The following is a 72089-nucleotide window of genomic DNA, read 5'->3' on the forward strand; positions in this document are numbered from 1 at the left end:
CATTCAGCTATGACCCCTCCATCCTTCTGCAAGACCGTTCTTCTGTGGTGGACCTCGTCACTCTGGCATGAGTGGACACACACACACGTCCCCATCGGCCCTGCTTTTACACTGATAGCCTTACTGACCGACCTCCTGGTTCGGTCTCTGAAGCCCCCACCTTTCTTGTGGGTTCCAACACTCAATCAGTGTCCACTGGCGTGTCTTGAGAGTGTCTCTCCAGACCTGTTTTTTTTTTATCCCTACTAACCGAGACTCAGCTTTCCTTCAATCCAGAATGACCGTGTCCATCAAATCAGGCCACTCCTTCAGTCCACTGAGGAATGTTTATGAGCAAACTATTGTTCTTGCAGTGAAACAGTAAATAATTCAAAAAGGTGTCACAATACAGTTAATCAGCAATTTCCCCCTCTCTCTTATCTGTCGCAGATGTTCTTGCCTGTTTTTCGTCTCTCTTTCTCATGGTCAGCTTAGCAACAGTAATAGTTCGTGGTTCTCAGGAGCGGGGGTGGTTAAATCTTTACCCCATTGTCCATCAGGTCTGTTCATCACTCATAACCCTACATTGAAACCTCATTGAGAATGATGAGTTCCAACATCTTTCCTCACCATTGAAGTCAGGTTAACTGGCCTACAATTTGTTTTCTTCCGCCTTCTTAAAGAATGAAGTGACACTTTCAATTTTCCAGTCCTGTAGGACCATTCCAGAACCCTCTGATTCTTGAATGATCATGCCACAACAATCTTTTCAGCTACCTCTGTCAGAACCCTTAGGTGTAATCCATCTGATCCAGGTGGCTTAGCAATCTTGAGATCTTTCCTCTTCCCAAGCACCTTCTATTTAGAAATAGTAACTGCACTCAGTTCTGGCTCCGGGAACTCCCTGGCATGCTGCTGGAGTCTTCCACCGTGAAGAGTGATGGAAAGTACATTTCGGCTCTGTCCACTACTTCTTTATACCCCATTACTGTCTTTCCTGCATCATTTTCCACTGGTCAGTTATCAATCTGACCTACATTTTCTTTTTGTTATATATGAAACACAAGACTCCTTAATATTATTGACCAGCTTACCTTCATATTTAATCGTTCTTCTCGTTATCAATTAGTAAATTGACAAATAATACCAGGTGCTGGTGTTGGCATCGTTGATAATAAGAGGGACAATGCTCTTTGCAAATAACAATAGTAAAAGGTATAATAAAATGGAAAAAGTAATAGCACACACTATGTGTGTCCAAGATAAGCCAAAATGTAAATACTTCGCGGTCGCGAATAGCGTGCTCGGCTGGGGGTGGGCCTGTCCCGTCAGTGCTGCCCTCCAATGATCGATCGGTGGAATGAAGAGCTATTTCATTCTGAGACCTATACCATCATTTGCAGGACATGTCGCTCAGGGTCTTGGACTGTTCATATGTATTTTTTGAGAGACCATGTGTTTCATATGTACAATATTTCAATACACTGTGTATGCTTTGCACCTTAGCCCCAGAGGTACTCTATTTGTTCGGCTGCATCCATGTATGGTTGAATGATAATTAAATGATTTGATTTGATACACAGTGTTATGTAGCACGCTTGTAACTTGTTTGCAAGAGTGTAATCTTGATGTTCACCGACACCTGAATGCAGCAACGCGAAGAGATAAAGGATAAAGAAGGCATACAATGTACTTGCCTTTATTCGAGGGGCTACAGAATATAAGTGCATGAAATCTGTGATCCAAACAATGCAATAAGCCACAGCAGGAATACTGCGGGCATTTCTGATCACCGCAGTATATCGAGAATGTGATTGTACTGAAGTGGAAACAGAGGAGATCTGTCAGAATGTGACCTAGATTGGAAAGCCTGAGTAATGGGAAAAGACTGGATAGCCTGGGTTGATAAGCTCGAGTGAAGATTGCTGTTGGACTTGGTGGAAGGGAAAAGTCCTGTGAGGGAGAAGAGTAGAAAGAATGGATGTACATGAGACCGACATCAAATCTGTAGGCCCTCTGTGCTCTCATAATACCTCATTTCTGAACACGTTAAAAGATAGCAAGGGTGGGCTGTTGGTTGTGCATTACTGGTAATGACGGCATAAACACCAATGATGAGGCAGAGAATATCAGGATCGGCGGGAATCAAAGTAGAGCAACACAAACCCTGACCATCCTGTCCTATGGCCTCACATCAGCAGCATGCATGGATGGATGCCTTGATGCATGCCTTATATATTCCAGACTTTGTTTCAGATATTCATTCATGAGATGTGTATGACACCAACACTTATTACCAATCACTAATTCACCGAGGGGGCTGATGTGAATCACATATGGATTTGCATTCTGTCCATTCTGGGGCAGATTCCCTTCCCTGATTACTGGCGTTTGCTTAAATTGAAAAAATATATAATTATTTAATTTTATCACTTCCTTGGCTACTATGGAAGGGATTTGAAAAGAAATTTTCAGATCAGTGATTCAATCCCCAGCGGTTTATCGGTAACTGCACTCTTACTGAGGTGCAAAGTATATTGCCTGAGGTGCAAACTCGATTACCACAGTCACACTGTCCGCTGGATCTCACATTATGGATGTCTGAACACCACTCACCTTCAGGCTTTGGCTGAAAGCCAGCAACGACAAGAGGACAGTGAGAACCTTCATACTTATGGCTATAATTCCCAATTCTCCAGGGGCACTCCTCCATTCCATTCAACCCACAAGCACTTGGCACAAAAATATACTTGTGGTGGATATTTAATGTGGACTTTTCTTCGTGTTACATACCCCGTAACTGGGTGTCAGACCAGCAGAGAAAGAAGAATCCATTGGAGTCTGGTGGTACCAAAACTAAAGATGTTTATTAGTAAACTACACAATACAGTATCAAAAATGCAAATATACATATAAAATAAGTTAGCAGTAATAAACGTAAAAGTGTAGGAATAAGAATAAGCAATAATAAACAAGCTCTATCGATGTTTAGGGGGTAAATGAATTGTCATAGCAAAGTATAAGATTCAGTTCAGTTCATACATGCATGCTGAGGTAGTTATGATTGTTGTGTTGTAATCGTTTGAGAGAGAGAGCGAGCAAGATGTAACAGCTGCAGCAGGCAAACCTTCTATTGCTTTCTTATTCTGTCGTATCATCATTCAGCTATGACCCATCTGTTCTTCAGCTAGACCGTTCTTCTGTGGGGGACTCCACTCTGGCATGAGTGAACACACGTACAAGTCCCCACCGGCCCTGCCATAACACTGTGAGCTTTATTGACCAGTCTCCTGATTCGATCTCCGAAACCCTCACCTTTCTGTGGGTTCACAACACTCAGTCAATGTCCACTGGTGTGTCTGAAGGGTGTCTCTCCAAACCTGTCTTTTATCCCTACTAACGAGGTCTCAGCTATCCATCAACTCTGAATAACTGTGTACATCAAATCAGGCCACTCCTGCTGTCTCCTGAGGAATGTTAACGAGCAAACTAAAGTCCTTGTAGTGAAAGATAAATAATCCAGGAAGAGTCAAAATACAATAAATCAACAGTCTTTCTCTCTCTCTTATCTGTAGCAGATGTTCTTGACTGGGCTTTATCTCTCTCTCTCTCTCTCTCTCTCTCTCTCTCTCTCTCTCTCTCTCTCTCTCTCTCTCTCTCTCTCTCTCTCTCTCTCTCTCTCTCTCTCTCTCTCTCTCTCTCTCCTCTCTCTCTCTCTCTCTCTCTCTCTCTCTCTCTCTCTCTCTCTCTCTCTCTCTCTCTCTCTCTCTCTCAATAGCAGCATAGCAACAGTAATAGTTTGTAGTTCTCAGGAGTGGGGGGGTTGGGAATGGTTAGCTCTGCACCCCATTTCCATCAGGTCTGTCCATCACTCATAACATTCGTCATACCCATTTTACCCACGTAAACTAACTTTCACACCCGAGCAATGAGAGCAGTAAGGGGAACCTGGCTGAGGTATACAAAATATTGAACGGTATAGATGGGGAACACTGCCAAAATCATTCGCTACGTAAGGGGTAGATAAAATTAGAAGACAGAAATTTGAGATAAGGAAGAATTTTAGAGGGAGGCTCAAAATGACCCTCTCACCCCAGAGAGTGGTGTGTACCTGAAATATTGTGTTGGAGAGAGTGATGCAGCCAGAGTTGCTGACAGATTTTAAGAGTTGTCTAAAAGAGCGCTACAATTGTCTCAGCAGAGAAGGCTACAGGACTGGTCCTGGAAGATGGAGTCAATGCATATGGGTTTTCACATTATCATGGATGAATTCTGCCAAATGGATGATTTCCGTGCTGTATGACTCTACATAGCTTCTCAGGAACTTCTCACATCCCATCAATAATTATTCCAAATACTCCCACATATAGCTCCACTTAATTAAGCATTACCCCAGTCTCTGAGTGGAATTCAGCATCCACATTCGACAAGCCATTTTCCAATATGGAGCCATTCAAAGCTATCCAGTCTAGATAATGCCATCCAGTGCCTACAGGAGGGTTCCCCAATTAGTTTTCCACAAGGGCTAAATCATGCCAAGCATGGCAAGCCAAGGGCCATTTTTTTTTGTTCATTGCGCCAGTAAGTCGTTTTATGGGCAGATGTTGTTGTTGTTGTTGTTGTTGCTATTGCTATTATTAGTAGTAGTAGTAGTAGTAATAATAATTTAGTTCTGAGATTCTCAAAACCTGCGTTGCGAGTCACACGAGAAAATGCACTCTTGAAACAAAATAAGTCCAACACTAACCATTTAATTATGACTCCAGCTATCACAACTGTTGGCTATGACATTGAGAACTCATCTGGGACTTAAAACACACACACACACAAACACACACACTGTAAACATGGTAGTCTTCACCACTTCTCTTCCACACAAAGAGTTTTAGTAGTACTGCCTTTTCCACCATTTCTGTTCCATCATTTAATCTATTTGTTCTTTTTTATTAAGCTATGTAGCATCGGAAGTATGAAGTGTAGCTTTCAATGAAATTATCAGCTTTATTATTGTTGTAATATTATTATACCACAATAAGATAAACAAATGGACAAAAATAAATTGATTCACTCACCAATCAGTGAGAGAAGTGACAGCGACGGGATGAGGCCATCCTTCTGATGTCGGGCCTGTATTCTCTTGTGGCAATCCTGAGGCAATCACAAAGAAATCTGCATCTTTGAAATGCTGATAATAAAGAAAGTGGGAAGACATACCTGGTGGCTGTCGTGAACTGAAAGCAGCAAATATTATGCAGGATGATTCAGTGTGAGGGCTGATGAGGTGGATGGTGGGGACCAGCGTCGCTCTATCTTTGTTGTGTCCAGAACAGGGGATGACAGCAAGGTGCAGGAAAAAGATGATACATGGTCAATACATTTGTCAACTACAGGAAGTCACGGTTATGGATGAAGAAGAGCTATCCAATACTCATGGACCGCACCCAGGACCTATAATCCGCAGCCAATTCTACAAGCTGTCAAGTGCCTGGCAGGATGATATTCAATATGAGAATGTTATTAGAATGCAACCTAAGTAGCCTGCCACTGCTGGAAATTTGAAATAAAGCCAGAAGATTGACGAAATACAGAAAAAGTCAGCCAGCATCTGCTATGAGATTGTTATACACGTAATGCATCAATTCACTATTGTTTTGTCACAGTGGTCCCATCCAGTTGAGAGCAGGGAGCTATCCAAAGACCACGACTGCCTGCCAGTTCCCATAAACAACAAGTTCTAGACAATAAATGACACGGTTGTTATTTCATTAAAAAATTATTCTACAAAATTGAGGTTCATTTGTTACATAACTAATGATAAAAATATGAACAATCTCAATTACATTAGGGCTTTGAGCAAGGGGAATCAATGCAATAAATGCTTAAACATCATCAGAATAAAGTTGCATATTTTGTAATAGATGTTAATTTTATTTTTTCCATTTATGTGAGCCATTTGTCGCACAAATCAGCTACTAACAGTTGCACTGGAGGTTCAATTACTTTACAATGGAGAGGAGAGAAAGTGGTGGGCGGTTAGACTGAAGAACCAGTGAAGCTGGGAGCAGAGGACAGTCGGGGGCAGGTAATAGTTGCAAATGTAGTAGACACTGAGGCATAGAGATAAGGAAGTGACTGAGAAGTGTGTGACAGGTAAGTAAAAATGTGCACAATATGTTTAGCTGTTTTGGTGAAGTGTCTTCTTTCAATTCCAGCAACTCAGGCTGAGTGAAATAAAGTGAATTCTGGATGTTATCCCAATGGAATAATTGGAAGATAGAGATAGAGAGAGAATGTCTCATCAGAGTCTGGAAAGTGTGTTACTTCCAAACCCTGCTGGGAGACACTGAAGGAAGTGGACAGTACAGGGTTATAATTCCTAATGGTGCCTTGGGCATACTACACTATATAATGTTCCCGACCATAGACAGGCGAACTAGTCATGTGGATAGTCGAGACACGATGAAATCAATTTACACTGCTCCAGCAGTGTGTAAACTAACAGTAGGTTAGTGAAGTTTGCATATGCCCTACCTGAGGGTGCCATCACTGAGCAATGGAGCATCTACTTACTTTACTCACGCAGCACAGGGTGAAGAGATTGAAGGAGTTATTATTACAGAAGCTGAAGCGCATTTAACAAACCAAGTTCAGTAAAACACTAATCCATGCAGGCAAGACGATCAACAATCCTAGCTTGGCTCGGTCTTCCAGGTTTATGATCCTCATGAATTGGCTTAGGACATTTGGATTTCTGTCATGTCACAATGCTTAGTATTCAGCATCTAGAAGGACAGCTGAGATAAGCCAATTGTGGAAAAAAACAGAACATGGTACACTCTTGAAGTAGGATTTTATTTAGTTGATGTTCCTAAGGTACAACCTGCAGCCCCTTCCCCATGGCCTAGCCTAGCTTTCTCTCAACTTGAAATGAACTACATCTAACTCAAAAAGTGCAGTTTACCAGATTTGTCCACCTCCTAATCCTCTCATGTATTTAAGTAATTCTCCAATCAGTCCTGCTTAGATCGGAACATACAGTTTAACTTGTCACAATCTGACAAAAGTTACACTGCAAATCACTTCACAGGTCGAGGAGAAATTATTGAGCACACATAAAAAGCTGAAGGAATTCAATGGGTCAGGCAGCACCTATGGACGATCAATGCTGACTCCCCACTTCCCTACACAGATGCTGCCTGACCTATTGAGTTCCTCCAACTTTCTATGTGTTGCTCCGGATTCCAATATCTGTAGTTCATTGAGTCTCCAGAATTTACCTCTGTATCAGTAGCATCACTGTTTCTGAATCACCGGTATTACCATAACACAGAGATCTACGCTTGCGTATTCCTCTATCGAAAATATGGATGAAGTTTCTTCAGTTCTGTTGGGGAAAACAATGTTTGTTAAACAGCACGTGAGTAATTTCATTCTTTCGTCACTCCCGGAAACCAGAGGGGGATTAGCGCAGGTACTAATGACAACCGAGGTGCTCTGCTTGCTCCATTGTGTTCCTGGATCTGTAGCCGCCGCAGAATGGGACGGCCACCAATTCTGTATATGAAAGAAATTTCCTATCCGATTCTGGCGGCTTTTGGGATCCCAGGTAAGTTTCATCTTCGTCCAACATGTCGCTGCTCTGTCACTATGTTCCATATTGTGATATCGTTTTCATAATCTCCTGCTCTCTATTACCGTGTCTGCTTGGTAGATTCGCTGGTTTCCTTGTCATATTTGCTGCTTATGTTGCTTCTTTCCTTCTCGAAAGGGAATCTTCCCCGTCCTGAGTCTACTGGGACGCCAGTAAATGGTTGCAATTCTCTCTCTCTCTCTCTCTCTCTCTCTCTCTCTCTCTCTCTCACACACACACACACACACACACACACACACACACACACACACACACACACACACACACACTCACTCGCTCTCTGTTCTTCGCGCTCTCCCTTTTGCAATCTCTCGCTAGCTATCTAGCTATCTAACAAGATATCAATCTCTCTCCCTCTCCCTCCTTCCCTGGGTAATGGCTCCTCATACCCATCCTTCGAGGGTGATCTGGCACAAAATTGTTGGTTCAATATCTCGCTTTGAAGGGGCGCCACGGTTGCGTAGCGGTTGGCCCAACGCTATTACACTTCGGGGTGTCAGAATTAAGAAGTAAATCCAGCCTTTTTCCCGTGATATACGTGAGATTTTCTCCGGGTGGTCCCCTTTCCTTCCACAGCACCAAGGCATATCGGTCAGTAGCTTAGTTGGTCATTGTAAATTGTCCCATATTTCGTCTAGGGTTTTTTTCTTTCTTTCTTTCTTTCTTTCTTTCTCTCTCTCTCGAATTGTTGGATTAATAACTCGTTATTAAACGACGCCACGATTGCGAAGCGATTAAAGCCACGCTATTACAGTTCTGCACAACTGTATTAGGAGTTCAATCCAGAGTCTTCCTCGTGGTGCATGGGATATTCTCCGGGTGGACCCCTTTCCTTCCACAGCCCCAAGGCATATCGGTTAGAAAGTTAACTAGTCAGTGTAAATTCTTCCTCATTTAGGCTAGGGTTAAGTCAATGCGGCTCAAAATCCTTTCTCGCGCGGTATTTCCAAATAAATACAATTCCTTCTGGAAGCATTGGGTTTAACTGCTACAGATCGGGCTGATTCCGAATGCGGGTGTTTGTTTCGATTGGTTGCGGCTGGCCAATTATAGGCTGTACCGAACTCGCTAACATTTGATACCGTGCCGGGAGTACACTACTAGCCTTCCAATTCGATATGCTGCGCAGAATATACAGTATTCCGTGGAATCTGTTGACAAAAATGTGGCGTGAGACGGGGCAATGAGAGCAGTTTATGCCAACCCTCCTCCTTCTCCGTCTCATATCATATAGGTTACTTAATCCTTCTTTTATTGCTACTTGCGAGGTTGTGTCCACAATATACTTATACCTCCAGCATAAAATCACTAGCAGAGTATGTTACAACGGAATAATCCAATGGTCGAAATAGATAGGCAAACGAACAGGAGGAGATCATTGTCTAAAAGGCGAAAGGCAAGGACACTGGATAGATGGAGGCTGCGCTTAACAGAAGGAAGTAAGGTTAGTGATTTGAATTGGAAGCGTAAGGTACTGGAAGGATCAACGGGAGGGGATCCAAACAAAAGGCAGCGGAGACCTCGGAATTGTAAACCTGAAGGTGCCGAGGGGAGGGGAAAAGGGAAGGAAGGTGAGAGCGGGATTGCAAGAAGGGTGAGATTAAATGGAAGGAAACACAACTAACGTCGTAGTGAAGGGCTGAGAGAACAAATGGCATACAGAATAATAGAATCGGCGAGCTGTAAGACAGTGAAAGAGGTCAATTTGTGATAAAGTGTCGAACAAGAGAGACTGAAAGGCACAAGTGGCGATCTTGTCAACTGAGAGAAAATGCTCCCGAAACAAGTCCTATGTATGAGATATAATTAGACGAGTCTGAGTGTGGACCTTTCACTTAAGTTCTTTCTCGATAAATCTGTTCCGTCGACAGAACTGCTCCATCCTCCTTCAGCAGGCAGCGCACCAACACCACCATCCGGCGCCTCCAGACTCCCGCAGTTGACTGCCTTGCCAAGCACACACGAAATCGTGCTCTACGACGCTACTCCTTCTGCTGAATTTAGAAGTCACTCAATTTCTGGCTTTTCTAATTCAGGTGAAAGGTTAGAAGCTGAAACGTAAATTGTGTTTCTCTCGTCAGAAATGCTGCCCGGCCAGCCAAACGCTTCCAGCACTAACTCTATTAGTATCAGCTTTTCAGCCACGGCCGGCTGTTTTAACTTTGCATTCGAGTCGTTGCTTGCCCGGGATCCAATGAATTGACGGTAAAATAATTCCATTGTTTAGAATCAAAACAGCGAACATATCGTCAATATAAATTAATGCCGGTAGAAACAAACCGGTCGGCAGAACGAGCAAAGAAATATCTTATTTGTTTCACGTCAGTATTTATTCAATACTGTTCTGGGATATTTTGGGACATTCTAATATCGTGAAAGGCCCCAACTATCGTTAGTGAATGGTTACTGTAAATTGTTCATCCTGAGAGTCAGGGAGAACGGTTTGTGGGAATAAAGAGACCGGGCAAAGGATTAGTATTGAATTGGTGAGATTGGGGATTTGATGACCGGGGGAGAACAGCTGGGCTGAAGGACCTGGTTCAACGCAGTATGATACATTTTTTTTTACATGGCGCTACACGTATCAATGCTAATATCATATGCTAACGAATGCTGGGATTTCTTTCATGAAATAATTTATCTGATTCTCAGTAGTAATTCGTCTCTAATCAGGTCGTCACTGTTAGAAAAACAAGAGACGGCATTAGGCTGGAATCTGAAGCAGGAATCTGCTGAAAAAACAAAGTGGGAGGAAAGGAATCATTGTTCCAAGCCCTGCATTAGGGATACTGATTCTGATGCCGGACTTCGATCCGAAATGTCGACAATCTCTTTCCTCAAACATTTGTTACTTAATCTACTGACTTCTTCCATTAGACGGTTTCTTGACATTCACTGTTGCACTTGGCGACAAGTGGATAATTTGGCTGTGTTTTGTACTTTCTCCAGCGAACCTGCTGACGGCTGCGATCCTGTACCGGGGAAACTGCGGTCTCACTAGAGGAATAACGCGTTACATGATGGCGATGGCGATCTCCGACCTGTTCGTGCTTATCTTTCATGTGGTGCTCCGAGAAATCTACATTTATTACACACCTAACTCCTTTCTCTCCCTCAGCGCGGTGTGTCCATCATACGTACACTTGCGGGCACTCACCCTGGATTACTCCGTCTGGTTAACCGTGTCCTTTACCTTTGACCGTTTTGTCAGCATTTGCTGTCCGCAACTAAGACTCAGATATTGCACGGAGAGGACGGCCACCGTGGTTATTGTGACTTTGTGCGCTCTGAGCTGTTTAAAGTATATCCCCTTTCAGTTTATGTACGAGCCTCGCTACGTCATGGATTATGTGTACTGGGGATGTCGGCCAAGATCCGCCTACTTCACCTCCAACTGGTGGGTGGCTTTCACGTGGATGACCAGCATCTCTCTGTCCTTGCTCCCCTTCGCTGTAATTCTTCTCCTGAACGGGCTGACGGTCAGGAACATCGTAGCGGCCAGCCGGGCTCGTCGGCGCCTGAAGGGACAGGATGGCAAGGATAGTGAGGCAGAGAGCCGGCGCAAGTCCATCGTCCTACTCTTCACCGTGTCGGGCACTTCCATACTCCTCTGGACGACGGCAACCGTGACCTTCATCTGTACTCGAGTCACAGTCAATTTTGTGAGCAACGATCTCACAAATCCATCGGCTGTCGCCAATGAGGTGGGGATTTTGCTCATACGTGTCAGCGCCGGTGCCAACACGTGTATCTACGCAATGACCCAACGCAAGTTCAGGCAGGAGTTGAAGACCGTGATTAAAAATCTAACTCGGTGTATCAGTAGACCCATGAAACTGACGCGGCTGTCGCCTTAAAGGTGGAGCAGGAGTATAACGCAGCCGTTCATTCTATTCTATGCGCTGTCGGTTACTCCTTACTATCACTGCGGGTGTGCCCTCTGCTACACGGAGGACATGTACGCCAACGCAGTAGTTATACTCCACTACTTCCCCGCTGCAATACTTCGCCTTTCTTAGGCTGTGTGCTGTACCGAATAAAACTATTTGTATTGAGTAATATTTGCAATGAATGTCGGAAAAATATACAATAAAAAAAAAGCTGAAGGATCTGGACCCGAAACGCTGACTGTACTACTTTCCATAGATGCTGCCTGGCCTGCTGAATTCTCCAGAATTTTAAATAGAAAAAAAAAGATGTTAGTTTAGAAACACCGAATCCGTAACCCGGCCGCCATATCTGGAATTCACTTGTCTGTCTGGTGGTCAAGAACGCTAGAAAATGGGAATAGGGACAAGTAAGTCTCTCCCGATGTAATCATGGGTGAACCACATCCCTTCCTCTAACTGAGGACTCTTTCTGCACCTGCAGCTTTATCATGGAGCTCGGATATGTTGTAAACACTATTTATTCGGTTAAATCAGTTTTCAAGTCGACTGGTATTAAATCACAATTACATTTAAATTAATTATTTTTTAACTCAAAGGGAATAAAACTATTTAGCTTTGTCTCGTTTTAAGGTGTTTGACTGCGACTGATTGTTTATTTTTAGAATAGTGAACGTGCGATGACGATTGCGAAAGGAATTGGAAGCGTGTTTGTTGCAATCCACGTCTTTCCCTTCCAGCTCACTGTCTCCTTTCCTTGGATACAGCTGCGTTAATTAAATGCTATCAATTATAGTAATCGTCCTGTACGTCAGTAAGTGTTTTCACAAGATTCCCCATGAGAGTACAGTCCAAAGGGCAAGTGCCAGTGGCATCCAGGGCCACGTGACAAATGATTTGGGTGACGAGGCAGAGGATAATGTCCCAGGTTTGCTTGTGCAATTGAAATTCTAGGTCGACTGTGGCATCACATGGATTGGTATTGAAGAACACTTGCTCATAGATATACCATTGGATCTGGATGTAGGAGGCATATTTATACCATGAAAAGCAGAGGAGTGGAATTAGGCCATTTGGCTCATCGAGTCTGTCCGCTATTCCACCATGACTGATTTATTGTCCCCCTGATCCCCATTCTCCTGCCTTCTCCCCGGAAACTTTGACGGATTGGCTAATCAAGAATCTACCTACCAACATTTAAAATACGAAATGACTTGCCCTTCACAGCCGTCTGTGGCAATATGTTTCACAGATTCACTACTTTCTAGCTAAAGAAATTCCTTTTCACCTCTGTTATGAATAAACTTCCCTCTATTCTGAGGCTCTGCCCACTGGACCCGGACTCCTCTGCCATAAGAAATATCCCCTCCGCATCCACTCTGTCTTGGCCATTCAATATTCATACGTTTCATTTAGATACTCCCCGTCCCCACTTATTCTTCTAAATTCCAGCCAGTACAGACCCAAAGCCATCAAATGCTTTTCATATGTTAACCCTTCCATTCCTGGACACGAACCTCCACTGGACCAAATGCCAACATATATTTTCTCGCAATACTCCAAGTGTGGTCTAACCAATGCCTTACAAGGTTCAGCATTACATCCTTGCTTTTATATTCTTTTCCTCTTGAAATTAATGTGGATATTGCATTTGCCTTCCTTACCACAGACTCATCCTGCAAGTTAAACTTTAGGGAATAGTGCACGAGGATTCTTAAGTCCCTTTGCACCTCTGAATTTTGAATTTTCTCCCCGATTAGAAAATAGATTACAGCCTTATTGTTTCTACCAAACTGCATGACCATACATTTCTCTACACTGAAACCTCATAGACAATAATACTCCAACATCTTCCCAACCGTTGAAGTCAGGTTAACTGACATATCCCACATATAGCTCCCTTTATTTAGACATCACTCCAGTACTTGAATGGAATCCACTACACACATTCTACAATCCATTTTCCAATATGGAGCCACCCAAAGCTATCCAGTCTAGATAATGCCATCCAGTGCCTACAGACTGCACCTAGTTAGGAGCTAGAATACAGAAATGTTAAAACAGACAGCATGTCAGTCTGCAATGTAGAGAGAGAAAATAATTCAGATTGACGAAGCTTTCATCAGTGAATACAAGCACTTTACTTCCTTGAGAAGTATGAAGTAATCAATTACGCCCACTTTTAACCCTCACCAGTTTTATTGATGCACCATAAAAAGCATCCTATCTGGGTGTATTGTTGTTTGGTATGGCAACTGCTTTTCATTCACCGTAAGAAACCAGAGAGTTTTGGACATAACTCAGTACATCACAGAAACCAAACTCCCATCCATGGACTATGTCTATAACTCTTGATACTTTGGTACAAAGGGACATTAATCAATGATCACATCCATTCTCTCTTCTCTCCACTCTCATCATGCAAAATATAGAAATGTGTAGAAGTACGCACCCACATGCTTAAGGACTTTATCCTGCCATGTATCTAGGTGTGATACAATGGATCTTACAGTCTACCTCTCTCTGGCCTTGCACCTTTTTGTCTGTTAGGATTACATTTTCTCCATAATACTTTATTCTGTATTCTGCTTTCTCTGGTGCTACCTCAATAAACTGTTGTAATTAAATTATCTGTATAGACGAAATGTAAAAAAGGCATTTTCTCTGCACCTCAGTACATGCCATTAATAAACCAAGCACCAATTGCTACGTTAGAATATTGAAAGTGAGAAAACTGAAAAAAAATAGGCTAGTTCCAATTTTCAGTTTGTGTGGTGAGGGATAATTACATCAACCAGAAGTTCTGATAGGGTGAAACTTCGGTTACCAAGGTTACTTGCTGTTTCTGAGTTGCTGATAGATAGCTAGTTGAGTAGCTAAAGAGAAAGCAGAGGCATGTGCTAAAGAAAGATGAACAATCAATCAGATCTGTTGCTGCCAGCAGAAGAAGAATGAGGATATTGGTAATGCAAAGCAGAACGGCAAATATCCACAGAGAGAGTAAACATTGATCATATTACCGAGTTTTAAGCTTATGGAAGAGTTAGCCACTTCTCAACAGGGGAAAGAAATTAGCATTATCTGAAATGAAAATCATATGATGACAGTTGCAGCAGACCTGACAACTTACAGTTGCAACTGAACAAATGTGTTGTGCAAAGTGGTCATTCAGTCTGTATTTGGTCTCTTTCCTGTAGAGGGGACCACATTGTGAGCGACAAATGCAATACCCAACAATGAAAGTAAATGCCAGCTTCATCAGATGAACCAGTTAGGTAGGGTCTGTGATGACTTGTAATAGGTGTGACACCACAACAATGGTTGCATGGACAAGTACTGTGATTGCTGGGGATGGAATATCAGACCAGTGAATCACGAAAGAATCTGCATCTTTGAAATGGTGATAATAGAGAAAATGGGAAGATATACCTGGTGGCTGGACGCAAACTGAAAGCAGCAGATACTATGAAGGATGATTCAATGTGAAGGCTGGTGAGGTAGATGGTGGGGACCAGGGCGCTCTATCTTTGTTGTGTCTAGAACAGGGGATGACAGCAAGGTGCAGGAAAGAGATGATACATGGTCAATACCTTTGTCAACTACAAGAAGTCATAGTTCTAGATGGTTAAGAAGGGCTATCCAATACTCATTGACTACGCCCAGTGCCTATTGTCAGCATCCAATTCCATAAGCTGTCAGGTGCCTGGCAGGATGCTATTCAATATCAAAACGCTATTAGAAAGCAAACTAAATTACCTGCCACTTATGGAAATTTGAAATAAATCCAAAAGATACTGGAAATACAGGTCAGCCAGCATCTGCTATGAGAGAGTTATAGGTGTATGTGTTGATTCACTAATGTTTTGTCACAGTTGTCCCATACAGTTGAGAGCAGGGAGCTATCCAGAGTCCACGACTGTCCGCCTTTTCCCATAAACAACAAAGGTGAGGTACTAGACAAATAAATGACACAGGCTTTACTACATTAAAAAAAATTATTATACAGAATTACACCTGGGGTTTATTAGTTTCATTACCAATCATAAAAAATATTAACAATCACATTTACATCAGGGCTTTGAACAAGGGGATTCAATGGGATAAATGCTTAAACATTATCAGAATAAAGTTGTACATTTTGCAATAGATATTAATATTAAAATTGTTATCATTTATGGGAACCATTTGGTGCACAAATCAGCTACTGCACTATTGCACAGGAGGTTCAATTGCTTTGCAATGGAGAGTAGGGTGGGGAAAGAGGTGAACGGTTAGGTTGAAGAACCAGTGGAGCTGGGAGTAGAGGACACTCAGTGGCAGGTAATAGTTGCGATTATAGCAGATACTGAGACATAGAGATAAGAAAGTGACTGAGAAGTGTGTGACGGGGAAGTGAAAATGTGCACAGTATGTTTGGCTGGTTTGGTGCAGTGGTTTCCCTCAATTCCAGCAATTCATATGCAACTCAGGCTGTGCAAAGTAAACTAAATTCTGGGTGTTATCCCATTGGGATACTAATACTAAGATAGAGACAGAGAGGGAATGTCCAATCACAGTCTGGAAAGTGTGTAACTTCCAAACCCTGCTGGGAGACACTGAAGAAAGTGACAGTGCAGGATTAAAATTCCTCCTGGTGCCTTGGGCAAACTACACTATGTAATGTCTCTGACCATAGGCAGCCTAACTAGTCATGTGGTTGATCGCAGTTCGTAGATCATCCAGACATTGTCAAATCACTTCATGCTGCTCCAGCAGTAGGTAAACTAACAGTATGTTAGTGAAATTTCCTATGTCTTGCCTGAGAGTGCCAGCAGCAAGCAATGGAACATCCTCTTACTTCCCTCACTCAGCATCAAGGTGAGGGAGTTAAGTATCACAGAAGCTGAAGCACATGAAACAACCCAAGTTCAGCAAAACAGTGATCCGTGTAGTCAAGATCATCAGCAATCATGGCTCGCTCTTGGTCATCCAGCTTTATGATCTCCTGGAACAGGCCTGGGCCGTTTGGATTTGTGTCATGTCGAGACACTTAGTATTCAGCATCGTTAAGCACAGCTATGATAAGCCAATTGTGGAACAAAGACAGAACCTGGTGCACTCTTGAAGTAGAGTTTAACTCGGTTGAAGTTCCTCAGGCACTGCCTCCAGCCCACTCCCCATGACCTGGCCTAGGCTTTCCCTCCACTTGAAATGAACCACCCTGTAACTCAAAAGGTGTGGCTAACCAGATTTGTCCTACTCCTGATCCTTCATGTATTTAAGTAATTCTCCAATCACTCCTGCTTAGATCAGAGCATGCAGTTGAATTTGTCACAATCTGACAAGAGTTACACTGCAAATCGCTGCATAGGTAGAGAGAAATTATTGAGCACACATTAAATGCTGAAGGAATTCAGTGGGTCAGGCAGCACCTATGCAAAAATCAATGCTGACTCTCCACTTCCCTACACAGATGCTGCCTGACCTATTGAGTTCCTCCAACTTTCTGCATGTTGCTCCAGATTCCAGTATCTGTAGTTCATTCTGTCTCCAAAAATTACCTCTGTATCAGTAGCATCACTGTTTCTGAATCACCAGCATTACCATAACACAGAGATCTAAGCTGGCATCTCTCCCAGTATTGGGGAAGAACTTGCAATGGGATATGAACCAGAATTACAATGACAGTTAAAAGAACATCCATGGTCCTAATTGAAACAGGAGGAAAGGAAGGGTGCCAGAGACTTTGTCGCCAGTCAACATTATTAAGCAGATTACCTGGTCATTATTGCATTGCTGTTCACTCTGTGTTAGCAGTGGTCTCTTTTAAAGCACTTTGGGTTAACCTGAAGGGAAATGACGAGAGCTATATTACATTTAGCTCTAGAGATAAACAAATCTCAGGCTGACCCAAATTCCTGTACAGTGAGTGTTGATCTAATACACAATCATAAGCTCAAACATTTCACAAATTGAGATAAGGGATTCAGTCTGATCAGGGAGACTCCTAACACTTTAACAAGTTGAGAAAAGAAATGTCAGGGCAAATGGCCAGGAGACATCACTTAAGATGGGTCCAGGATCAAGGTGGATGGAGAGAAGAAATTAGGGTTAAATTATGTCCTTATTATTCATAGTATGCCTTCTCTTATCACTGTACCAAGTGATGGTTACAAATATGGGCTCAAGTTCTGGAGAAGGGTAAGGTTTAAACACTCACCCACGTAACTGAGAAATGGATCCACCTCCAACTCAGCCAAATGGATACCATTATTTTTTACAATAAAAAACACTGATCCTAATCAAAAAAGGATAGGCTAAAACTTATCAAAAGTTTAAAACACAGGTTAAGTGTCACAGCTTCTTCCCTTCGTAGAACCCTTCCATAGTAGCCACTGCATATCTCCATGTGTTTCTTGAAAATTTCTGGCTCTCTGGGGCCCAGCAGAAGCCTGAAAATACCAGACTGACCAGATAAGTTAATGCTCCATTGGCAACTTGCAGTGAATCTCAGGAAAATAGAACTGTGTTCAGTATTCTGTTGCAGGCTTGTGCGAAAGAAAAACAAATCAGTCTGCTTGCTTTTCAAAATTCTTGCTGGATGGGTGTCATAATTCATCAAATGGCAGAAACAGCTCCAGGATCCAGATAGCACACATTTTTTCCAAGACAAAATGCCAAAACTCATCAATCACCACAGTCTACAGATTAAATTTCAGGCTCAATAAAAGGCCAACAATAGCTCACTGTAAATGATACGCGATTGCCCATCCAGTACATCTCCGTATGGATGTGTATACACAGAGGTATACACTGGTGTGAAGAGAAGGCAGTTTGAGATCCTGATTCCTGGGGTCAACAACTCTTTGGGAATTACTGTGACTTTCAGTTTCTTTCATTGTCCGATGATCTGTTCTAAAGACAGTCAAGTTGCTTCATTGGCTGTAGCTAATGAGTCTCGCTCTCTTGCTCCAGTGACTGAAAAAATAAAAAGCAATAGTGAGTAACATTGCAGGGTGCATAAGAACAATATAGGCTAATAGAAACATACAGTAACTGGGTATGATTCCAGGATTGATTGGCTTGCCATATGAAGAGCATCTGACGGCTACAAGCCTGTATTCACTAGAACTCAGAAGAATGGGTGGTGACCTCATTGAAACCTATCGAACGGGTGAAAGGCATTGATAGAGTGGATGTTTCATACAGTGGTAGAGTCTCGGAACAGAGGACACAGCCACAGATTAGAGGGCTGTCATTTTAGAACAGAGATGAGAGGGGATTTCTTCAGCCAGAGGGTGGTTAATCTATGGAATTCTTTGCCACAAGCAGCTGTGGAGGCGGTCTTTATGTATATTTAAGGTTGAGGTTGATAAGGTTTTTGATTGGTCATGGCATGAAGGGATACAGGGAGAAGGTAGGCAATTGGGGCTGAGAAGACAATTGGATCAGCCATGATGAAATGCTGGAGCAGAATCAATGGGCCGAATGGCCTAATTCTACTCCTATATTTTATGGTCTTATTAAGAACATGTAAACAGTAATATTTTAAACCAACACTAAAGTAATAAAGTTTGTACAGGGTAAAAACAGTGAAATATACATTCATGAGAAAACATAAAAGAACGAACTATGACAGACAGCAAAGTAATAAGTATCAGAGGGTATGCATAGCACAGGAAAGTTGCTCCTGCAAACTGTCCAAATGCACTGAAACCAACAATGAAAACATATTGCATGCAGTAGAATGCACTTGGTTACATCTTATGTTATTACTTGAGATACAATTAACTCCAGTAGACATGAGTTTTCCTTTTGAAATCAATACTACAATTCTTAACTGTATTTCTTGATTCCAACAAAATCTGGTATATTAAATTGTCTTTCCCTTACCAATGCAAAACTTACTTGCCTGTACCCCATGGTACTTTCTTTATCATTGAGTTCCTGTATACCTCTCGCACTTTATACCACTGCGTGTTTCTTTTTCTTGTTCGTATGAACTGCCAACTTTTCTTCCTGTGAGGTCTCTAAGAGCATTTATTACTGCACATCCACCAGCACCTTGATGCACAAGCTGTTCAGCAGGAGTACGAAGAGAAACTGAGTCCTGAACTAAAATAGACCCCTAGAATGATTAAAGGACAGAAGGAAATCATTTGGCCCACCATGTCCACACTACCTCTCTACTAAAGTGATCCACTGTTTCTCTCCTTAGACCCATCTCCTTGTGGTAAATGGTTTCAGGAACCATCTCTTCATTACATCGTGTAAGGATACACTTCCTCAAATGATTAGTTAACTGTTTAGAATTAAATTTAGGATTACGTTCCTTTCTAAAAAATTTGTTACCCTCCTCGTATCATTGCCCTCAGTATCATTCTACTGATTCAGTGTTGTGCCCACTCCATACTCACTCTGTCCCTCTAAGATGCAATGCCCAGAATCAAATACAGGATTTTAAACATGTTCTAGCTAGGGATCTAAGCAGCTGCATCATAACTTTCAGTCTTTTGAACTCTAGGATGTTGAGGTAAAGTCCAACATTCCATTCATATTTACAGCAGTTTTGCTAGCAGTAGTTCACTTCGGTACTTGGATTCCTAAATCCCTCTGCTCACTTCAATTTTCTTGCACCAAAGCAGATGGCTTCACACTTCCCCACAACGAACGGCATTTGTCAGCTTTTTTTCAATCATTCAAAGCAGAATGGGCACGTCTCTATTCCTTCATTCAAACCATATAGGTAAGGATGGAAACAAGAACCTAGTATGTACAGTAAGGAACCAACTAGTTACATCCTGTCAATTAGAATACATACCTGTTAACTCAACACAGTTTCTTATCTCCTACCCCATTCCACTTCCTAGCCTTCACTACAATTCTCTCTCAGTTGATCATTGAATACCCTATTACAAAATATAATGGGCTTTATTAATGATATTAGATACATTCTCTGCAAATGAAACAAGGCTCATCAGGCATAGCTTAACCTTTACCAACATACAGCCTCTCTTTGACCAGCTCACACCTGTCCAAATTGTCTACCACACTCAACCTAATACGAGATTCTGACTGCTTCCACAGAGCAGACAGATATGTCCTGGTTTGTTTCTCTTACCCTTCCTTCAAAAGTGGAATGACATTGACAATATACTAATTCAAGAAGCCAGCCATATGGTCAAAACATTCTTTTGAAAACCTCCTCACCAATGCTGTGAATACCTAGGCATAGAAAAGCCAATTGTGTGCCAATCTTGAACACTGATCTCACCATTGTCATCTGTCAGACATGCACTGAACTTAGTTAGCACTTTCCCTTGAAGTATTCTGTTTTCCCTCTCTATTCTGGCATATTATCCTCATCCGTTCTTTGAAGGGCAAAAATATCTGCTACTTCCTGTTTTTCCACTCACAGTACTCAGTGCAATTGACAAAAATAATTCCCTTTCATAGAATATACTTGCAAAAACCACCACTTTTGCTTTGATACCATTGCCAGCTTTTCCCTATGACCCTTTTGCAGCTTCTTATTCTCTTCATTTATTTCTCATACACATTTATTGAAGTCCTCAAAATCCATTGAGAAGGTTGTGACCAGCTCTATTTATGGACCTGCAATCCTTCTGTTGGAAGTTGTCCCACAATATAAGTTCTGGAATTTCAATCAAGATACAGGGACATTGAGAATGATGGAGAGAAACCTGGAGATGTTGTTCCCCCATCTAGATGCTGCCAGTATCCTTTCTGGTAGTGGGCATTAATCAGCTTGGAAGATGCTCAGGATTTATAACTAAATCTTCCGAAGCCTTTCTTTGTTTACAAACACATCGTTTTCGAAAGGCTGACTACATACAGAAACATAGAAAATAGGTGCAGGAGTAGGCCATTTGGACCTTCAACCCTGCACCACCATTCAGTATGATCATGGCTGATCATTCAACTCAGAACCCTGTACCTGCTTTCTCTCCATACCCCCTGATCCCTTTAGCCACAGGTGCCATATCTAACTTCCTCTTAAATATAGCCAATGAACCAGCCTCAACTGTTTCCACAGAGAATTCCACAGATTCACCACTCTCTGTGTGAAGAGGTTTTTCCTCATCTCGATCCTAAAAGGCTTCCCCTTTATCCTTAAACTGTGACCCCTTGTTCTGGACTTCCCCAACATCGGAAACAACCTTCCTGTATCTAGCCTGTCCAATCCCTTTAGAATTTTTATACGTTTCAATGAGATCCCCCCTCAATCTTCTAATTTCCAGTGAGTATAAGCCTAGTCAATCCAGTCTTTCTTCATATGAAAGTTCTGCCATCCCAGGAATCCGTCTGGTGAACCTTCTCTGTATTCCCTCTATGGCAAGAATGTCTTTCCTCAGATTAGGGGACCAAAACTGTACACAATATTCTAGGTGCGGTCTCACCAAGGCCTTGTACAACTGCAGTAGAACCTCCCTGCGCCTGTGCTCAAATCCTTTTGCTATGAATGCCAACATACCATTTGCCTTTTTCATCACCATATATTCAAGCCACTTTCATTTTCGTAATTCAAACTTTCTTGCTTTGCCTATCTCTGTGAAAATTCAGATTTCTTATTAACACTCTAGATATATTTGTAAATATATTCTTATTATTGGCTATATTCTTAAATCAAGAGAACAGCTTATCTCAGATTTACTGATGAACTACTGGTGCTCCATGAAGCAACAATATAACAATCATCATGTTACTTATGGCTAACGGTCTATAATATGGCTCAATGTCTATAACAATCAACAAACAGACCATAACATGACTAAATGCTGCATTAGGTTTGAGAAATGGAGAAGGGACGTTGTTCCATATCCTATTATTTTGCAGGTGTACAAATTTATTTCTAAAACCCAATGATCTAGCCCTACCCAATTTTGTAATTCAATTTCATTGGTAACCACGGTGTTGTAACATTTCAGTTCAATGTTACTCTGCACGAGCATGGCACAGCACCGTACAGCAGTATCTGGGGTTCAACCCTTTCTCCTTCAAACAGTGACCTATCTATTGGGCCTGGGATTCAATCCCATCACCCTTGTTCTTACCATCTTAAGAGTTATTTTGGCTCTACTCATCCATGCTCAGTCTGATATTTACTTACCCTGATCTAATGTGCCTGCATTACGTCCATATCCCTCTACACTATTCGTACCCAGGTGCTTTTAAAACACTGTAACTGAATATGTCACTACACTACCACCTCCTCTGGTAACTGGTTCTAAGGATGTGCTGGCATCGGTCCAGAGAAGACTCACAAGAATGATCCTAGGAATGGAAAGGATGACATATGCAGAGTGGTATGATAACTTTAGGCCTGTACTCACTGTAGTTTGGAAGAATGACTGGTGGGGATCTCATTGAATTCTATCGGAGAATGACAAGCTTAGATAAAATGGACATGGAGAGGATGTTTCCAGTAGTGGGGGAGTCTAGGACCAGAGAGCAAAGTCTCAGAATGCAAGGACATCCCTTTCCAGAGATGACGAGGTATTTCTTTAGAGGGTGGTGAATCTGTGGAATTCCTTGATACAGACAGCAGTGGAGGCCAACTTGTTGGATATATTAATGTGCAAGTTGATAGGTTCTTGATTGTTAAGGGTATCAAAAGTTATAGGGAGAAGGCAGATGAATAAGGCTGAAAGAGATAAAAAAAAAATCAGCCATGATTGAATGGCAGAGAAAACTCAGTGGCTTCATAGGACTAATTCTGCTCCAACTGTATCTCTTGTGGTCTTAAGTAATTACCAACCACTCTGTGTGAAAATCATCTCCACATTCTCCTTCAAATTTCTCCCCTCTCACCTACACTGTGCCCTACAGTTTTTGACTCCTCATCCTTAGGGAAAAGTCAACCTAAGCCCCTTATAATTTTATAAATCACTACCCCCACTGTTTCAGATTCCTACCATCCCTCACTCCCAGTTCGGATTTATATCTGGCTTGCCACTGAGGTTGCGTCTCTACCAACCATTGATTTCGGTGACTTGTACCTGGCCCCCTCGGGCCCAGATGTTGGTGACAGCTGTCATGACCGCCAAGCACCTGCCAAACTCTTCCGCCGGACACTGGGCGGCGAGCGAGGAGAGTTTACGAGCTACCTTGAAGGCCTGGCGGTACCGCTCCTGCTGCACCTCAGGCCCTGCTGGGGACTCAGGGGAGGAGACTGGCGAGGGCCCGCTGTTCAACGACACCGGGCGGTGGCGCAGGTAATGCTTCCGTGTCCAGCGGCCAGAGCAGAGAGAGGACTCGAAGAGCTCGGCGCCCCTCAGCCGCCGGAAGGCCAGGATGTGTCGGCAGGGGAGGTGCATGGCGGTGCGGAAGGTGCACTGGCAGTTGTTGCAGTCCGTAATGAGGGCCCGCCGCCGGCAGATGGGACTGGCTGATTCTGCCTCCACACTGAGGAAAGAGACCCCTTCTGCTTCCTCCAGTTCCCTCTGCACCCGGGTAAAGGCAAAGTCAGTGAGCAGCTCACAGTATGCAAAGGTAGCAGATCCAGCCTCCAGGCTGGCTGGCGGAACCTTCTGGAACATACGCACTGCTCGGAGGTTGTCCTCTGCCCGCAGCAAGTCGACAGCCTTCAGGAGGTCGTGGGTGAAGGATGGCGCATTGGAGAAGTCGCTGATTGCGGCCCTCAGCCTCTGGCTCAGGGCCTGCACCCGGTTGATGGTGCTGGTCAGGTAGCTCTCATTCTGATGCTTGAAGCCTTCCACCCACTGGTGCCGAGATGCATGCCAAGTCTGGTTGAAGTAGTCAGCCGTTCGCTGCGTCGTGATGTCCTGCAGCTGATGGTGCAGAAGGTCATACTCCTCGGCGGACGTCGCGTAGCACATACTGTGCAGGATCTGCAGCAACTGGCTCCTGGGGGGAGAGGGGGTGAAGAAAAACCAAGTCAGTGACCACAGGCTCAACTCATGGACAGCAGAGAGCATGCAATGCTGGAAGCTGTAGGAATACACCGAGTGTTAGAACAACTGAGGGCACAACTTTACGACAAATGGACATCCCTTTAAACTGAGGTGAGGACGAATTTCGTCAGCTACAGGATGGTGAATCTGTGGAATCTATTGTCATGTAGGGTGGTGGAGCCCAAGTCATTGGGTGTACTGAAGACACAGATTGGTAAGTATTGATTGTAAAGGTGGTAGAGGTGGGTTAAGGGTTCCTGGAAGAAAATGGGAGAACAGGTTGAAAAAGAGAAATAAGACATAATTTAATGGCAGAGCAGACTCAATGGACAAAGTGGCCAGATTGTGTTCTTATACCTTGTAGACTGTCAGCAGGTGCCCTCACCTCATTTCCTTCTCAATCTCCTGCTCCCATCAGATTCCAGTATCTTCAGTCCATCCTCCCCTCCACCTCTCAGCTTCTGACATCCTTCTCACTGTCTTTCTCCAGCTGCCCACCAAGCACTTTATCCACCCATGTCCCTACCAGCTCTTGTTCCATTCCTTTTTTCCACTAGTTTGTTATATTATTTCCCTTCTATCTTTCAGTCCGGATGTAAAGTCTAGTGCCAAAATGTCAACTTTTCATTTTCCTCCACAAATGCTGGTCCACTGAGTTCCTCCAAGGTGTGTGTGTTTCTCTGGCAGAGCTCTTGTCCTCAGCCTCTTAAACAATTCCACTCAGCAGCAGGAGCAGGGTTGCGCAGCCTTCACCGACCGCCGTTCCCATTCGTCAGACCCCAATGGCTGGTATGGAAGGATGCCATCAGTGGGTAATTGATTCAGTGTGGCCCCTTATAAAGTGCGTAGCAAAGAGTGGTTGAGTGTACCTTCCACAGTATTCCCCAACCTCAGCAATCCTTGGTGCTGAGCCTAAGGCCGATACTGCCAATCCACTACTACCACATACAGCTCCAAACTTTTACATTATCGCTCTTTTTTTCTCTCATCATTACATGTCTGGTACTATAGATTTTTCCCTAATGTACCTTAATTTATTTTATTTCCCTGGTCTCTGAATTGGTTTAGAAACCATTAACTATTCCATATCCACCAATTCTGATGTAGGAGAAAGAAGATGCTGAAATCTGGATAACCATCCAGAAAGAACATGAAGATTGTGGTGAATTACATAACTAGATAAATAGATGGCAGGTACTGGTGTCAGGTAAGCATATTTGAAGATTCAGACAAGGAAACGTCAAAATATTCAATTGATATATGGCATAAAGGCCAAAATATAGGAGGAGGAGTTAGATATACTATTAGCAATCAGCAAGTGAGCAATAAACTAAAGGGTCTATTTATAACTGACCAAAAGGTTAAGGTAGGAAATTAAAAAAGAGAATTTAATGTTGATATCAACAAGTATTAAGAGAAAGACATTTACTCTTCTGAATGCAGGGGTTTGGGAAAAAGGTGGGATCAAGGGAAGGAGGTGGCAGAAAATTTGTGGATGACAGGGAAAAGCAACAAAGTGAATGCAAGGAGAGGACTAAGACAGGGCAGTACAGGTGAAGAGAACAGGAGGTGAACGGAGGGAAACAAAAGAGAGAAAGTGAGGCTGGGGAAGAGAAAAAATGGAAGGCCAGGAGGGGAGGGAAGAAAGGCAAAAAAGAGAAGGGGAGGAAGCAAGAAAGGGAAGGAGAAAGGAAAGGATGGGAGGAAGACGGGGGAAAGGAAAGAATGGGAAAAGGAAGGTGGGAAAGAAGGAAAGGCAGGAGGGGCAGGGAGGAGGAAAGAAAACAACACAAAGAAAGGGATGGGGAGAGAGTGAGAAAAGAAGTTGAGGGAGCAGATGGTGCAGTGTTGACTGAATTGTGGAGACCACATGGAGAAATATGAATCACAACCTCATGTATTGTACATGCCCTGATAGAAACCCATCAGAAGGAATATTTGTGACCCTTTGGGTACCCCGTTCCAGGGCAGAAACACAGTGGCAGAGCTTACTGTTCCCCGCTGGTCACTTCCAGCTTCTCAGCAGTTACATCGCCCTGGAAGGCACGCAGGGTGTGGACCAGGCAGGTTAGCGGCTTGGAGTCGGGCAGGACATCAGACACCAACTCTCCACTGCACACCTCGCCGCTGGTCACCACCACACCAGTCCTCTCGCTGGCAGGGTTCTTCTGCTTGAAAATACGTAGCAACTGGCGGACCGTCTCACGCTCCTCATTCTGCAGGAACCACAAGCACACTAGCTCGCTCTCCCCGTTGCCATCAATCGCCAGCAGCAGATACGTGGGGAGCTGCAGGCCCTCCCAGCTGTAAGTCGTGTCTATCAGCAGCACCTCAGGGAACTTCTCGTAGGTCTGTTTCATGCTGCTGTCCTGGTAATAGATGGCCTGCAGCACATTGGCCTTACTGACAACCACCACCACAGTGCCATCTGCAAGCAAACATGGGCACGATGTTAGGGTAATTCAGTACAGAAACACTGGAGACTGCAGACATCGCAACCTGCTGCTATGCACAAAGCACTGGAGGGACTCAGTGGGTCATGCGGCTCCTATGGGGGAAAGGGGAGTCAATATTTTGGGTCGAGACCCTTCATTAGATTGGCAGCCAGTTAGGTTGAAGTGTGTTGACCAAAATGATCAACTGTCCATTTTCCTCTATAGAAACCACCTGACCTGCTGACCTTCTCCAGCAGTTGGTGTGGTGCTGGCAACACAGTGTAGGGCAGATTTATAGCTGCTTTCTCTAAAAGGAGCAGCAGCAGTGACCTAAATTCCAAAGATTGCTACAAACTCTAGTCAACATCTGCGGGAAGAGAAACAGAGTCAATGCTTCACCTCAAAGACTGTTCATCAATCTTCAACTGGAAATATTGACTCCATTTTATTCTTCTGAGAAGCTGTGTGACATGCTGACTACCTTTTTCACCAATTGGCTTCCCAGCTCTTTACCTCAGCCTCCCTCCCTTCAGATTTCACCATTTTGTACTTCTTCCTCCTCTCCCCCCCAACTTCACAGCTTTTATTTATTTATTGATTGATTGATTGTGTTTGCAAAGATTGTCTTCCTTTGCACATTCTTTGTCAGTCTTTGTGTGTAGTTTTTCAATGATTCCACTGCATTTCTTTGTTGCACTGTGATGCCTGCAGGAAAATGAACTACACGCATGGCGACATATACGTACTTTGATAATAAATTTACTTTGAACTTTGAAGGCGTTACAGCCACTTTGCATGAGTGACTTTGCCTAGATTTACAGACTTCTTCACTCTTTCCTTTACCATAACATTTAATTACCCTGAGTACCACAGGTGATGAACACTTAATCTTCCAGGAATTATGCACTTTTGCTCATAATTTAATTCTTCTGGTCCAGTGTCTAGCCCAGAATGGCACTGCAAGTCCTGCTGTTGGAATCAGGGGAGGGCTCTCTAGAATACTTTCGATCCCTCTGTAAATATTCCCAGTGGGATACAGAGTTTCTGTCTGGACCTAGCCACATTTTAGTGCTGCCCCCTCTAACCCTCCCTGCTCAGACACTATTCCTAGCATCACATCAGTTAATCCAAGTGGAAGACCTTACACATTCCCACACTGAATCTCACTTTGCTAGTTTCGATACTAAAATTCCATCCAAAGTTTTGGCTTGTAGGCTTGAAAATATTTTACCATCTGTCATATCTGATGATCAGACTGGACTTATTAAAAATTGCTATTCCCATTTTAATATTCGTCGTTTATTAAATGTTATGTATTCTCCTTCTAAGGAGATATCAGAATGCGTGTTATCTCTAGACGCTGAGAAGGCTTTTGATCAGGTTATTTATTTAAAACCTTAGAAAATTTTGACTTTGGGCCGATTTCATTCAATGGATTAAATTACTTTATTTATCTCCCTCTGCTCAGGTTCTTACTAACTTTCAGAATTCTAAACTTCTTAAACTCCAACGTGGAACCAGACAAGGATGTCCTTTGCTCTTTAATCTGGCTTTACAACCCTTAGCTATTGCTTTTTGAGAATCTAGTGATACCACTGGTATTCTGAGGAGAGGGACCACTGACAAAGTTTCACTCTATGCTGCTGATCTGTTGCTTTTTATTTCTAATGTTCAGACCTTGTTTCCTTGTACGCTTTCTTTACTCTCCTGTTTCAGCCAGTTTTCAGGATATAAATTGAATTTACATAAGAGTGGACTTTTCCCCTTGAATAATCTGGTATCAATTAATATTAACCATCCTTTTAAAATTGTAAGAAATCAATTTACCTATTTTGGTGTAACAATCACTAAGAATTATAAACACCTACTTAATTTTCTTACCCTATTGAATTATGTGAAAAGGGCACTATCAAACTGGTCACCCCTCTCTCTATCATTGATTGGTCGAATTAACTCTATTAAAATGAATATCCTGCCTAAATTTATATACCTTTTTCAGGCCTTACCCATTTTTATTCCTAAGTCCTTTTTTGACTCTCTTGATTCAATTCTATCTTCGTATATACAGAAAAACAAACATTCTCGATTAAATGAAGTTCACTTCCAAAACTTGAAATTTTAGGTTTTATTATTGGGCAGTCAATATACAACATCTTATGTTTTGGTCATATTACATCAACCGTGAGGACTGAGCAATGTGGATCTCTTTAGCAGCTAACTCTGTTAAAAAAATTTCTATTATTTCTCTTTTTGGATCCTCACTTCCTTTATCTTTAAATAAACTAACTGACAATTTGGTAGTTAAACATAGTTTGAGGGTCTGGTTACAATTTAGGAAATACTTCTGGTTTATTGAGATTTTTTTTTCTAATCCTATTTTATCTAATTGTTTTTTTTAGATCTCCTATGACCGATGTAGTTTTTAAGCAATGGGACAGATTGGGTATTAAATGCTTTCAGAATCTGTTTGTTGGAGGAAGTCTCCTTTCGTTTGAGCAACTGTCAGCTAAATATATATTACCAAAGACCCACTTCTTTCGATTCCTACAAATTAGAGACTTTCTGCAATCTCAATTACATACATTTCCTATGAGTCCTGATAAGAACTGATTAGATGTAATTTCTCATTTGAAACCTTTTCATAATGGCTCAATATCCAGTATTTATGGTATGTTGTTGGGAATAAGAGAGGCTCCTTCAGACAAAATTAAAAATGCCTGGGAACAAGATTTACAGATTTCAATTTCTGAGGAGACTTGGAATGAAATTTTTAACTTGGTTAACACCTCATCACAATGTGCTCGCCACTCCCTCCTACAACTTAGAGTGGTCCACAGGGCCCACATGTCCAAAGACAAGCTATTTTATTTTTATCCGGATATATCTCCCTATTGTGATAGATGGAACAATGGAGAAGCTTCAGTAATCCATATGTTTTGGACATGCCCCAATCTTCAAAAATACTGGAAGGAAGTATTCCAAACTTTTTCTGTACTTTTTAAAGTAAATTTTAAGCCTAACCTTTTATATGCCTTGTTTAGTATTGTTGGAGAAAAAGGCATAACTTTGGAGACATCTGATTTGCATATATTGGCTTTTATTTCTCTTATAGCTAGGAGGGCGGTATTGCTTAAATGGAAGGATGTTGCTCCGCCTACTCACGCTCAATGGTTATGTTATGTTATGTCATGCCTAAATTTAGAGAAGATCTGTTGTTCAATTTCTGATTCTAACCAAGACTTTCAAACATTATGGGGACCATTTTTGAACTACTTTCAAAACCTTTGATTTGGTGTTAAAGTACAGATGTTGGTTAATAACATAAATCACTATGTGATAAGGATTTTTTTGTCTTTCTTTCTTTACCAAGATCTTTAGATTTTTTTAATAATAAAATTATTACAATTCAAGTTGCAATTTAATTAATGTGCATGTTTGATTATGAATATAGGGTACTGCGATTGCAAGTGTGATTTAAAACAAAAGTATTCAGTACTATTCTATCTTTTCTTTACTCATAATATATAACCTCATGTACTCTGTATTCTTCTATGTGAAAATTAATAAAAATACTGAAAAAGAAAAGACCACTTTGTAAACGTTATTTTGCAATATTCTTCTCCTTCTGCAACATTACCAACGATGATGAATGGTGGGGCACTAGGGGTTGTAATGGAATGGAAGGATCAAGGCGTATATGTGCTTAGTTTGTTGAAAGCAGGATCACAGGTAGAGCTGAGAAAAAAGTTGTTTAGTATGCTGACCTCCATCAGTATACAATGGAATAAAGGATCAGTATGCTGAGTATAGGAGTTGGGATATTATGTTGCAGTTGCATAAGTTGTTGGTGAGGCTGCATTTGGAGTACTGGGTATAGTTTTGGTCACTCTGTTTCAGGAAAGATGCAGTTATACTGGAAGTAGAGCAGAAAATATTTACCAGGATGTTATCAGGGCTAGAGAGAGTGAATTAAAGAAACAAGTTGACCAGGTTAGGTCTTTATTCTTTGGAAAGTAGGGCAACTTTACAGAATTGTTTCAAATTGTGAAGCGTAGATAAGGAGGATGTTAACAGTCGAGTTCAAGCTCATGTTCAGTTTATCCTCATTCAACCATATACACGTACACCCTCAAATGAAATAATGTTGCACAACACAGAGGATATAACTCACACATATAGCACATAAAATAATATAACTGCAATATAAGGTGTCTTTACGATACCAGTTAAAAAGGAAACAGTATAACACTACTGGTGCTTCATACATGATCAGATGTGGGTGGCAGCAGAGAGTTATGTAATTTTGAGCAAAAAGCTGTTCCCCATCCTAACAGTTCTTGTCCTAATATTACGTTACCTCCTGCCTGATGGTGGGGGTTCAAGGAAATTGTTGGATGGATGGGAGGGATTTCTGACAATGCTAAGGGTCCTGTATATGCAACGCTCTCTGATGGGTGGGTGGAAGAGAGACCCTGATAACCCTCTCAGCAGTCCACGCAATCCTTTATTGAGACTTGCAGTCGGATACCTCGCAATCTCATACCAGACAGTGATGCAGCTGGTAACACACTCCCAACAGTGCTTTTGTAAAAATTGGTTAGAATGTAGGGGGAAGGGGGGGAGGTTCAACTCGCTAGCTTCAATCTCCTCGGGAAGTGGAGACGTTGCTTTGCTTCCTGGACCATAGGTGTGGTGTTGAGGGACCAGGTCAGATAGTTCATTATGTGAACTCCTAGAACTTCGGTGCTCCTAACTTTCTTCATGGAGGTGTCATTTAATTGCAGGGAGAAGTGGTCAGCCTGCACCTTCCTAAAGTCCCCAGTCATCTGTTCGGTCTTATCCATGTTGAGACTCAAGTCGTGCTTGCACCATGCTATCAGCTGCTCTACCTTCTCTCTGTATTCCATCTTGCATCTCGTTATTGTAGTTGATGAGACAAACATGTGATGCATCATCAGCAAACTTGAGGTTTCAGTTTGAACTGAATCTAGCAGAGTAGTCACGCATCAGCACCGTGGACAGTCGTGCGCTGAGCACACAGGCCTGGGGGTGGGGGTGACGCCAGAGCTCACTGTGTTGGAGCCAGAGATGTTGCTGTCAACATGGACCGACTGTAGTGTTTTTGTCAAGAAGTCCAGGATCCAGTTACAGAGAGATGCTGAGACCCAGCGAGGACAAGCTTCTGATGGATAAACTGTAAGCTGAAGTCGAGATGCAGCATGCTGACATATAAGGCGCAATTTTTCAGGTGGGACAGGATGGAGTGGATGGCAGTAGATTCAGTAGACCCCAAACTGACAAGTGTCCAATGTAGCAGGAACATTGGATTTGATGTGATCCATAACCAACCTGGGCTGCACCATCCCTCAGCACCTGACCAGGTATGTTATCAGGCCCCACAGCTTTACTTGGGTTGACCCTGGCTGGAGTCTTCCTCACATCAACTGCGACCAGACAAAGTGCTTGCTCCTTAGGGGGAAAGTGGATGAGGCCTTCCTCACTGGTATACAGTTCTGTGCATCAAAACAAGCATAAAAGGCATTTAACCTGTCAGGAAGAGAGCTGTCACTGTCACTGATGTCCAGCGTGGATTTGTAGTCCATTATGGTCTGAATGCCCTGTCATATGTGCCTCATGTTTCTGGTGTCACAGAAATAGCTACATTATCTCTGTGAATAATCGCATTTTGCCTTCCTGATGGCGCAGGAAAGTTCAATTCTTGCTCATCTAAGAGCTGTCTTATTTCTCCCGCCCCCCCCCCCCCCCCCACTACCGAAGGCAGCATCCCAATGTTTAAGTCTTTTCCCCTCACGTATGGAGTCCAAAATTAAGAAGCATCAGTTGATGATGAGAGGTGAAAGATTTAAAAAGTGCTCAAGGGGCAACATTTTCCTTACAGAGGATTGTGAGTATATAGAATGAACTGCCAGAGGAATTGGCTAATGTAGGTACCATAGTATCATTTGAGGCATATTTGGATGGGTACATGGAAGGTTGGGAATCAGAGAGAGATGTGCCGAATGCAGGGAATTGGAACTAACTGGACAATGTGGTTGGCACCGATTGGTTGAGCTGAAGACCCTTTTTTGTGCCCTGTTTCTCTATGACTCTATCCACCCTGACTCCTCCAAGTCATTCTAAAGTAAGAGAGTCTACAGCATCTGTGCCAGAGCATTACACCATGGCCAACGTGATCCCATTTGGCTGTGTACTTTCTGCACTCTCTTAAATACAGAACTATGCAGATCCCCAGGAAAACTATTAAACATATTCTGCTTCCTACAGGAGAGTCCAATATGCTTGGCTCAGTGCTGTTTTGTCACATACTCCCAGGTTATCAACTGTACAAGTCAGATCCAGATTAAGCTCCCTCTATCTTGTTCAATCATACATTATCAGGCAAGGACAGCGTGGGTTAGATAATAATTAAACTACAAAAACTGTCAGGGCAGGGACAAGACAGATGAGATGCAGCATATCCCTCTGTACTGTCCTGCCACACAGTCCTAGGGCAGAGAGAGCATGGATCAGTTACAAATTAATCTGCCCCTTTATACACTCCCAGGGTTGGGTTAGTACAGTTTAGATTCAGAGGATCAGAATTACTCCCTGTACACTACCTGTTGGACTCCTGGACTAAAGACATCAGGGATTAAATGGAGAGTGAAACTCGTTCCACGTGGCTCAGAGACAGGGAGGATTAGATGTAAAGTAAAACTGTCTGCACTGTTATGGCACTGGCCTGCATACAGACGCAGGACAGGTTAAAGGCAGAGCATAGTTGAAAGTACACTGTTTCAGGATTGAGTCATCAATGATCAGATGCAGAAAAAAAATTGCCTTATAATGTCCCAATGGCCACACATTTTAATTCCACATCCCATTCCCATTCTGATATGTCTATCCATGACCTCCTCTACTGTCAGGATGAAGCCACACTCAGGTTGGAGGAACACTTTATATTCCTTCTGGGTAGCCTCCAACATGACGGCATGAACATTGATTTCTCTAACTTCTGCTAATGCCCTTCCTCCCCTTCTTACCCCATCACTTATTTATTGATCTGTCTATCTCCCCCCTTCTTCTCTCCTTTTTTTCCTTTTTCTTTTTTCTTCTTTTTTTTCTCTCTGCCCCTCCCAGAATCATTTCTTGCCTGTTCTCCATCTCCCTTTGGTGCTCCCCTCCCCCTTTCTTTCTCCCTAGGCCTCACGTCCCATGATCCTTTCCCTTCTCCAGCTCTGTATCCCTTTTGCCAATTAACTTTCCAGCTCTTCCCCCTCCTATCTTCTCCTATAATTTTGGATTTCCCCCTCCCCCCCACTTCCAAATCTCTTACCATCTTTTCCTTCAGTTAGTCCTGACGAAAGGTCTCGGCCCAAATCGTCAACTGTACTTCTTCCTACAGACGCTGCCTGGCCTGCTGTGTTCCACCAGCATTTTGTGTGTATTGACAGATAAAAAGAAATTAGCTTTATCTGTCACATGTTCATTGAAACATCAAAGTAAAGCAGCGAAATGCATGATTTGAATTAAATCAAATTTGTGAGCATTGTACTGGGTAGCCGGCAAGTGTCACAGCATTTCCGGTGCCAAAATAACATGCTCAAAACTTAATAAGCCTAACCTTAAATCTTTGTAACATGAGAGGAAGCCAGAGCACCCAAAGGAAACCAATGCTGTCACTGGAGAATATACAAATTCCTTAGGGGCACTGATGGGAATTGAACACTAATCGGTGATTGCTGGCGCTGTAAAGAGACGTGCTAACGATGTTCAGATGCCAAGTAAAACTCTGTCTACCGTCTCATCATATTGCATTATAACACACAGAGTAACACTGCAGCAGCACTGTCCCACTACACAAGATCAACCTAGCTCTGATTTCAGTCTAAACAGCAGAATACACTAGTGCCATGCTGGTTAGAAGGTGACAATACCCGACTGGGCCCACATCTGAAGGGATGTTTAGGTGGGAGTGACATGGGAGCACCATGAGAAAGTAGCTGGTGGGGAGACTGTAGAGGTGGTAGCAAATCAACTCCTGAACCCAAAGTTCAAAGTAACTTTATTATCAAAAGTGTGTATGTCACCACATACAATGAAATGCATTTGCTTGCAGGCATTCACAGTAGAACAATCAATTACAATAGAATCAATGAAAAACTACACATAAACTAAAACTGACAAACTGTGCAAATAAAAAGAATAGGTAATAATAAACTGGTACAGTGATCTACTGGTTGGACAGTTTGTTCCTGAAGGAAGAATGTGAAGTGTGGGGTGACAGCTAGGGTTGGAGGTGTCAAGAGATGAGGTGTGTTTTCTCTGCTCTGGGGAGTGAAAGAAGGTGGATGGTTGTGGGAGAGAGCGGGGTGATGACTGACTGGGTATAGGGGCAGTGTGCTTTCTTTAAGGTACAATACCTATAAAAAGTATTCACCCCCTTGGACATTTTCATGTTTTATTGTCTTACAGTATTGAATCACAGTGGATTTAATTTTCTTTTGACATTGATCAACAGAAAAAGACTTTCATGTCAAGAGAAAACAGAACTTTACAAAGTGATCTAAACTAATTACAAATATAAGACACAAAATAATCAATCGCATAAATATTCACCCCTTTAATGTGTCACACTGGTGCAGCCAATTGGTTTTAGAAGTCACCTAATTAGCTAAATGGAGATGACCGTGTGCAGACAAGATGTTACAACTAATTGCAGTAAAAATACACCAGTATCTGGAAGGTCCAACTGTTGGTAAGTCAGTATCCTGGCAAAAACTACACCATGAAGAGAAAATAACATACAAATAACTCAGCAAAAATGGATAAAAGAAAACTTCCAAGTCACTGAATATCCCTTGGAGTACAGTTAAGTCAATCAACAAGAAATGGAAAGAATATGGCACAGCTGTAAATCTGCCTAGAGCAGTCCACCCTCAATAACTCAGTGACCATGCAAGAAGGGACTAGTGAGAGAGGCCATAAAGAGACCTATGAAGTTACCAGCTTCAGTGGCTGAGATGGAAGAGGCTGCGCATACAACAACTGTTGCATGGGTGCTTCACCACGCACAGCTTTATGGGAGAGTGGGAAAGACAAAGCCACTGTTGAAAAAAACTCACATGAAATCTCAGCTACAGGTTGCCAGAAGGCACATGGAAGACTTTGAAGTCAGCTGGAAGAAGGTTCTATGGTCTGATGAAACCAAAATTGAGTGTTTTGGCCATCAGACTAAATGCTTTATTTGGTGGAAACCAAACACACACAATCAAAAACACACCACCCCTACTATGAGGCATGGTGGTGACTACATCATGCCATGGGAATGCTTCACTACAGCAGGACCTGGAAGCTTTGTGAAGGTAGAGGGTAAAATGCATGCAGCAAAATACAGGGGAGTCTTAGAGGAAAACCTGATGCAATCTGCAAGAGAACCACAACTTGGGAGAAGATTTGTTTTTCCAGTAAGACAATGACCCCAAGCATAAAGCCAAAGATACACAGGAATGGCTTAAAGACAACAATGTTAATGTGCTAGAGTGGCTAAATCAGAGTCCAGACCTCAATCCAGTTGAGAAATTGTGGCTGGAGTTGTTAAGGGCTGTTCACTCACAATCCCTGTACAATCTGTCAGAGCATGAGCAGCTTTGTAAAAAAGAATGAGGAAAACTTGCAGTGTCCAGATGTACAAGGCTGATAGAGACTTCTCTATCAGAGAGCGGCCAATGAGTGGGTGGAGCTTGGAGGCTTTGACAGTTGGATTGTGGAATCAAGTCAATCAAGGTTTGAATAGCTCACTCAGCACAAAGCAGTTGATTGGACAATTGAAAATTGAAAAGCTCAAACATATAAAAAGGAGGATAGCTCAAGCAGAGTGGCTGGTGAAGGAATGGAGCTTTGACTTGAGGGGCTTTGGTGAGAAGAGGTGGAGGATGAGCTTGCTCCCAGTGAGGTAAGGCCAGTTAAGTTTCTTTAATTAATTTAATTAACTTAGGAGTTGGTAATGGAGGCAGTAGATCGGGCAGTCCAGTGCTCTGATGGTAGGATGTGGGAAGTCAGGGACAGCACAATTGTCACTGATGACTACAGCTGCAAAAGGTGAATATAGCTGCAGCTCCTGTCAAACTGAGTTAGGAAACTGGAGCTGGATCTGGATGAACTTTGGATCATTTGGGAGGCAGAGGCAGTAATACATTGGAGTTTCTGGAAAATAGTCACCCCTCAAAGTCAGGAGGCAGGTAATTGGGTGACTGTCAGGAGAGGGAATAATAGACAGAAAGAGCTGAGCACACCTGTTGTTGTTATCCCAACAATAAGTATACTGCTTTGGATACTGTTGGTGGGGATGACCTACCAGGGACAAGTTGTAATGGTCATGTCTCTGGCACTGAAACTGGACCCTCAGCTCAGAAAGGAAGGAGGGAGAAGAGGAGAGCAGTAGTGATAGGAGATTTGATAGTTAGGGGTACAGATAAGAGGTTCTGTGAGAGAGAATGAGAATCCTGGATTGTCTGTTCCCTCCCTGGTACCAAGGTTGGCAATATCTTGGATTGAATTCTCAGTATTCTTAGGAGAAAGGGTGAGCAGCCAGATGTCATGGTCCATGTGGGGATCAATGACATAGATCTGAGTAGGGATTAGGTCCTGAAGAAGAAATATAGGGAATTAGGAAAGAAGTTAAAAAGCAGGACCTCAAAGGTGGTAATCTCTGAATTGCTGCCTGTGCCACGAGACAGAGAGGGTAGGAACAAGAAGTTATGGCAGATGAATGTGTGGCTTAAGTGTTGGTGCAGGGGGCAAATCTCTGGATCATTAGGATCTCTTCTGGGGGAGGTCTGACCTGTATAAAAAGGATGAGCTGCACCTGAACTGGAAAGGAACCAATATCCTGGTGGGCAAGTTTGCTAGAGCTGTTGAGGAGGGTTTAAACTAGTTTGGCGGGGGGGGTGGTGGGAATCAGAATGTGAGTGCAGAGATTAGGGTAGAAAGACAAGGGCATGATGTTATGTGTTCTGATTTGGTGAGGCAGGACAGGCAGGGAACAAAACATAAATATTGCCAGTTAGAGAGGTTGAAATGTGTCTATTTCAGCACTAGGAGTATTAGAAATAAAGGGGATGAATGTAGAGCATGGATCAGTATGTGGAACTACGATGTTGTGGCCGTTAATGAAACTTGACTGGAGGAAGGGCAGGATTGGCTGATGCAGGTATCGGGGTTTAGGTGTTTTAAAAGGAATAGGATAGGAGGCATTACTGAGGTCGAAATAGGTGAGTAGCATTACTGGTCGGGGATAGTATCACGGCTATAGAAAGGGAGGATGCTGCAGAGGGAGTGTCCACTGAGTCGGTGTGGGTGGAAGTTAGAAATAGGAAGGGATCAATCACTGTGCTGGGAGTAGTTTATAGGACCCCAAATAGCCCTTGGGACACTGAGGAGCAGATAAACAGGCAGATTTTAGAATGGTGCAAGAAATACAGGGTTGTAGTTATGAGTGATTTCAACTTCCCTCATATTGACTGGCACCTCCTGAGTGCAAGGGGGATAGATGGGGCTGAATTTGTCAGGTGTGTTCAAGAAGGATTCCTGACAGTGTGTGGACTGGCCAATGAGAAGTCATACTGGATCTAGTTCTAGGTAATGAACCTGATCAGGTGGCAGAGCTCTTGTTGGGGATGCATTTTAGTGAGAGTGACCACAACTCCCTTGGCTTCAGCATAGCTAAGGATAAAAACAAACAAAATGGGAATGTGCTTAACTGGGGGAGGGCTAACTATGAAGGGATGAGGCAGGAACTAGTGAGAGTAAATTGGAAACAGATGTTCAAGGGTGAAAGCACAACAGAAGTAATGTGGGAGAAGTTCAGGGACCACTTGTGCTGGGTTCAGGATAGTTTGTCCCACTGAGACAAAGAAAAAATGATAGGAAAAGGGAACCATAGCTGACGAAACATGCGAGGCAACTTGTCAAGAGGAAGAAGGAAGCACATCTTAGATATAAGAAGCAGAAAGCAGGAAGGGCTCATGAGAAATGTAGGGCAGCCAGAAAGGAGCTTGAGAAAGGACATAGGAGAGCTCGAAGGGGGCATGAGAAGGCCTTGGCATGTAGGATTAAGGAGAACCCCAAAGCATTCTATCCATATGTGAAGAACAGAAGGATGACAAGAATGAAAGAGGGGCAGCTAAAGGATAAAGAAGGCAACATGTGCCTGGAGGCAGAGGAGGTTGGGGAGGTCCTAAATGAATACTTTGCTTCAGTATTCACAAGTGAAAAGGATCCTGATCAGAATGAGGTCAAAATAAAACACTCCTGTGTGCTGGACAATGTGGAGATTAAGGAAGAAGTGTTGGATCATCTTAAAAACATCAAGATTGTTAAGTCCCCAGGGCCAGATGTGATATACCCCAGGTTGCTGTGGGAAGTGGGAGGAGATTGCTGGAGCAGTAGCTATGATCTTTGGCTGCAGGGGAGGTGCCAGAGGATTGGAGAATAACAAATGTAGTTCCCTTCTTTAAAAGAGGTAATGGGGAGAATCCTGACAACTATAGACTGGTGAGTCTTGCGCTGGTGGTCTACAAACTATTGGAAAGGATTCTTCAGGATAGGATCTACAAGCATTTGGAGAAGTAGTCTACTAAGGTTAGTCAACATGGCTTTGTGAAGGGAAGGTCATGCCTCACAAGCCTAATTAAGTTTTTTCGAAGACGTTAGAAAAGAAATTGATGAGGGTAGGACGGTAGATGTGGTTTTTAGCAAGGCATTTGACAAGGTCAAATGAGAGACTCATCCAGAAAGTCATGAGGCATGGGATCAGTGAAACCTTGGCTGTTTGGATAAAAATTTTGCTTACAGGAAGAAAGCAGAGGGTAGTAGTGGAAGGAAAGTATTCTCCCTGGAGGTTGGTGACTAGTGGAGTGCTGCAAGGATCTGTCCTGGGACCCTGCTCTTTGTGATTTTTTTATAAATGACCTGGATAAAGAGGCGGAAGGATGGGTGAGTAAGTTTGGAGGAGTTTTGGATGGAGCTGTAGGTTGTCGAAGGTTACAAGAGGATATAGACAGGATGCAGAGTTGGGCAGAAAAGTGACAGATGGAGTTCAATCCCGATAAGTGTGAGGTGATACATTTTGGAAGGACAAACCAGAAGGCTGAGTACAGGGTTAATGGTCGGTTACTTAAGAGTGTGGATGAACAAAGGGACCTTGGGGTTCAAATACATACATCCCTCAAGGTTGCTGCAGAGGTTGATAGGATACTTAAGAAGGCCTATGGGATGCTAGGCTTCATTAATAGGGGGCTTGAGTTCAAGAGTAGAGAGGTCATGTTGCAACTCTACAAATCTCTGATGATACTGCACTTAAGAGTATTGTGTTCAGTTCTGGTCACCTCCTTATAGGAAGGACGGGGAAGATTTGAAGAGGTGCAGAGGAGATTTACCAGGATGTTGCCTGGATTGGAAAACTAGTCTTATGAGGCAAAGTTAGCAGAGCTGGGACTTTTCTCTTTGGAGTGTAGAAGGATGAGAGGGGACTTGATAGAGGTCTACAAGATTATGAGTGGCATAGATAGGGTTTCCCGGGGCATGAATAGCATACACATATGACATATGTACAAGGTTGAGGCAGGGAAGTTTAGGGGAGATCTCAGGGGTAAGTTGTTTTTTTTTTTAAACACAAGATTGTGGGTGCCTGTAATGACTTGCCAAGGATGGTGGCAGAGGCTAAAACGTTAGGGGTATTTAAGAAAACACAAAGTACACTACAGATGCTGCAGTCAAATCAACACTTGCAAACAAGCTGGATGAACTCAGCAGGTTGGGCAGCATCCGTTGAAAGGAGCAGTCAACGTTTCGGGCTGAGACCCTTTATCAGAACTAAAGGAGGAGGGGGCAGGGGCCCTATAAAGAAGGTGGGGGGGGGGGAGGGTGGAATGTGCCAGGTGAAAAACCAAACAGGAAAGATCAAGGGGTGGGGGAGGGGAGGCAGGGAGGGGATAGGCAGGAGAGGTGAAGAAGGAATCTAAGGGGAAAGCACTATGGGTAGTAGTAGTAGAAGGCATAATCATGAGAGAGGTGATAGGCAGCTAGAAGAAGAGACAGAGTGAAAGTATTTAAGAGCCTCTTAAAATATTTAAGGTGTATTTAAGAGCCTCTTGAACAGGCACATGGATGAAAGAAAAATAGAGGATCATGGGGTAGTACATTTTTATAATGAATATTGGTCGGCACAATATTAAGGGCTAAATGGCCTGTACTGTGCTGTAGTATTCTAGCGTCTAGTGTCTCCACATAGACCCAAGGCTGTAATTGCTGCCAAAGGTGCATCTACTACTGATCTGAAAGAGGTCAATCAATTATTTTGAAAGCAATCAATTTGTGTTTTATATTTGTAAATCATTTTGATCACTTTGTAGAGATTTGTTTTCATTTTGACATGAAAGTCCTTTTCTGTTGGTTAGTGTCAAAAGAAGCAAAATTAGTCCACTGTGATTCATTGTTTTAAAACAATAAAACATGAAAACTTCCAAGATGGGGGGCCTACTTTTTGTAGGCACTGTAACTGAGAAAGTGATCGAGTAACAATGTCACTTCCTCCATCCCTGCAATGATAACAGCTGTGGTCTGATGATCAGTAAAAATTCCCGTGGTGGGGTGAGCGAGTGATATGGTGACTTATCCCAGGGTGGGGGAAGAGTGGTCTAATGAGAGATTAGTGCACAGGCCAGGGATGTAGAAGGGAATGGAATAATTTTGTGGCAGGATAGTAGTCCATCCTGGGAAAGGGGAAGGAGTGATCCACACTATTCTGGGATATGAGAAAGAGTGATCTACACTATCTTGAGAATAGGAAAGGGGTGATCCACACTATCTGTGGATATGAGAATGAGAGTTCCACACTATCCTGGAATGTGGGAAGGAGAGATCCACACTATCCTGGGAATGGGGAATGGCTAATCTACATGATTGCAAGATGTAGGAACAGGTGATCCATACTATTCTGGGAATGGGGAAGGGGTTGATCCACATTATCCCTATTGTTGCCCTGGACTATACTTATTGGAATTCAGCAGAATGAGGGAGTGGGACTTGTAGAGGCATTATGAAAGGGATAGATAAGATAGAGACAGGAAAGTTGTTTCTAGTGTTGTGAGATTAGAACTAGTGGACATGGCCTCAATATTTGAGAATAGATTTTGGATGCAGATAAGAAGAAGCTGATTTTCCCAAAGTGTAGTGAATCTATGGAATTCTCTGGCCAGAGAAGCAGTAGAGGCTACCTCATTAAATATATTTAAGACCCAGCTGGATAGATTTTTGCATAGTAGGGGAATTTAGGCAGGTCAGAATTGATCTTATTGAAAGGTGAAGCATGCTTGGCAGGCTAGATGGAACTTCTCCAGCTTCTATTTTTTGTGTTCTTATCCCAAGATGTAAGAATGGGAGATCTACACTCTGCTGGGATATCTGAAAGGGTGATCCATTCTGTCCCATGATGGAGGAGGAATGATCTCAATATTCAATTGGACAGTCGTGATCCACAATATCACCAGATAGAGAGGATTGATCACACTATGCCAGGATTGGGAAGAATGATTGATACTATTCTGGGAATTGGAAAGGGGTGAGACACACAATCCCAGAATAGAGGAAGGGATGATCCACACTATCCTAGGGTGGAGCAGGAATGATTTCACTATCCAGGAAATGGGGAAGGTGTAATCTAGTCTATCCAGGGAATGGGGAAGGGGTCAGAAGCAGCAGGTTACTCTTTGGGCAAGCAACAGCATGAACACTTACCCTTGACAGCAGCCAGTGTGGGAACCATCTTCTCCAAGTCAGTCTTCTGGACCTTGAAGCTGCCCCATTTGTCCTTGCAAGGAAGGCTGTGACCATCCTGCCGGATAAGCACTTTGCTTGCGACCTCCCTGAGCTGTTCCTTAGCACCTGCTCCGTTACTTTGCAGTGAGACCACAGAAGCCGGATTGCCATGCAGCACCTTGACAAAGCGCCTTTGGTGTGAAAGCTTCTCATTTTCTGCCTGTGTGGCATAAGTAAATTCTTTTAACATTCTTACAAAGACCACCATCTCAACAATTTTTTGTCAACCATGATATTACAGGCTGAAACTCCTAATCCAAACTGGAGCCAGTTTGGAGCCAGAAATTCCTGACCATATGAATGCTTCTGTTTTTTAAGATACAGACACCATGTAGATCACAAGAGTTCAGAGAACAGCCCATTGCAAAAGTTTCATTAGTAGCTTAATTAGCTACAGATTAGTACAGATCTTACATTTAGGTCATTGTTGGAATTAGTTAATTAGTACAGATTGGTACTGAGGATTCAAAGCAGGAGTTGCTAAATCGCAAATTGCTAGACTAGTGAGTTTCGGCCTGTATAGCACAGAAATAGGCCATTCAGCCTAACCAGTCCTCCCAGTCCTCTTCATCTCAATCCATTAATTGCTCTTTTACTTCCACCGTAGATATTCAACCTCCCTTTGAACTTATCTGTATAAATCACCTCAACTGCTCATTGTAGGAACAAATTCATAGGCAAGATGGTTCTACTGGTCACTAAGATAATGGATTGACAATCTGCTCATGTTAGACTGTTTACCAATACTGCTGCACATGATTCATTGTTAGAATCTGTCAGACATAAATTTAAGGTTTAATATTAGCTCAGCATCTACTGATTGGGGGATTGATTACAAATATGAATTGCTTTCCCAAAGATATACCAGTTGGTAGGTTAAATGGCCACTGTGAATTGGCTTGAGTGTATAGGTGAGTGGCAGAATCTGAAAGGAATTTGAGTGTGGGAAGAATAAAATAATGGGATTGATACAGGATTTGCGTAAATGTATGTTTAATGGTTTATGTAGACTCAGTGACCAAAGAGCCCACTGCATTTTTGCCTGAATAACTTCACTCTTCGCCGTACGGTGGTGTAGTGGCATCCATATCAGACTTTCAGCTGAGTGGTCCTGGGTTTGCATCCGGCCAGCTCCTTGCATGCTTTCCATCTGTGCTGGGTTGTGTCGAGCTTGCAACTCAGCTTTGTAAAAACAGACAAAAACGCTGAAGAAATGGCAAGATTGCTGCCCGATGAGCCACAAGGCACAGAAAGGAACAACAATTTCACTCCTCAAAGGCCACTGCTGGTTTAACGCCACTCTCCTTGTACCCAGCTCAATGAGCAGCAATTAATTCTCTCCATCAATTCCTCCAAATGTGTTTAATTGAACAGATAAGCTCTTGACCTACCAAATTCAAGGAAACACATGACCTACTTAGCCTCAAATCTTACCTCTTAGACAAGCGTAACTGATTCCTTATGTCTATTATTTACATTCTCCTCTGCATGGTGGTCTGCAGGAAACAAATTTCTACAGATGTATGATGGAGAGCATTCTGACTGGTTGCATAGCGTATACAGCCTACAATGTACAGGATAACAAGAGAATGTAGTGAGATATAGATTTAGCCAGGTTCACTAGGGCATAACCCTCCTCATCATCAAGGTCACCTTAAAGAAGGCAGCATCCATTACTAAGGACCTTCACCACCTAGGACATACCTTCTCATTACTACCATCAAAAGGAGATACAGGAGTTTAATGACCAACAATCAATGATTCAGAAACAGCTTCTTAATCTCCACCATTGGTTTTCTGAATAGTCATGAACCAATGAACTTTCACTATTCCTTTTGCACTCCTTGTAGTTGATGGCAATTTTACACCTATGCACTATACTGCTACTGCACAACAACTTATTTCATATGTAAGTTTGTGATATTAAATCTGATTTTGCTTCATTGCGATAGTATTGCTCCGCAAAATATAGTTTCAATTGATGGAGACATTGCCTGCACAACTCAAAAATAACAGACACAAGAAATCAGTCCCTTGCCTCAACATGTCTGGCAATACAACTATTACCCATGGATTTGTTCCTCCTTTAAAATTATTCCATCTGATTTCAGACCTTCATCCCTTTTCCTGTCACTTAACCCTAACCCTAACCCTCTAACCCTAACCTTGCAGCTCATGGTCCTGGTTGACTTATTTGTTCCTCACTGCCTAACCCACAGTACATGGTGCTCCAGTCACACAGCATTTTGATTTTAAGGTGTACTTATATTCTTTCACATCCTTCCATGCTCACAGTACTTCCTAGCTCTGCAATTAGCTCTCATGGTATTAAACTATAAAATCCCTCTAAATCTAAAAATTAATCATATTGATTTTAACTTCCTTAGTTCTAAGATCTAGAATTTCCACTTTACACCTCTTTGTCACCATACAGTATTTAAGTGGAGTGATAGAGATGTACAGTGCAGAAATAGGCCCTTCGGCCCACTGCATCAATGCCATCCTTTTTCTCTATGCACATTAATCCCATTTCCCTCATTATCACCAGATACAGCTTTGCCTTGTCCAATGTAAGCATCTTTCTTAATGTCTCTGAAACATAGGAATTCAATCTCATCTTCCAATCAGCACTGTAACATATCAACCACTCTCTGCTTTAAAAAAAAACTTATCCCTCCAAGCTTCTTTAAACTCCTAACACTCATCTTAAATGTATACCCTTAAGTTTTCTAATATCCCTACCATGGGGAAAACATACTCTAGCTACCCTGTATGTCTCAAAAGTTTACATTTCCAGCATGTCAATCGTACAACTCCATCATCTGTTTAAAATGCACGGTAACACACTCCTTGAAACTGATCTTAAACCAGCTATTGGTTGTCTGCCATTATCCCTCTTTAACTGTTCAATTTGTTTGATACCTCCCCTGCTTTAGAGGAACTACACAAATAAATTGTGTTACTGTTAGGGAAATGACCTGTAAAATGGCTCAGCTAATCAAAAGTGAGTTTGTCAAATTATAGTTCAGAGGTTGATTAATTTATTTAGAGATGGTTCCTTAAGGTCGTTGTAGCTGGGGTGGAAGTGGAGATAAGCTCCCTCTACCTATTAAGTGCTTACAAAGGTGTGCATCTCAAATAGCTGTTGACCACCAAGTCCAGTTCCTGCCCTTCACATGCGGCTTAGCTACTAAACCTGACAGAACCATTTCCACCGACAGGAGGAGGGGCAAAGGTGAATTACTGCTGCCTTAAAACTAATCACTTTGGGCAGATGGGTTTGTCGGCTGTGGTTGGCAGCTCATCTACAAGTCGGAAAACTCTGATCTCACACCTCAGTCGCCTTGCATGGTTAAGGCTTCAGAAGTAAACCCAAGGAAAAATCTCAGCAACACACACAAAATGCTAGAAGAAATCAGCAGGCTAGGCAGCATCTATGGAAAAAAGTACAGTCGACATTTCAGGCCAAAGCCCTTTGGCAGATCTGAGGCAGTCCTACACTGAGCTCAAAGTTGATTGGCAACTCCTACGATGCTGCTGATGCCAAGCTGTATCGGTCTCTGCTCAGTTGCATGGAGCGGGGTAACCTGCTACATGGGTAACAACTTGCTCTGCATATCATACTCCTCTAACTTGTATACCACATAGACAGCTGAGATGCAATATCCATGGTTGCCTGGCCAACTTAGATCCTCATCTGAGATACAGCGCAGAACAGGCCCTTCTGCCCAATGAGACTCATCACACAGCAACTCACCGAACTTTAACCTAACTGCAGGACAATTTAACTCTGCAATTTAACACAGTCTAATGGAATGAGAGAAGAATACGTACACAATGCTGGAAGAACTCAGCAGGTCAGGCAGCATCCGTGAGAAAAGAGTAGCCAACGTTTCGGGCCGAGACCCTTCATCAGGAATGGGGGAGGGGGAGAAGAGAGGGCCGAAGCCCAGTAACAGAGATAGGGGAGGGGGAAGGGCTAGAGGTGCCAGGTGGAGAACCAATCAGAGGAAGGATAAAGGGGGGGAGGGGATAAGCATGAAAGAACAGTAGAGATAAAGGAGCAGAAAGTTGAAAGGGAAGTGAGGCAGAGAGGGACCTGGGGGAGGGGGAGGGAATTACCGGAAATTGGAGAATTCAATGTTCATACCACCAGGCTGGAGGCTACCCAGACGGTAGATGAGGTGTTGCTCCTCCAACCTGAGTTTGGCCTCATCATGGCACAGTAGAGGAGGCCATGTATGGACATATCTAGATGGGAATGAGAGGCAGAGTTGAAGTGGGTGGCAACCGGGAGGTCCTGTCTATTGTGATGGACGGAGCGGAGGTGCTCGACGAAGCAGTACCCCAATCTGCGTTGGGTCTCGCCGATGTAGAGTAGGCCGCACCAGGAGCACCGGATGAAATAGACAACTCCAGCAGACTCTCAGGTGAAGTGTTGCCTCACCTGGAAGGACTGTGTGGGGCCCGGAATGGTGGTAAGGGGGGAGGTGTGGGGACAGGTATAGCATTTGCACTTACAGGGATAAGTGCCGGATGGGAGTTCTGCGGGGAGGGACGTGTGGACCAGGTAGTCGCGGAGGGAATGATCCCTGCGAAAAGCTGAGAGGGGTAGGGAGGGAAAGATGTGCTGGGTGGGGGGTCCTGTTGAAGATAAAATAGAGATGGTCCCTAAGGCAGTGTAGGCATAGTTGCCTGAATAGCCTGTTTCCATGTTGTACAACTATGAGCCACGGTGCCAGCCCTTTGATTGTGATGGCAGAATATAGTAATAATGGTAAGTCTCTTGGCAGTGTGGAGGACCAGAGGGATCTTGAGGTCCGAGTCCATAGGACACTCAAAGCAGCTGCGCAGGTTCCACGTTAAGAAGACATACGGTGTATTGCCTTCATCAATTGTGGAATTGAATTTAGAAGAATTTAGAAGTAATGTTGCAGCTCTATAGGACCCTGGTCAGACCCCACGTGGAGTACTGTGCTCAGTTTTGGTTGCCTCACTACAGGAAGGATGTGGAAGCCCTAGAAAGGGTGCAGAGGAGATTTACATAGATGTTGCCTTGATTGAGGAGCATGTCTTATGAGAATAAGTTGAGTGAACTTGGCCTTTTCTCCTTGGAGCAACGAAGGTTGAGAGGTGACTTGATAGAGGTAGGTAAGATGATGAGAGGCATTGATCGTGTGCATAGTCAGGGGCTTTTTCCTAGGGCTGAAATGGTTGCCACTAGAGGACACAGGTTTAAGTTGCTGGGGAGAAGGTATTGAGGAGATGTCAGGGGTAAGTTTTTTTTTAACTCAGAGTGGTGAGTGAGTGGAATGGGCTGCCAGCAATGGAGCAAAGGAAAATAGAGGGCTATGGGTAAACCTAGTATTTTCTAAGGTAGGGACATGTTTGGCACAACTTTGTGGACCGAAGGGCCTGTATTGTGCTGTAGGTTTTCTATGTTTCAAAGTAAAATTTATTATCAGAGTATGTACACGTCACCACACGCAACCCTGAGGTTCTTTCTTCTGCGGGAAATCTATAAAACAGTAAACATAAACAGGAGTTTACATTAGTTTACTATAGTTGTACCGTGGGGAGCATTCTGACAGGCTGCATCAATGTCTGGTCTGGAGGGGCTACTGCATAGGACCGAAAGAAGCTGCAGAAGGTTGTAAATCCAGTCAGCTCCATCTTGGGTACTAGCCTACAAAGTACCCAGGACATCTTTAGGGAGCGGTGACTCAGAAAGGCAGTGTCCATTATTGAGGACATCCAGCACCCAGGGCATGCCCTTTACTCACTGTTACCATCAGGTAGGAGGTACAGAAGCCTGAAGGCACACACTCAGCGATTCAGGAACAGCTTCTTCCCCTCTGCCATCTGATTCCTAAGTGTACATTGAATCATACAACCATAAGATATAGTGGGCAGAGGTAGTTTGCTCTGCCATTCAATCATGGGCTGACCCAATTCTTCCAGTCATCCTCACTCCCCTGCTTTCACCCCATACCCTTTGGTGCCCTGGCTAATCAAGAACCTATCTATCTCTGCCTTAAATACACCCAATGACTTGGCCTCCACAGTTGCTTAATGCAACAAATTCCGCAGATTTACCACCCTCTGACTAAAGCAATTTCTCTGCATCTCTGTTCTAAATAAACCTCCTTCAATGCAGAAGTTGTGCCCTCTTATAACCATATAACAATTACAGCACAGAAACAGGCCATCTTGGCCCTTCAAGTCCGTGCCAAACACTTGCTCTCACCTAGTCCCACCTACCTGCACTCAGCTCATAACCCCCCATTCCTCTCCTGTCTATATACCTATCCAATTTTACACTTGTCCCCTACCATGAGAAATAACTTTGCCATATCTAATCTGTTCAGGCCTTTTAAGATTCGGATTGTTTCTATGAAATCCCCTTTCATTCTCCTGAACTCCAGGGAATACAGCTCAAGAGCTGTCAGACATTCCTCAAATGGTAACCCTTTCATTCCTGGAATCAATCTTGTGAATCTCCTCTAAACCTTCTCCAATGTCTGTATATCCTTTCTAAAATAAGGAGCCCAAAACTGCAAACAATACTCCAAGTGTGGTCTCATGAGTGCTTTATAGAGCCTCAACATCATATCCCTGCTCTTGTATTATATACCTCTAGAAATGAATGGGTTCCAAGGTTGTCAAGCTGAGGAATGGTAGTGGGGACAAGCTCCCACTATCTAAAAGTGATCCTCATGGCATGCGCCTCAAAAAGCTTCTGACAACCAAGTCCAACTCCTGGCCTTCTTGTGTGCCTTAGCCAATAAGCCCAGTGGAACTGTTTCTACAGAAAGGAGAAGGGGCAAAGGTGGGTCCTGGTTGCTTAAAACCAGTGCTTCGGGTAGATGGAGCTTGTCAGCCTGGGAAGACAGTCCATCTAAGGGAGGGAAAGTTCTGATTTCAAACTTCCGCTGCCTTGCAGCCATACCCACTCGTGGGAAAGGCTTTGGGAGTAAACCCTGAGGAGAAATCTGGAGCTGGAGTCCCTAAAGCAGTCCGACATTGCCTTCAACCTTGTTCTGACAACTCCAGTGACGACACTCGTGCCAAGCTGTATTCACCCTTGCCCTTCCCTTGGACAACATTGGTAGTGTGAGAGGGGAGACGTTGCATGGGCAACTGCTGATCTTTTATACAACCTTGCCCAGGCCTGCACCCTGCAGAGGACAGATTGCAAGACTTTCCAGGCATAGATCCATGGTCTCACAAGATTAACGGATGCCACCTATCAGAAATGAATGCCAACATTGCATTTGCCTTCTTCACAACCGCCTCAATCTGGAGATTAACCTTTAGGGTATCTTGCATGAGGATTCCCAAGTCCCTTTGCATTTCTGCATTTTGAATTTTCTCCCTGTCTGTTTATTTCTTCCACCAAAGTGCATGACCATACATTTTCCAACATTTTATTTCATTTGCCACTTCTTTACTCATTCTTCTAAGCTTTCTAAGTCTCTCTGTAGGCTCTGTTTCCTCAACACTACCTGCTTCTCCACCTATCTTTGTATCATCGGCAAATTTAGCCACAAATCCATTAATACCATAGTTCAAATAATTGACAAACATTGTAAAAAGCAGCGGTCCCAACACCAAACCCTGTGGAACTCCAATGGTAACCAGCAGCCAGCCAGAATAGGATCCCTTTATTCCCACTCTGTTTTCTGTCGACCAGCCAATTCTCCGCCCATGCTGGTAACTTCCCTGAAATCCCAATGGCTCTTATCTTGCTAAGCAGCTTCATATGCGGCACCTTGTCAAAGGCCTTCTGAAAATCCAAGTACACCATGTCTATTGCGTCTCCTTTGTCTACCCTGCTTGTAATTTCCTCTGTTACGTACTCATGACACATGACAGTGGTGCCCTTGTCACGTGACTGGGGTTGAAGCTGTACTGAACTTGAGGTAATGGTCTTGTGATGGTGGAATGACGTCATTTTCCCACCAGTAGAGATCATGTGACGGGTTTTTTTTTACAGGTTATAAAAGGTAGACCCCACCCTGTGAGGAGGGACAGTTCGTGGCTGGATTTGCCAAGTTGACTTCAGGCCACTGCGTGTTTTAAGTGATGACGCAGTGTAACTTAAGGATGAGGTTTTTATTTAATGCCTAAAGTTTAAAAGGTCATTGCCAGCAGGTTCTTTACAATTCTGCTAGTTCGAGACAGTGGAGAGTGAAGATTGGAAGTTCAGAAGTTAAAGATCGAGGAGAATTGCTTTCTATGGTGAAACGGGGGCGACCTTTGTTTGATCCTTATTTGGAAGGATTTTGTTGACTATCTTCGTGTTAATCCCTGGGTTTACCAGAAAGGATTGAAGGTAGTGGAGAATGAAAGGTCAGTGCCTTTAAGCCGTTTCGTTTCGTAAATTCTTCGTGGGAAGTTCGACGTCGGGGATCGGAGCAAGCGACGTGAAAGAGAACCTTTTAAATGGACTGTGAGCATATCGAACTTTTGGCAATACCACTTTAAAGAACTGTATTGGCAATAAGACTTTAAAGAACTGTTTTTGCAATATTGCTTTAAGAATTGTTTGGGCTGCCGCTCAGCAGCTGTTTCCGGTTACGTTAGTGTTTACTTTTGGGGGGTTTGTTTTCTGTGTTTAATAAACGTGTTGTTTGTTATAAGAAACCCTTGCCGAACTCATATTTATTGTTGCCTGAATACGTAACACCTCAAAAAAATTGCAGTAGGTTTGTCAGGCAGGATCTCCCTTTCAGGAAACCATGCTGGCTTTGGCCTGCTTTGTCATGTGTACTCTGTATTCTCATCCCTAACAATCAATTCCAACAACTTCCCAACCACTGATGTCAGGCTAACAAGTCTATAGTTTCCTTTCTGCTAACCCCAGCCGCCTTAAATAGCGGAATCTTTGGACACTACCTCACTTTATTTTTAGTATACAGTATTTCTGTTTTTGCATATTTTAAATCTATAGAATATATGTAATTGATTTACTTGTTTATTTACTATTTTTTATTTATTATTTTTTCTCTCTGCTAGATTATGTAATGCATTGAACTGCTGAAGCTAAGTTAACAAATTTCACGTCACATATGGTGATAATAAACCTGATTCTGATCAATGTACATCAAACTGTACAAAAGCAAATAGAAATAAATAGCAGCAAATAATGAGAGCATGAAATAACAGGATAAAGAGTCCTCAATGTGAGATCATCAGTTGTGGGAGCACCAGAACAGCAATGAGTGTAGTTATCCCCTTTTGTTCAAGACTCTGATGGCTGAGGGGTGGTAACTATTGAGACGTGGTGCAAATCAGCCATGGGGATTACTGTTACATAACTGTTTTTTGTTCCCGTCAGTATTTACACAAGTCCCTTATTTGACCACCCTTTCATCAACCCTAATTATATGAACATTTTTTCTTTGTGGTCTGTGTTCTCTGCCAGCTGACCCTTCTACCTTTGGATATAACTCTGCTCTCTTTATTTTACTGAGTCACTGCCTGATCTTCCCCTTGTGCTCCAATTCCTGCCACCTCCCAAAGGCATGCTGGTTAATGTGTTACTTGACCACTACAAATTGGGTGGAAGGTAGGAAAATCAGGAGGGGATTGAAGATATGAGGAAGAGTACATGGTTGTAATATAAGTGGGGGGAAGGGGGTTGAGATGATTACTTGGAGAACTGGCAGACTTAATGAGCTGAATGGCCTTCTGCTATGTTGTAATAAAATATAATTTCATTTGAAACCTTCCCTGCACTAAAAATAGTCCAACCTTGTGCTGTTTCTACATCTAAATGAAATCCCCAGTTAAATGATCTTGAGCCTTTTCCTCAGTTCTAATTGAATGCAATAACAAAAGCTACTTTTTGTGAGTAATTTACACCATTTTACTATTTATTTGCCATTTATATGCAACTTTGCTTTAAATTCTAGATGGGTATAGCATCACAGGAATCATATGCCCTTTACAGGCAGGATACTGCTGAACTTGGCATATTCCATGTCACTGTCACCATGAAAACAAGTCACTTTACTTCAGTGTTATTCTTGGCTTTGCATATCTTTTGACCCATTAAAATTCCTTTCCAGCATATTCTTAAGCTTCAGGGGCTCGACTCAAAACGTTGACTGTTCATTCCCCTCCATAGATGCTGGCTGGCTTGCTGAGTTCCTCCAGAATTTTGTGTGATTGCTCCAGCATCTGCATAATCTCCTGTGTTCAGGACTGTGAGCTCTCTTTGCTGTTGAAGGCCACATTTATAGCTAGTAATGCAGCTTTACACCCTGCATTTCTCAGTGTATCAATCTTGATTTTGTAATCAGACCTTTTATTGATAAAGTCAAGATTCCACATTAAAAAGCTTACTCTAGATGTATGTGTATTCAGATTTACATGTATTCAGGATCAGATCCCTGCATCCTGACACAAAGTTCTTATAAGCTCATTTAAAATAATAAGGCTGATATATTTAACACTCCAGCAGCCAGGGGCGCATACAAAAAAATATACAGAACTCAGCGCTAAAGAGGAGAGGTGGGACAACATAAACAAGTAGAGACTTACCCGATAATCTGAAGCTGTGGCAGTTCCACCTGGCTGGTATCTGTGCGCAGCTTTTACTTGCTGCACTGTGTGGTTATGTGATTCATTCATCTCCTTCACAACAAACTTATCTCCATCTGGAGAGAGGCGGACTTTAATAACGCAGGGGCACTTCATCTTATTGGTTCTGAAATAGAGAGTGGGCAGCAGTGTATGAATCAGCTAGGGAAGGCCAAAGGCCAGTGGTTGATCTTCCTTCCAAATCAAAACAGAATCCAAGGGAAATAGCGTAAGACTGTAAAAGGATCCAAGTTTGCTAAACAGCTGGTGTAACTGAAGATAAACTCCTTCCTCTGAAGCCACCAACTTTCACTGGGTCCTAGGACTCCAGTGCCAACACCCAATAAACTGCACGTCACATGTATGTGTTTATGAGCATGCTAAGTTTAGAAGCAGAAGGAGAGACAGGCAGATGGGGAAAGTGGCAAAGGAGATGGAGGGGAGAGGGGGAAGGGACTCTGGAGAGAGACAGGAGAAGTGGAAGAAGATATGGAGAGAAGGAAAGGAGGAGAGATGCACAGACTACTGTGCTGGGGATAGCCATTGCATGGATTCACTTACCTCTGGTTTGCCCGCTTCCCAGAACCTTTGGTCTTGAACAACTTGCCCCCGTGAATGCAAGCATAGTCGATCTCAGCAAACTTCAGCGCATCATTCATTGGGCGTTTGGGTGCCCTACGCCTCTGTGCCTCGATGGTCCGTGAGTGCCTGGTCCACAGCTGCACTGCATATTCCCTCTGGTAGCGCCGATACTCCCGGTGCAGCTCGCTGTAGCTTGAGAATTCAGCGCCCACTCGAAAACCCACCACCTGAGACATGGCTGCTTGTTCTTCAGGAGCAGTTGGCAAGCCGCTCCCAACTGCAGAACGGGAAGTGAGGGTAAACCACAGGTAACAGGAGGTTAGGCGAAATGGAAATTTTCAGAAAATTGTAAATATTAGGGCAGCAGCAAACTATATAAAGGGGCCATGTAAATTACACTCAGTGGAAGGGGACAGAGCAAGTTACCCATGGGAACCACAGTGAGTTACACAAGTCTCATTCTCCCATCTTCAGGACACTCAGTCCAATGAGTCTTCATGACCCGCCCTCTCTAGATCTTTGACACCCTAGAGTAATACAGCTCGTAAGCAAGCTTTTCAGCCCAACTTGTCCATGCTGAACACAACATCCTCCAAGCTAGTCCCAGTTATCCACATTTGGCCCATATATCACCAAGCCCTTCCCCTCCATGTGTATATCTAAATGCCTCTTAAATGTTGCATTGTACCCACCACAATCACTTCTCCTGGCAGCTCAGAACAGGTACTCACTACCCCCTGTGTAAAGTAGTTACATCTCAAATCTCCTTTAAATCTCTTTCTGTCTTCACTTGCACCTGTGCCCTCTACAGTTGGACTCTCCAGCCCTGGGGGAAAGACTATGACCATCCACTTTATCCATTCCGTTCATGAGTTTATCAACCTGTGAGGTCACTTCTCTTTCTCCTATACTCCAAGGAATAAAGATACAGCATGGCCAGGCTCTATCTATAACTTTGACTCTCTAGTCCAGGCAGCATCTGTGTAACTATCTCATCCACCCTCACCAGCATGACCATACCTTTCCTATAAAAGTGCGTATACTGGCAATAGTTCTTCCTCTGATTCCTGCTCACTGAGAACAAGAAAGGTCATTGCCTTGAAAACCTGGCCTCACATGCTGACCATTTCCAGAATTATGGATATTAATTCATGAGTTCCAGTGGTCTCGATTGCCCCGGCTTACACAGGGAAAAGGAGAATAATTCAAGTTACCTTAAAACAGCATCAGCCACCGGCAGATATCAACGCTGAAGCAGTCAATCCAGCTTGAGCAGTTGTAAGGATTTCTCAAGAGCTGCTAACACCAAGGTTGATCAAAAGTGTCATTAATACATAAAAACAGTGGTAGAGATACAAAATTACATCCATTTACCTATCATGCATGAAATATGCATGGAAAAAGTTAGCAGGTCAGGGAGCATCTGCAGAAAGGGGAAAAAAGGACTTCAACTTAAACATTAACAGTTTCCCTCCATGGATACTGCCTGGCTTGCACAGTTTCCATTTTTATTTCAGATTTCCAGCATCTGCCATTCTCTTTTATTTTCACCTAATATGCCTGGAATATGGAAAACAATGCCATGCTTTTAGGTGTTATGTGTTTAATTTCAACAAAATTGTAAACATAGTTATAAATCATACAAATTGGACAAGACTATTATTTTCATTCAGGATTATCCTTGTATCTGACACGCTTAAGCACAAGATGCTAGCCATAACGTGCTTTCTCTCACTAAAGGGGGTGCCAGGAATAGGTTTTCACAGGGGCTGTAACACCTGTAATATTGAAGAGATTAGTTTGGAGTCTCAAATAATCACTGGTAACACACTCAGAGCACTTTTAAGGTCAATATTTTTGTCCAGATAATTTTGCAGCCCATCCACAACCTTTAACAACCCAACCTCCCCACTGATGGGCCAATGCAACAGCCCCTATTCCCCAACCCTCCAACCAGAATTTAGTGATTTTCAGTCTTAGCTTCCAAGATGCTTTCTGACCCTAGCAATTGCCATCTACCCAGTCCAACATTCACAGACCCAACAACCAATACTAGCTCCAGATCCCAGAGTAGTAATCCTACCAAGATGACTGATTCTGCAATTAGCCCAACTAGTAATCCTATCCATATCCAATAATTTAACCACAAAACCAGCCAGTTTACCACATCATCAACACTCTATCTGTTCTCCAACTTCTGATCCTACCATCTCTCTTAACTACCCATCCATTGTATTACCAATCTTATCTCTTAACTACCCACTTCCATTTCCCAATCCTACACCAGCTACTAACAGCAATATAATTCCAGAGTTCTAATCCTAACCCATGAAAATGTGAGGAGTCAAAGACCAGGTTGCAAACAAGGGAAGCAGCAAACTCCAATTAACTAGTGGAGGGGACAACCCCAAAGACAACAAGAGATAACAAAGGAGGGGAATACATGGACTCCAATTGAGGCAAAAATTAGTGGGAAGCAAGAGGATACTGGGAACAAGGCTCTGAAAAATGCAGCACATTCGGAAATCCACTGGACTCAAGGGGGAAGACTAAACCATCAGGAGATCTACAATATACAGGGGTAAACCACCGAGATACAGGAGCTGAGAGGACATGGGTGAGATGTGGATAAATTCCTGGAAACCAGGAAAGTCCTGGGATTTGAAGTCAGAGGGAGGGGGGTGGAATTCCCAGGGCTGGGTTGTGGTAGGACCTGTGTTTCAATGATAGTCACCCATGTGCCAGTAAATAATAATTCCCAAGGACTTGAATCTGAGTGCAATTCCAGTGTTCAGGAATGGAGCTACCAATCACAGAAATTAGGGACAGTGTAATCACCAAGTTTGGGAATTGGGATAATCCTCAAGTTTACGTGGGATGGTAATTCCAGGATTTTGAATGATTGCCATTTATGTACTGGAATAGGCTACTTCCCTGGGTTTGGTGACAGACTGTAACCTACAGGATTGGGAGTTACAGAAGAAATCCAGACATTTAGGTGTGAGGTGAAATCTATAGTCTCAAGGATGAAATCCAATCCTTGATTAAATTTCAAACCCAGGGATGGGAGTTAGGGTTTGTAATCTGGGAGAATACACAGGGTCAGAGATGGGGTCAATTCCTTGCATTTGGGGAGAGAATAGTTCTGGGATGGAGAATGGGATTATGGCAATCCCTAGTATCAGAGTAGGGTTGATCTGGGAAGGGGTGCTAGATAGTTCTTGTGATCAGAGTGAAAAATTGCTATGTGCATGGTAGAGTGGTGGTTTGGGCGGGGGGGGGGGGGGGTTATCTTGTATTCCGAAGGATAAGGTTCAGGAGATTGAAGGGAATCCTTAGGCACGCAATAGGGTCCAATATTTGGGTTTGGGGAGATTATTCCTGAGATCCGGGGCAGGTGTGGTTGCGATTACGTCTGGGATCAGGGATGGGATGGGTTTGAGGAGTTTAGTACTTAATTCATGGGATCATAAATAAATTCTGTCGTATATGTGGGGGGGGGGGGGGGGGGAAGACAGCTTGCGATCCACGAGGAATCCTCGGGACAGGGGGATAGGAATGGAATTCCTGATTGTGCCTGGCGTTAATAGTAACCTGTGTGTGGGTGGAAGATAATTCCTACGGCTTGGATGCAGTTGCAATATTAGGATTGAGAGATCGGGGGCAGCGATCCCAGACATTTTGGGAAATAGTGGAAATTCCCGCTATTTTACAGGGTGTCTGACCCGCAGCCGCGGCCCCGGCGCTTTGTCTCGGTTCCGGGCCTAGGTTGCCGGCTGTCCTGCCGGCGGATCGGCACTGTCCTCGATACCCGAGACGCCTACTGTTCATCTCTTACCAAACACCCCTCTCTCTCCTCCCGCCATCCGAGTTTGAGCACTGGGAGACGGCACCACGGCCTCCGTATCCAGCAACAGCCCGATCCCGTCCACATCCGCCGGCGCCGGCGCAGCCGGCCGTTATGCACATGCGCACTGATATCACAACCGTTCAAGCTAGGCTGCTAGGTGGCTTTAGGTTTCGCCAACACTTGTGGGAAATTCAACCGCCATTACTGTTCTATCTCCGCGGCGGGTTTTTTTAAAAATTGATATTAACGCTAAATTATGCACTCTGACTTCGAGACTAAACTGTATATATTTCTAATAGAGCTGTAAATGCGGACAGAGCACGGCGGTGAGGTATTAAGGAGAACACAGAAAGGTTTTGGGTTTGATAAAGTGGAAATCAAGATGTGCACGAGAGCAAAGTTTGACGGAGTGCTGAAATTTGAGGACTAAACGCTTGAAGGACTTAGCATAAATGGGGAAAGTAATCATTATTTCAGAACCACTGTTTAGCGAGTGTAGGTAGGATGTATAACTGCAAAGTTTTCTGGTGTTATATTTGATTCAAACTGTAAAGTAATACATACGAAATGCTGGGGGAACAGGACAGGCTGCATCTACTGAAAAGAATTAACAGTCAACCATCAGGACTGGAAAGGAAGGGCAGAAGTCAGAATAAAAAGGTGGGGTGAAGTCAGAAAGATGTACAAGGTGGCAGGTGATAGATGAAACTGGGAGAGGCAGAGGGTGAAGTAAAGAGCCGGGAAGTTGATTGGTCAAAGGGCTGGAGAAGTGGGAATCTGATAGGCTGATAATCTGAATCAGAAGAGCACGGAAGAAAGGGAAAGAGCACAAGAGGGGGGTTACTTCCATGACTCTTTACAATACATAGAGTGGATAAAATCTTGCAACAACTTTCAAAAAAGAAGTCTAACTGTGGAATCAATCTGATAGTACAAGAATATATAAACCTGCATTTTAGAAAAGAGCTTGTAATATTTATTGATGGATCAAAAGACCCTCCTAGCTCCGGCCACACGGGTATTGTGGTCTACATTCCTCATTGCAAAACTAGTGTCAGGTAATGAACATCAAACCATTTATCAGTGTATACAACAGAATTAATGGCAATATTGACTGCATTATCGTGGATAGAAGAAAATAATGTCAAAAAGGCTGTAATCTGTTCAGACAATTTGTCTGCATTAACCTCTATCAGATCAAGAAAATCAGAAAGTAGACAGGATATCTTATTGGAGGTTCTATTCAGGTTATATACATTGACCAAAAATGGGGTAGAAGTAAGCTTTCTTTGCATTCCGGCTCATTGTGGTGTGGAGGGTAATGAAAAAGTGGACATTATAACTAAACAATCACTCAAATCGTCTATAATAGAGGTCCAGTTCCCTCTAAGAAAAGCGGAAGGTGCATTATAAAAACACGTATTGAGGAGACAGGGCAAAAGCACTGGGATGAGAGTGAAACAGGGAGACAACTGTACAAAATACAAAGGCAAGTCAGATACAAAAGAATATTAAGTGGACATAGAAAGATAGAAGTGATCATCAGTCACTTAAGAATTGGCTACACGTCTTAATTACACATTACATAAAACAGGGAAACATTCAACTGGGTTGTGTGAATACTCTAATCAACCAGAAACAGTTGAAAATGTAGTGATAAATTGTAAGAAGTATCAAAGAGAAAGAGTGAAGATGATAGGAGCGTTTCTGATAAACAAAAAAAAATCTTCTGTGGGTGTAGAAGACATTTGAAGTGGGATTTCAAGAGAAACACAGACCTGTATCATGGAGCATCTGAAAGACTCTGGTTTATTATATAGAATTTAGGAAATGAAATTCTTTTCCTTCCACTTGTTTATCAAATGATCCACACTCCAGACTAGTAGGTGGCAGTAATGCACCTTGAAGCTGGTTTGCCAACTGCCATAGAACAGAAGAAGAAGAAAAAGGTGGTGATGGGCAAATAAGAAGAGAAGGTGTGAAAGGGAAACCAGAGTAGAGAACGGTGAAGGAGTTGAAGGGAAGTAATGACCAGAATATGAGAAATTAAAGTTCATGCCATCAAGTTAGAGTCTACCAGACAGAATATAAGGTCTTGCTCCTCCAAACTGAGTGTGGCCTTATTGTGGCAGTAGAAACCTATCCTAGTTTCACCTATCACCTGCCAGCTTGTTCTTGTACAATGTAGTACATGGCATTCTTTATATTCACAATACTGACCTGTATCCATTCATATTCATATTTGTAACATCAGCAGGTCAATATATTCCATGTACAAAGCACTGATGCCACTCATGTGACCTCTGAGCAACATACCCCTCCTCATTGTAACATAGCACTTGACCTCTAAAGTCTGATGACAGCAGGACCTTTGGCTGCAATCCCTCCTTATAAGACCATAAAACATAGGAGCAGAATTAGGCCATTCAGCCCATCGAGTCTGCTCCATTGTTTCATCATTGCTGAACCCGAATGTCCTTCAACCCCCGACACCTGCTCTCTCACCATAACCCTTGATGTCCCAAATAATCAGGAATCTATCAACTTCTGCTTTAAATATACCCATGGACTTGGTCTCCACCACAGTCTGTGGCAGATCATTCCACAAATTCACCACTCTCTGACTAAAAATGTACTCCTCACTTCTGTTCTAAGGGGTCACCCCTCAATTTTGAGGCTGTGTTCTCTAGTTCTGGTAACCCTGACAATAGGAAACATCCTGTCCACATCCACCTTATCTAGTCCTTTCACCATTCGGTAGATTTCAATGAGATCCCCACATATTATTCTATATTCCAAAGCTATCAAATGCTCCTCATATGTTAACTCCTTCATTCCTGGTATCATCCTTGTTAACCTCCTCTGGATTCTCTCCAAACCTATCCGAAATAAGGGACAATACTCCAAGTGTGACCTGACTAGTGTCTTATAAAGCTTCAGTATTATCTCCGCCTATTCATATTCTCCTGGGTTGTCTGTCATCATAATGCCTTACATAGAGCCCAAGCATGGGAGGATGAACCCTGGGTGCCCTCCCAAAACTATGGTCAACACGCTCCTAGAAGATAACAGCGTGGCTAATGTAGATGAACTGAACACACTGATGTTCAGAGGGAGGAGTGGAGAGTCTGTCATTGTGCCCGATGCCAGGTGCTCAAGTAGGTCATTCGGCCCTTCGAGCCTGCACCGCCATTCAGTATGATCATGGCTGATCATCCAACTCAGAACTCTGTTCCTGCTTTCTCTCCATACCCCTGATCCCTTTAGCCACAAGGGACATATCTAACTTCCTCTTAAATATAGCCAATGAACCGGCCTCAACTGTTTCCTGTGGCAGAGAATTCCACAGATTCACCACTCTCTGTGTGAAGAGGTTTTTCCTCATCTCGGTCCTAAAAGGCTTCCCCTTTATCCTTAAACTGTGACCCCTCATTCTGGACTTCCCCAACATAGGAAACAACCTTCCTGTATCTAGCCAGTCCAATCCCTTTAGAATTTTTATACGTTTCAATAAGATCCCCCCTCAATCTTCTAATGTCCAGTGAGTATAAGCCTAATCGATCCAGTCTTTCTTCATATGAAAGTCCTGCCATCCCAAGAATCAATCTGTTGAACCTTCTTTGTACTCCCTCTACGGCAAGAATGTCTTTCCTCAGATTAGGGGACCAAAACTGCACACAATATTCTAGGTGCAGTCTCACCAAGGCCTTGTACAACTGCAGTAGAACCTCCCTGCTCCTGTACTCAAATCCTTTGGCTATGAATACCAACATACCATTTGCCTTTTTCACCGCCTGCTGTACCTGCATGCCCACCTTCAATGAATGGTGTACAATGACACCCAGGTCTCGTCGCATCTCCCCTTTTCCTAATCGCCACCATTCAGATAATAATCTATTTGCCTGTTCTTGCAATCAAAGTGGATAACCTCACATTTATCCACATTAAATTGCATTTGCCATGAATTTGCCCACTCACCTAACCTATCCAAGTCACCCTGCATCCTCTTAGCATTCTCCTCACGGCTAACACCGCTGCCCAGCTTCATGTCATCCTCAAACTTGAAGATGCTGCATTTAATTCCCTCATCTAATTCATTAATATATATTATAAACAACTGGGGTCCCAGGACTGAGCCTTGCGGTACCCCACTAGTCACTGCCTGCCATTCTGAAAAGGTCCTGTTTACTCCCACTCTTTGCTTTCTGTCTGCCAACCAATTCTCTATCCACATCAATACCATACCCCCAATACCATGTGCTTTAAATTTGCACACTAATTTCCTGTGTGGGACCTTGTCAAAAGCCTTTTGAAAATCTAAATATACCACATCCACTGGCTCTCCCCTATCCACTCTACTAGTTACATCTTCAAAAAATTATATAAGATTCGTCAGACATGATTTTCCTTTCACAAATCCATGCTGACTTTGTCCGATGATTTCACCTCTTTCCAAATGTGCTGTCATCACAACTTCGATAACTGACTCCAGCACTTTCCCCACAACCGATGCCAGACTAACCGGTCTATAATTCCCCAGTTTTTCTCTCCCTCCTTTTTTAAAAAGTGGAGTTACATTAGCCACACTCCAATCCTCAGGAACTAATCCAGAATCTAAGGAGTTTTGAAACGTTTTCACTAATGCATCCAGTATTTCTTGGGCTACTTCCTTAAGCTCTCTGGGATGCAGACCATCTGGCCCTGGGGATTTATCTGCCTTTAATCCCTTCAATTTACCTAACGCCACTTCCCTACTAACATGTATTTCCCTCAGTTCCTCCATCTCACTAGACCCTCAGTTCCCTACTATTTCCGGAAGATTATTTATGTCCTCCTTAGTGAAGACAGAACCAAAGTAGTTATTTAATTGATCTGCCATGTCCTTGTTCCCTATGATCAATTCACCTGTTTCTGACTGTGAGGGACCTACATTTGTCTTGACCAATCTTTTTCTTTTCACATATCTATAAAAGCTTTTACAGTCAGTTTTTATGTTCCCTGCCAGCTTTCTCTCACAATCTTTTTTCCCTTTCCTAATTAAGCCCTTTGTTCTCTGCTGGACTCTGAATTTCTCCCAGTCCTCAGGTGTGCTGCTTTTTCTGGCTAATTTATATGTTTCTTCTTTGGACTTGATACTATCCCTAATTTCCCTTGTCAGCCATGGGTGCACTACCTTCCCTGGTTTATTCTTTTGCCAAACTGGGATGAACAATTGTTCTAGTTCATCCATGCAATCTTTAAATGCTTGCCATTGCATATCCACTGTCAACCCTTTAAGTATCATTTGCCAGTCTATCTTAGCTAATTCACGTCTCATGCCTTCAAAGTTACCCTTCTTTAAGTTCGGAACCTTTGTTTCTGAATTAACTATGTCACTCTCCATCTTAATGAAGAATTCATTATGGTCACTCTTACCCAAGGGGCCTCGCATGACAAGATTGCTAACTAACCCTTCCTCATTGCTCAATACCCAATCTAGAATGGCCTGCTCTCTAGTTGGTTCCTCGACATGTTGGTTCAGAAAACCATCCTGCATACTCTTCTCAGCACCCTTACCAATCTGGTTCACTTAATCTATATGTAGATTGAAGTCACCCATTATAACTACTGTTCCCTTATTGCACACATTTCTAATTTCCTGCTTAATGCCATCCCTAACCTCACTACTACTGTTAGGTGGCCTGTACACAACTCCCACCAATGTTTTCTGCTCCTTAGTGTTATGCAGCTCTACCTATATTGATTCCATATCCTCCAGGCTAATGTCCTTCCTTTCTATTGCGTTAATCTCCTCTCTAACCAGCAATGCTACCTCACCTCATTTTCTTTCCTGTCTATCCCTCCTGAATATTGAATATCCCTGGATGTTGAGCTCCTATCTTTGGTCAACCTGGAGCCATGTCTCTGTGATCCCAACTATATCATATTCATTAATAACTATCTGCACATTCAATTCATCCACCTTGTTACGAATGCTCCTCGCATTGACACACAAAGCCTTCAGGCTTGTTTTTACAACACTCTTAGCCCTTATACAATTATGTTGAAAAGTGGCCCTTTTTGCTTTTTGCCCTGGATTTGCCTGCCTGCCACTTTTACTTTTCACTTCACTACTTTTTGCTTCTACCCTCATTTTACACCCCTCTGTCTCTCTGCACTTTTTCCCATCCCCCTTCCACATTAGTTTAAATTCTCCTTAACGGCAGTAGCAAACGCTTCCCCTAGGACATTGGTTCCAGTCCAGCCCAGGTGCAGACCGTCCTGTTTATACCAGTCCCACCTCCCCCAAAACTGGTTCCAATGCACCAGAAATTTGAATCCCTCCCCCTTGCACCATTTTTCAAGCCATGTATTCATCTGAAATATCCTTCTATTTCTACTGTGATTAGCTCGTGGCACTGGTAGTAATCCAGAGATTATTACCTTTGTGGTCCTACTTTTTAGTTTATCTCCTAACTCCCTAAATTCACCTTGTAGGACCTTATCCCATTTTTTACATATATCATTGGTACCTATGTGTACCACAACCACTGGCTGTTTACCCTCCCACTCCAGAATGACTTGCAACCGCTCAGAGACATCCTTGACTCTTGCACCAGGGAGGAAACATACCATCCTGGAGTCTCATTTGCGGCTGCAGAAACACCTATCTATTCCCCTTACAATCAAATCCCCTATCACTCTCGCTCTCCCACTCATTTTCCTTCCCTCCTGTGCCGCAGAGCCACCCATGGTGCTATGAACTCGGCTGCTGCTGCCTTCCCCTGATGATACATCTCCCCCAACAGTATCCAAAACAGTATATCTGTTTAGGAGGGAGATGACCTCAGGGGACTCCTGCACTACCTGCCTACTGCTATGCTGTCTAGTGGTCTCCCCTTCCCTTTCTGCCTGTGTAGCCTTTACCTGCGGTGTGGCCAACTCACTGGATGTGCTATTCACGACTTTCTCAGCATTGCAGATGCTCTAGTATGAATCCAATTGCAGCTCCAGACACTCAATGCGGTCTGCCAGAAACTGCAGTTGGACACACTTCCTGCACACATAGTCGTCAGGGACACTGGGAAGTATCCCTGATTTCCCACATGCTGCAGGGTGAACAAATCAAGGGGCTGATCTCAGCTGCCATGACCTACCCAATACATAGCCTCAACTTTTGAAACTTTCTGCTTTTAAAGGAACTTATCTGGCCTTACCTCGCTTGGAGAGAAGCTCGTCCTCAGTGAAGCATGAGTTGACATAGCAATAGTTTTATATTTTATTCCCCTTGAAATAAATAACAACATTACATTTGCCTTCTTTATCACTGATTCAATCTGTGAATTAACCTTCTGGGAGTCTTGCATGAGTAAGTCCCTTTGCAGCTCTGATGTTTGAATTTTCTTCCTATTTAGATATTAGACTGTACTATTGCTCCTATTACCAAAATGAATTATCATACATTTTCCAATTACTGTATTTCATCTGCCACGTTTTGCCCATTCTTCCACTCTCATTGTGTTGTGTTGCCAGAACCAAACTTCATCAAAACTTCAAAAAGCACTTAGTTCTGCAGTTTGGAATGCATTACATTAGTATTCCATTAAAGACATTTTATTGCATTGAAAAGCCAATAAATTTTGGGAAACTAAAGATGATAATTTTCCAGCAGCACTTGATGTCTGTCTCAGTATCCATCCCCAGGAGCAGTCTGTAGACCAAAGAGAATCAGCATCAGTTTTATTATCACTGGCATATGTTGTGACATATGACAACAAATTTCATGACATATGTCAGTAATAATAAATCTGATTCTGAATTTTCAATTATGCAATTGCTTAGGGAACACTTCACCTGGACCCTTGTATCCTTTTCTAGAAGTTCTTTGCAAACGAACATTCTATGAAGAAGTCTAGGTAGTCTCGTCCTTATGGAAACTGTTCCAACGCCAGTGTGCATTTAAAGTCTTTGTGCAGAATCTGACAGAATGGGTCCCGCTATCAGCCAAGTAGATCTTGATGTTTGTTCAAGAGCAGTCAAGTCACTTTTATTGTCATTTCGACAATATCTGCTGGTACAGTACATAGTAAAAATGAGACAGCATTTTTCAGGACCATGCTGTTACATGACACAGTACAAAAAGTAGTCTAGAATGACGCATTTGGTCTGCTCTTGCCACACCTCTGTGCTCACAATTCATGGCTGTGAAGTCCCCATTACATTGACTCAATATAACTCACAATGCTGTACCTGCTTTTTTCAACTAAATAAACTTTTATGGCAGAGTCAGTCCTCATTGGAAGATCAGAAGTGGAGAGGGCTTTTTACTTTAAATTCCTATGTTTCGGAGGACCTTTCCTGAGCATGTAAGTGCAATCATGAAGAAAGCACAGCAGTGCCTCTACGTTCTTAAAAGTTTGTGGAGAATTGGCATGACCTCTAAAACTTTGATAGACTTCTATAGGTGTGTATTGAAAAGTATGTCCTTGAATGGAAAGTCCTACAAGAAGTACTGGATACAGCTCAGTCCATCACAGGTAAAGCCCTCCCAGCCACTAAGCACATCAACATGACGCCCTGTTGCAGGAAAGAAGCATACATCATCAGGGACCTGTACCACCCAGGCCATGCAGAGTCTGCATCACCAGGTTCAGGAACAGTTACTACCCTTCAGCCATAGGGCTTTTGAACCAAAGAGGATAACTTCACATATCCAGTCATTAAAGTGTTCCCACAACCAATGAACTCACTTTCAAGGATTCTTAATCTCATGTTTTCTCTATTCGTTGCTAATTTATTTATTATTGTGTCTTCTTTTTTCTTTGCAGTTTGTTGTCTTCAGCATTCAGGCTTAATGTCCTAGTCCAGCGGTCTTTGAGTATGTCAGTTATTATTCTGTAGATTTGTTGAGTATGCTCAAGAGAAACTGAATCTCAGGGTTGTATATGTACTTTGATAATAAAATTTACTTTGAACTTTATGTAAACCAAAATGCAACCTATGGACAGAGAATGGTACAGTATCAAAGGATGTTAGTCAAACCACTTTGTCAGTAATGGCAAATTAAATGAATAATCAATTTATTCATACTGCACAGTCCCATGCTTCAGGTTTTACTTCAAACGTTAAATTCATTCTTGAAAGTAAGTATTGAATACAGTTTGATTATCACTTCTGAAGAAAAAGCATTTCAGGATGTATATGGCATACATTTCTCTGATATTAACTGTACCTTTGAAATGCAATTATGTTACAGTATTTAATAAATTACAGTAAAGATAAATATCAATTATCTTTGCCCATTGGTTGTTTGTGTAGCCGGCAACAGAAAATTTGTACCCACTAATAATGCTGCCAAAACCCAAGAGCTATGCAGGTCCATGCGAATCCCATCTTTCACCTTTCTTACTTATCAGGTTCCAAGTCTGAGCTCCTCCATTTTATCTCGCAAGCCCACTTCCTTCCATCTGTTACTTTCTTTGGGGCATCCCCCGCCTGCCTCCCAACTCTACTCCTCCCCCCAGCTCGGTCTGACCGTTATCCTTCACACCTCCTCGGCCCACCAATCAGCACTGGCCGCTGTCTCACCGCTAACCGTCGCCTCTTTCCACCCGCCATTTCCCCGCTCCACCTTCATCTCAGGTTGACCATTGCAACCTGAACGGTAGGTGCTTCTATTGCAATCACCTTCTCCACCACCCCACACTCGATGCTGTAGTGCCTGCTGAGGTCCTCCAGCAAAATGTGTGTGTCCCTACGAATTTGCATTTTTTTTTTAAAAGTATTTTGAACTTTGACTGTAGCATTTCCTTCCATCAGATGCTGCGTGGCTCGCTGATTTCCTCCAGGTCCTTTGGACATTCTCCCTAGATTTCCAAAACCTGTGTCTGCATTGTTTCGGAGATGAGGAACTCCTTCGATGAACGAACCGCTATGGCGATTCCTAACCGGTGCAAATTGCACCGCTTTCTCGCCATGTGCCGCTACTGTCGATCAACGATCCTCCACCTCGGAGGGGCGGCCGGGGGGAGAGGCGTCGGCTGGAGCCTTGAAGCCTCGGCAAGGTGGGTTGGTGTCGAATCAGTTGCCGGCCCGGTACGTAGCTTGGAGGGGACATGTGCCGCCTCCCGTGGAATGGAAATGGGAGCGGGTAAAAGGGAGCTCGTGTTTGAAAACGGCGGGAGGAGGATGGGACTGGGAGGGTAATGGGGAAGAAGGCTGTCCATCCTCTGGTTCTGGTTTCTAGTTGGGTGTACTTAATTCTTTCCAAATAAGTTTTCCACATTTATTTAATAAAGGTGGGTTATTGGACGGAGGAGCACAAAATGCTGAAGGAACTTACAGGTGAGGAGGCAGCGTGTCTGGATGGTTCTTCGCCGAAACGACGACTATTCATCTTCCTTAATGGTTGCTGCTTGGCCTGCTGAGTTACTCCACCATTTTAAGTATCGCTCCTGATTTCTAGCGTTTGCACACTTTTTTGTCTTTCCCGGTTTTAATTTGGATTTTAATACAGTTATTTGTATATCCTGATGCTACACTACCGTTGATAATGTGCATGACTTATTGGAATTTATAATCCGGGCTCTAAATTCGTCGAAATATAAAAACGGCAGACTTCTTGGTGGTATATGATCGTTGCAATTAAGAGTCACAGAGTAACTAGTCCATGATGTTCAGACTAGTCTTATTTATTTTCCCATGTTTTGCTCACATTCTTTGCAACCTTTCTTTTCTACAGCAATGTTTGAGAGACGGTTTGGCAGCATCAATGACAAAAGCTGTGTGGTCGACGTTTCAGGACTGGATGAAAGGTATCTGAGATACCTTCTGTCCATTTTCCCTCAGAATGCTCCCTGATCTGTTCAGAAACTGCAGCATTATATGTGTTGCTTAAGATTCCAGCACCTGCAGTCCCTTGCATTCCAGTGTCCTATCTGTACAGTGCCTTAAAAAGTATTGATCACCTGCACCACCTTGGAATTTCTCATGTTTTATTGTTGTACAACATTCACTCACAGTGAATTTAATTTGCCTTTTCTGACACTGATCAACAAAAAAAAGACTTTTGTGTCAAAGTGAAAACAGATTACTTCAGAGATAAATTATAAATATAAAACAATTTAATTGATTACATAAGTATTCATCTCCTTTATATCAGTATTTAGTAGATGCACTTTTAGCAGCAATTACAGCCTTGAGTCTGTGTGGATAGGCCTCTATCAGCTTTGCACATCTGGACACTAATTTGTTCCTCATTATTTTAAAAAAATAGCTCAGTTTGCATGGGGATTGTGAGTGAACAGTCCATTCCAAGTCAGCCACAAATTCTCAATTGGATTGAGGTCTGGGCACTGATTTGGCCAATTTGTTTTAAAGCCATTCCTTTATAGCTTTGGCTTCAGGTCATTACCTTGTTGGAAAGGAAATTACCAAGTCACAGCTCTCTTGCAGACTGCTTCAAGCTTTCCTCCAGAATTTCCTTGTCGTTTGCTCCATTCATTTTACCCTCTACTTTCACAAGCCTTCCAGGGCCTGCTACAGTGAAGCATCCCCACAGCACAGTGCAGCCACTGCCATGCTTCATGGTAGGGATGGTGTATTTTTGATGTGTGTTTGGCTTAGGCCAAACAGCATTTAATCTATTGGTCAAAAAGCACAATTTTCATTTCATTAGGCCATACCCATAGAACCTTCTTCCAGCTGACTTCAGTCTCACATGCCTTCTGGCAAACTGTAGCCAAGAGTATTTTTTCCAACAGTAGCTTTCTCTTTGCTACTGTCCCATAAAGCTGGGACTGGTGAAGCAGAATTGAAACTTCAGGTCAATGACCCTTCATCAGAACCAAAGCAGTAGATTATTTCAATTTAACAGTAGACAGTCAAGATGGAAAATGGACTTTAGTCTGCAGAAGTTTCAGATAACATACTGGGGGTAAGCAGCAAAGCAAAGGAATATTGAATGTGAATGAGATAGGTAGGTAAGAATAAAGCAAATGGATTAATTTGTCTTGTCAACCTAAGCATACACTAATTAGAGTACAGTTAAAGGCTGATTTTATTATTAAAGGTATGCTAAGGAAAATGCAGCAGACTGAAGCTGTTTTCATTGTTTGGACATCTGAACATGGAGAAGTAGCCAAAACTTCAATGTCAGGTCTCAGAAATAAACTTGGGAAGCATAACTTTCCAAGTTGGGCATTTGGAAGTCCTTTTGAAACATCAGTCTTACCCAGCATTCATTAGTATTGGTAGATGTTTATTAACTATAAAGGGATATTGGAAAAAAGACGGGTATATGGATCTAATGAGAGTTTGCAGATGCTCGAAATTCAGAGTAACATGCATAAAATGCTGGTGGAATTCAGCATGTTAGGTAGCAGCTTTGGGCCGAGACCCTTCATAAGGATTGGAGGGGAAGGAAAAGAAGCTAGAATAAGGGGGATTACTTTCACCCCCTCCATCACCACCTCCTCACCTGGCTTAACCTATCAACTGCTTTGTGTTCCATCCCTGACCATACCTTATTCTGTCCTGAAAGGTTGATATCCTTTCCATAGCAGCTGCCTGACCTGAGTTCCACCATCATTTTCTGTATATGGATTATCGTGAGATTAATCCAGTGTTAATAGAGACTGGAATCTTAGGGTACTCCTACTAGAAGATAGGAATGGTACAGGAATAGGCTCTTCAGGCCATGATTTTGTTTCAGACAAATTAATCAAATGTTCAACTAAGCGAACCCCTTCTGACTACAAAAGGGGTTTTCCGCAGATTTATGTGTCTTAAGAGACTATTACCTCCACCATATTTGCCTCCATCACCAACCTCGGCAGAAAGTACTGGTCCTGTACTCCCTGGAAAACTTCAACGGGTATGAAAATGGCCTCTAACAAGCAAACACAAGGAAATCTGCAGATGCTGGAAATGTAAACAACAGGACACACAAAATGCTGGTGGAACACAGCAGGCCAGGCAGCATCTATAGGGAGAAGTGCTGTCTATGTTTCAGGCCAAGACCTTTCACCTGGACTAACCGAAAGGAAACAGTAAGAAATTTGAAAGTAGTGGGGGGGGAGGGGGAAATGTGAAATGATCGGAGAAGACTGGAGGGGGTGGGATGAAGCTAAGAGCTGGAAAGGTGATTGGTGAAAGTGATACAGAGCTGGAGAAGGGAAAGGATCATGGGACGGGAGGTCTCGGCAGAAAGAAAGTGGGGGGAAGCACCAGAGGGAGATGGAGAACAGGCGAACAACTAAATATGTCAGGGATGGGGTAAGAAGGGGAGGAGGGGCATTAACAGAAGTTAGAGAAGTCAATGTTCATGCCATCAGGTTGGAGACTACCAAGCCGGTATATAAGGTGTTGTTCCTTCAACCTGAGTTTGGATTCATTTTGACAGTAGAGGAGGCCATGGATAGACATATCAGAATGGGAATGGGACATGGAATTAAAATGTGTGGCCACTGGGAGATCCTGCTTTTTCTGGCAGACCAAGCATAGGTATTCAGCAAAATGGTCTCCCAGTCTGCGTTGGGTCTCACCAATATATAAAAGGCCACACCGGGAGCACAGGACGCAGTATACCACACCAGCTGACTCACAGGTGAAGTGTTGCCTCACCTGGAAGGATGTCTGGGGCCCTGAATGGTGGTGAGGGAGGAAGTGCAAGGGCAGGTATAGCACTTGTTCCGTTTACAAGGATAAGTGCCAGGAGGGAGATCGGTGGGAAGGGATGGGGGGGACGAGTGGACAAGGCAGTCGCGTAGGGAGTGATCCCTGTGAAAAGCAGAAGTGGGGGAGGGAAAGATGTGTTTGGTAGTGGGATCCCGTTGGAGGTGCCGGAAGTTACAGAGAATTATATGTTGGACCTGGAGGCTGGTGGGGTGGTAGGTGAGGACAAGGGGAACCCTATCCCAAGTGGGGTGGTGGGTGGATGGGGTGAGGGCAGATGTGTGGGAAATGGGAGAGATGCATTTCAGAGCAGAGCTATTGGTGGAGGAAGGGAAGCCCCTTTGTTTAAAAAAAGGAAGACATCTCCTTAGTCCTGGAATGAAAAGCCTCATCCTGAGAGCAGATGCAGCGGAGACGGAGGAATTGTGAGAAGGGGATAGTATTTTTGCAAGAGACGGTGGGAAGAGGATAGTCCAGGTAGCTGTGAGAGTCTTTGCAAACTTTGTTTTGTGCTCAGATATTAATCCCTGCAGCACGTCATGAGTGACAACTCAACCTGAGATTGGTTTATTCTCACTCTTTGCTTTCTGTCTAATAACTAATTTTCAATCCATGTAAGCCCCCAGTTAGGAGAAAGATGAATAAGTGCATGAGGGTACTGGAAATGCAGGC

General features: G+C 43.0%; 2 protein-coding genes across 6 annotated transcripts; one reads left to right on the forward strand and one right to left on the reverse strand.

Annotated features, from left to right (window-relative positions):
• The first annotated feature begins 10650 nt into the window (after positions 1–10650).
• Positions 10651–11487, forward strand: LOC132394792 (probable G-protein coupled receptor 139). The gene has a single exon (XM_059971199.1). The coding sequence runs from the start codon at positions 10651–10653 to the stop codon at positions 11485–11487; it is 837 nt and encodes a 278-aa protein (XP_059827182.1).
• A 4021-nt stretch (positions 11488–15508) lies between these two features.
• LOC132394462 (uncharacterized) lies at positions 15509–57878 on the reverse strand. Of its 5 annotated transcripts, none has more exons than XM_059970646.1 (9): positions 57753–57878; positions 55129–55210; positions 53894–54191; positions 53294–53459; positions 42665–42905; positions 34203–34286; positions 26424–26859; positions 23495–24384; positions 15509–18474 (listed from the first exon to the last, which is right to left on the reverse strand). In XM_059970646.1, exons 3-9 carry the CDS (start codon positions 54148–54150, stop codon positions 18422–18424), a joined length of 2127 nt encoding a protein of 708 aa, XP_059826629.1. In that variant the 5' UTR covers positions 54151–54191; positions 55129–55210; positions 57753–57878; the 3' UTR covers positions 15509–18421. The 5 variants fall into 5 exon arrangements, with proteins under 5 accessions (XP_059826629.1, XP_059826633.1, XP_059826631.1 ...); XM_059970650.1 differs by having other exon boundaries at positions 23625–24384; positions 55129–55213; positions 57753–57871; XM_059970648.1 differs by having other exon boundaries at positions 23517–24384; positions 55129–55213; positions 57753–57871.
• Between the last annotated feature and the right edge of the window lie 14211 nt (positions 57879–72089).

This window comes from Hypanus sabinus, chromosome 5 (assembly GCF_030144855.1).
Source record: "Hypanus sabinus isolate sHypSab1 chromosome 5, sHypSab1.hap1, whole genome shotgun sequence".
Taxonomy (NCBI): Eukaryota; Metazoa; Chordata; class Chondrichthyes; order Myliobatiformes; family Dasyatidae; genus Hypanus; species Hypanus sabinus.

Excerpts from the sequence above, each read along its gene's own strand:
- LOC132394792 (XM_059971199.1), top strand. The coding sequence starts at position 10,651 with ATGGCGATGGCGATCTCCGACCTGTTCGTGCTTATCTTTCATGTGGTG.
- LOC132394462 (XM_059970646.1), bottom strand. The coding sequence starts at position 54,150 with ATGTCTCAGGTGGTGGGTTTTCGAGTGGGCGCTGAATTCTCAAGCTAC. Across the intron at positions 42,906-53,293 it reads CCACAGCTTCAGATTATCGG|GCAGAAAATGAGAAGCTTTC; the intron begins GTAAGTCTCTAC and ends TATGCCACACAG. Across the intron at positions 34,287-42,664 it reads CACACTGGCTGCTGTCAAGG|CAGGCCAGGCAGCGTCTGTA; the intron begins GTAAGTGTTCAT and ends GGTGGAACACAG.